The 72,089-nt window shown below is 44.7% G+C and overlaps 2 protein-coding genes and 1 pseudogene across 2 annotated transcripts; 1 reads left to right on the top strand and 2 right to left on the bottom strand.

The window, feature by feature from the left end:
• The first annotated feature begins 29,648 nt into the window (after window positions 1-29,648).
• Window positions 29,649-33,429, top strand: LOC136473599 (FCS-Like Zinc finger 8-like). Its single transcript, XM_066471256.1, has 3 exons — window positions 29,649-30,174; window positions 30,310-31,183; window positions 32,967-33,429. The coding sequence occupies exons 2-3, from the start codon at window positions 30,327-30,329 to the stop codon at window positions 33,043-33,045; spliced, it is 936 nt and encodes a 311-aa protein (XP_066327353.1). The 5' UTR covers window positions 29,649-30,174; window positions 30,310-30,326; the 3' UTR covers window positions 33,046-33,429.
• Window positions 33,430-36,289: 2,860 nt separating this feature from the next.
• On the bottom strand, window positions 36,290-37,133 carry LOC136473607 (uncharacterized; annotated as a pseudogene).
• Window positions 37,134-37,383: 250 nt separating this feature from the next.
• Window positions 37,384-38,115, bottom strand: LOC136473618 (uncharacterized). The gene has a single exon (XM_066471272.1). The coding sequence runs from the start codon at window positions 38,053-38,055 to the stop codon at window positions 37,435-37,437; it is 621 nt and encodes a 206-aa protein (XP_066327369.1). The 5' UTR covers window positions 38,056-38,115; the 3' UTR covers window positions 37,384-37,434.
• Between the last annotated feature and the right edge of the window lie 33,974 nt (window positions 38,116-72,089).

Below are 72,089 nucleotides of genomic sequence, written 5' to 3' on the forward strand. Positions count from 1 at the left end.
AAGATGTTGATGCTCCACAACCTCCTCCTCAAGTGGTCAATAGAAGAAATACACCTCTACTACAAGATCATCCATAAGATCTCATTATAGGGAGTCCATCAAAGGGTGTAATGACTCGCTCACAAAAACTTACTTCATTCATTGCTCATCACTCTTTTGTCTCTTGTTTTGAGCCTACAAAGGTTGAAGAAGCTCTTCAAGATCCGGATTGGATAAATGCCATGCATGAAGAGTTGAACAACTTTACTCGCAATGAAGTGTGGACTCTTGAAGAGCGGCCAAAAGGAGCAAGAGTCATTGGAACAAAGTGGGTGTTCCGAAACAAGCAAGATGATCAAGGTGTTGTTGTGAGGAACAAGGCAAGACTAGTTGCAAAGGGGTTCTCTCAAGTTGAAGGTTTGGATTTTGGAGAGACCTTTGCACCGGTTGCAAGATTAGAAGCCATTCGTATCCTCCTTGCATATGCATCACATTATGAAATGAAATTATATCAAATGGATGTGAAAAGTGCATTTTTAAATGGCTTTATTAATGAACTAGTCTATGTTGATCAACCTCCTAGGTTTGAAGACCCTAGATATCCTAATTATGTTTATAGGCTGTCCAAGACATTATATGGGCTTAAGCAAGCCCCAAGAGCATGGTATGAGCGCCTTTGGGACTTTCTCATTGAGAAGGGCTTCACCATTGGAAAGGTCAACACTACACTATTCATCAAGAAACTTGATGGGCATATCTTCATTTATCAAATATATATTGATGATATCATCTTTGGATCATCAAATGAAGATTCTTGCAAAGAATTTGGTGAACTGATGTCGAAGGAGTTCGAGATGTCCATGATTGGTGAGCTTACATTCTTTCTTGGTTTTCAAGTCAAGCAAATGAGAGAAGAGATCTTCATCTCTCAAGAGAAATATACAAAAGATCTTCTCAAAAGATTCAAGATGGATGAATGTAAGCCAATCAAGACACCAATACCAACCAATGGACATCTTGACCTAGATGAGGGAGGTAACAAGGTTGATCAAACTCTCTACCGTTCTATGATTGGTAGCTTGTTATATTTAACCGCATCTAGGCCCGACATCATGTTTAGTGTGTGTATGTGTGCTAGATTTCAAGCTAAGCCTAAGGAATCACATTTAATTGCCGTAAAAAGAATCCTTAGGTATCTTAAGCACACACCAAGCATTGGCCTTTGGTATCCCAAAGGAGCTATATTTGAATTAGTTGGCTATTCCTATTCGGATTATGCTGGTTGCAAAGTTGATAGAAAAAGCACATCCGGAGGGTGCCATTTGCTTGGTAGATCACTTGTGTCTTGGTCCTCCAAGAAACAAAATAGTGTGGCCTTATCCATCGCTGAAGCAGAATATATTGCCGCGGGTGCTTGTTGTGCACAAATACTTTATATGAAACAAACTTTACTAGACTATGGTGTAGTTCTAGAGAAAGTGCCTCTTTTGTGCGATAATGAAAGTGCGGTAAAACTTGTAAATAATCCAGTTCAACACTCTCGTACTAAGCACATAGATATCCGTCATAACTTTCTTAGAGATCATGTTGCTAAAAATGATATATCACTGAAAGGTGTAAGGACCGAGGATCAATTGACGGATATCTTCACTAAACCGCTAGATGAGGCAACATTTTGTAGATTGCGGAATGAACTAAATGTGCTTGATTTTAGTAACTTCACTAAAAATTGAGCTTGTGTTGTCCCTTGCATTGCATTGTAATATACAACATGTTTAATGCTTTATATTGCATATAGGGCTTGTCTAACATGGTTAAGATAACCGTCGAAAAGCGTGTGAAGAAGCTTAACCTTGGATCAAACTTGACAAGCAACTAGATTTACATTCAAGTATTGCATATGCATGAATGTTGTTTTGTCATTTGTCTTCAAATCACCCTCTTTTCGCCTATTTTCTTAAAAAAGAATTATAACCTAAGGCAAAATATTTTGAAAAACTTGAGGGTTTAAGAGAGGTCACTCACATCAGTCCCAATTGGTGTTTATTTGGATCTTATTGGAGTTGGGACTTGATTGAGAACAAGCAGCGTGAAGGACTTTGAAGATTTGCTAAAGAAGGAGTGACCAGACGCTGCACCAGACTCTGATGTCCAACGTCCGATCAGTTCACAGGAGGTGAACTTGCTACGAAGGAGTGACCGGATGCTGGAACTGTGTTCTCTCAGCGTCCGGTCAGAAGGAGCTTCAGCGTCCGGTCGATCATGAAGACATCAAGGCTAGGTGACCGGACTCTGGCTGCGTCCGGTCGGTGTCCACCGGACGTGTCCGGTCATGATTCCAGAAAATTTGGACCTCTCTGGAATCGACCGGACGCTGGGTGGTAGCGTTCGGTCGCTACCACCGGAGCATCCGGTTAGTAGAAATCGTGTGGCATCAGATCTCTTTTCTTCATTTCCTTTTCTGATCCATGGTGGCCACCTTATAATCCACCGCTGCGTCGCGCGTTTGCCCTAACCCACATCTACTCCGCGCCGACATCGCCGATTTTGCCTCCACCGCCACAGACTCGCGCTCGCCTCTGCCCAGCCGTTGAGCTCGTCACCGCTGTCGCAGTTCTGCCCGCACGCCCTCGAGCTTCACCGCTGCACTCACGCTGAGCCAGCACGCTCCTGCGCCGCCAGCGCCACCTCGAGCCACGCCGTGCCCTAGCCGCCGCATCCCGCGCAAGCTCGGCCCACGCCCTCACCGTGCTTCAGCGCCGCCCTCACCGTGCTTGCCCTGCTCTAGCCACACCACTGTGCCCAGCACCACAGTGCCCTAGTTCCACCACCGAGCAAGCCTCTGCAGTGCCTTGCATCCTCGCCAGTTCCTCCACTGAAAATCCTCACCATCGACTCATCACTTTGCGTCGCTGTTCTTCGTCGAGTCGGAACCGTAACCCTAGCTGAGTCGGTGGTTTCCCGCGGATTGCTTCTCTTCTTTTCAGATCACTGGTTCGTCATGCCCGTGTTTCAATTTCGTACCTAAATTGCTTGCTTCCTAGGGTTTCGCATCTATTAGGTATATTGTATTTATTTGTATACCCTATCTATTCCATCGTGCAGCGAGTCGGTGCCGTTGAGGTGTTAGTGGCAGTTGTCTGTTAACTTGGAGCCAAGCTCATGAGTACAGAACGAGGCCAAGCCTCAAAAGTGTCAGAGGCAGTTGTTTCCTGTCAGCGGCAGTTGATTCTCTTTAGATTCATCAGATGGCTTACACGAAGAATGTCGATGGTGGTCCAGGAGATGAGGATCCGAGGCGTCCACCTCGCTTGCCTGTAGATCCTGAAGGCAAGGCAACAAAGAAGGTTGCATCAAAGAAGTGCAAGTACCCTGCTGCAGAGATAGCCAGAGCAGCTGCAGTCGCTGAGGCTATAGAGCGTGCCGAGAGAGGAGGTGCACGCAGTGGAGTTGTTATTGCAGATCATCTGTCACTAGAAGCATAGGGTAGACTTAAGCGTATTGAGCGTCTTCATGGTGGTCCACCTGGGACTGTCATGATGCAAGGACGACGTCTTGCCATTGAGGAGCCTCAGCCTCAGGGGGAGTCATAGCAGGAGCTACAGTAGAAGCCCCCACCAGTAGAGCTGATAGAGCAGACTTAGGAGGGCCAGTAGGCCGAGGAGACAGAGTAGGCACCTCAGCCACAGCTTCACCGCTCTAGTCGTACCCGTGCCCTAGTCACACCGAGGGCTGACACACAGCGGAGGGATTCTCGTCTACCGCCCAGACCACAGGGTCCACCTCCAGTGACCCATCTTGACTTGAGGGCCGCCATGGCCAAGCAGGTTCAATAGCTGAGATTTGTTGATTTTGAGGTATGGTTTCCATCGAGGAGGGATGAGAGAGCTTTAGAGGGCTTCTACACTCCACTGCAGGAGGATTTCTACAATGCCTATCTCAACAGTGGGGCAGTTTTCAGATCTTAGAGGGTGTGCCACATTGATTCTATAGTTGCAGCAGCTGGAGAGCACATTCGCCCCTACCTTACATATCTACCGGGCCTATCAGGTTTGATTGGATGGACTGGACTATATGTTCCATCTTGGGTTTGGCAGTTTTATGCTTCCCTCTGGATTGACCCGCAGCATAGATATATTCACTTTGCATTCGGAGGAAGAGACTACCGCCTGACAAGCTAGAGGGTCAGGGAGATACTGAGACTTCAAGAGTAGCCAGTCAGACTTCACAAGGTGTGCTATGGTTAGACAGCACCCCCCAGACGCCCTCATGGTGGTAATGTGCCCCCTACTGACTTGGTTTGCCACTGCTTCACCGATCCTTTCGGCGAAGGATCACACAGGAACCCTAGTAACCTAAATCCCACTGCTCGCATACTTGAGGCTATTATGAGGAGGACACTGCTTCCCAGGATGGGATACAGAGAGGGCTTGACACATATACAGTTATGGCTGATCAACTCCCTGATGTAGTAGACAGTCTTTGATATTTGGGATCTTATTCTATCAGAGATGGAGGATACTATAGCTGAGGGCTTTAGAGGACATAGGCAGCTACCTTATGCTCACTGGATCACATGGCTTATCCACAGGGCAGTCACAGTGAGGCCACTAGAGATGCTTGCTGAGTATAGTGGTGCCACCACAGAGTTTCCTGCCTATAACATGACACAGATGATCAGGCATAGTACACCTACAGCACCCAGTCAGCCACGTCGATGTCCTGAGGTGCCAGAGACTACAGCCTAGCAGGATGATATTATCAGGGGCATAGAAGCTACTAAGGAGGAGGAGCTTGCTCAGTAAGAGGGTGTAGTCGTGAGCGACCCCAGTGATAGTTCTAATGATGACTACCAGCCCGTTCCTCGGATGCCTCCACAGTGACATGATCATGAGGCCGGTAGTTCTAGCTCAGCACAACCTGCCCCGCAGACAGACTCCGCTCTCCTTGCTATACTTGAGTGGATGAGGCAGTGCCAGGCACGCTAGGCTTAGGAGACAGCTGCTACATTTGCATAGTTCTAGACTCCGCAGGATGAGTTCTAGCAGCAGCAACAGGCAATCCAACAGCAGCAGCTAGCTATTCAGTAGCAGACTCAGGCTCTACAGCAGCAGCAGCAGGCCATGCATTAGCAGTAGATACTCATGCAGCAGCAGCTCCTTGGATTTATGCAGCATGTAGTGACAGCCATTGGGGCTCCACCGACACAACCTTCGCCCTAGCTTAGTTAGGCAGCCACTACTTTGATGACTCCAGCGTTACAACCCAGTGGGCTTCAGAGTCAGGGACATCCACCAGTGCCGTTTGCTTCTCCTACAGAGCAGGTGTCCTAGTACTTTGCTTTGCCAGCACTAGCCCCGCAATTCACATCTTTTTAGATGGGCTTCACACCGGCTAGGATGTCTTCGTTGCTTGTGCCAGAGACCACCGTGTCTAGAAGCCTTGGTGCTTCATTCAGTGAGTTGACAGGGATGCCCACTCCTCCATATCTACATGTCCCAGGTCCTTCTACAGTTGCACCTATTACCGGGACTACAGAGACGCTCCCTTCCTCAGTAGCATCATCAGAGCCTACTATAGTCATACCAGCTCAGTCTACAGCAGCTCTAGTTCCTGATCCGACCCAGACTGCTATAGCATCACTTCCAGTCACAGAGGGTTAGACAGCTCAGAGTTCAGGATCAGATGATGATGGTGACCAGTTCTAGCTCGCTCCTCGTACCTCAGTGTCCGGCTCGTCCGCTGTAGCCCTACCGACTGACCCATAGGTTTTGGTGTTTGACGCCAAAGGGGGAGAGGGTTCGAGTATGTTAGGCTTAGGGGGAGCTACTTATCTAGGGGGAGCTTAGTTATTATATTAGCTTATCTATTTATATTTAGAGTGATACATTATGCATTCATGTTTACTACTATATCTATGTGATAGTGATATCTACGTGATCGTGATATATGACATGTGTGCTCTCTACTTTGAATTCTTTGTATGTCATATCACTTGTGTGTTGCTCATTTGCCTTTGCTTCCACGTTATACTCTGATGCAAATGAGCTTTATTACTTATACTCATGCTTATTTCATATCTTCTGAGTACATCATGATGGCTTGGGTCATATAAGCTTGTCTAACACCTTTGTTCTTATTGCCTAAAGCTTATATGAACCAAGCATGTTAAAAACCTCATCTCTTTCACATACTCGAGGTAGTATTGTCATCAATCACCAAAAAGGGGGAGATTGAAAGCATCTAGGCCCCTAGTTGGGTTTCGGTGATTAATGACAATACGTGATTACTGTGACTAACGTGTGTTTTGCAGAAACAATTAAGTTAGGTCACGGTACTGGAGATCATTTGGGCAATCATGGTTGTCATGCCCCTATGATGGAAATCATTTCAGTTTTCAAAGGATGGACGACAAGGTTAAGGATGGACTAGTTCTAAGTGTCGATTGGAGTTGGAGAGACACTTAGAGTAGTTTAGGACTTTGTTTTTCCTTTGGCCATACTATTAAGGGGGGTATGAACGGGTAGCTTGACCTAGGTGAGACTAGTGAGTTAGGTGTGGTGCACACTTGTTAAAACTAGCACTAGGTAGCTCCACAACAACCCTTTGATCTAATGGAGCAAACTTCATTCACATATGATCGAGAGTTGGAAGTGAATGGAGGGTCAAATACTGACCGGACGCTGGCTCCAGTTTGACCAAACGCTGGCTCAGGGTCCAGTCAGTTCATTTGACCAAGGTGATTGCGTCTAGTTTGACCGGACGCTAAGAGGTCAAGTGACCGGATGCTGTGAGACAGCGTCCGGTCGACTCCAGTAAGGTTCCAGAGAGGGAAAATCATGATCGGAGCGTCTGGTCACCCTGTAGAGGCACATAACGGTTCGTTTTTAGCCCTTATTATAAATAGAGCCTTCACTCGTGTGTAGGGGTACTTTTTGCTCATTCTAACAGCTGAGAAACACCTTAGAGAGTGCCAAGAAGAGCAAGGTCCTAGTAAGGTGATTGAGATTTGAGAATCCCAAAGAGAGCCCTCATTAGTGAAGATCAAGAGTAGCAAAGTGTGCATCCACCTTCTCATTAGGCTTGTCGTGGTCAAGTGAGAGTTTGTGCTTGTTACTCTTGGTGATCGCCATCACCTAGACGGCTTGGTGGTGATTAGGAGCTTGGTGATCATCCGGAGAGCTTGTGGATGACCCAACTCACATTGTGAGCGGTCGTGGGTAATTCACCGCGACGGAGTGTCGAAGAATCAACCCGTAGAGAGCACTTGATCCTTGCGCGGATCAAGGGGGAGCTACACCCTTGCGTGGGTGCTCCAACGAGGACTAGTGAGGAGTGGCGACTCTCCGATACCTTGGCAAAACATCGCCGCATTTCCTCTCCCTCTCCATTTACTTTGAGCATTTACTTTGAGCAATTCAATACTTGTCTTTACATTCATAGAATTGCCATGCTAGAGTAGGATTGGAATTTAGGTTGCAAGTCTTTTGTGCGGTAGAACACTTAAGAATACTTTTTAGGCACAAGGGGTTAATTGGGCTAACCATATGATTTAATTGTTGCAAAGAAATTTAGAATTAGCCTAATTCACCTCCCCTCTTGGGCATCTTGATCCTTTCACAAGTCTTTCAGACATGTTTCAAGTGTTTTATCTGTCATTAGACATACTATGTTACAAGTATGTATCTGAATGTTTCAAAAGTAGATCCGGTGTTGCATCTCCCTCCTCGCCTTCTATTGCCTCGCCTCAGTTTCTCCTCCTCGCCTTTTGCTGCCTTGCATCCTTCTCAAACTGCAAAGGGGGACGCGGCGGGGGATGGCAGCACGAACACGATTGTGCTCTCTTCCCTTCTCTTTTACGCGGTCAGGATAGGGACAATACCGCTTCTGTTGTCTCTGTTACTACGAGTGGCCTGAGATTGGATTTCCGTTGGTGGGCCACGACGCGTGGTGGAGTCGATTCACGGTTGGCTGGTAGGAGCTACGTCTGGATGTGTCCTAGATGTCAAACGTCCGTGCGCTAGCCTCTCTATTAATTTTTTGTAGGTTATAGATAACGTGTAAAGTTAAGTCTACTTATAGATTCACATATAAATCTGTTTGAAATAAATCTTAACTCTTTCCCTAATGCAAAAACAAAATCTACCACATCGGGATGGCCATATCAAGACGCATGCTCCCTGCAACGGCTAACCGGAGACGAGTTACCATCTCTGTCTCCCATAGGCCTTCCAAGCGGTCTGCAACCAAGTTGCAAGCTAGGAAAATTTATCATAACATCTACCTCATCCACCGTGCAACTTTTGATAAGTAAAGGCCAAATGATTCTTATTATTTAGAGAATTTCTAGATTTATTTTTACTCTAGCATGTGTAGCCTTGACTAACATGGAGTCTATTGGAAGCCTTGTATAGTTCTTCCCATGGTTCTTTTGTTTGAGACCACGCTACTAAATTATTAGCTGCTTACAGTTTGTTGTCTTGTCGGGGACCAATACTAGGGTACCCGAATAGGAGGGGCTAATGGTTGGTATACGTTAATCCATCTAGACGGTCAAAGGTGTGACTACAGCTCCAACCGACACCGAGGCCGCGGGCTCTGCCTCGCCTGACCCCAAGGTTGTGCGATCTATCTCGTCCAACCTCTGGGGGCGGGCTTTGCCTCGTCCGACACCGAGGCCGTGGGCTCCGCCTCGCCCGATCTCTATGGGAGGGCTTCGCCTCGCCCAACCCCAAGGTCGTGCGATCCGCCTCTCCCGACCTCTATGGGAGGGCTCTGCCTCATCCGACACCGAGGCTACGGGCTCCACCTTGCCCGCCCGATCCCTCGGGCATGGCTCCTAACGAAAGCTCACGCCGCCGCCAACCACTACGGGCTAGAAAGTACAACTCAAGGTTAAACTTCTGGCATCGTGCAGGGAGCGGTCATGTCTCAACACGACCCATCCCCGTGACATGTCATTCTAGGGAACTCACATCGCCCACTATGACGGACGCGTGGTCACTATGCTGCCTACTCCCTGTACGACCGCTAATTAGCACGCTGGTTTGTCGCGCCGCCCACCGGGGTGGAGTGGGACACCACGACCTGCTGACAACGCTAGGGCATGGCATCATCGGCGGACAGGCGCCCGGTGTGGAGCTGTCCTTGTCACCACCTGCTGTGTCAGCGGGGCCCACACAAAGGAAAAGAAAGGCTTGACGACCCTGAAGGACTTCCTCTCCCTCTCGTTCTCCTCTTTTCTCCCATTGTAACCCGTGTTTTCCCTTGGCCTATAAAAGGGAAAGCAGGGCATTCCATTAAGGGACATGGCATCGCATTGAAACCACTAGCATCGAACCTCGAACACATAGCCGAGCTGCAACCGAGCTCTCGGCACCCATTCATTCTTTCCACCAGAGACTTGGGACCTGTCCCTCTCTCGCCCGTTGGTAAACCTTACTATGAACTTTTTAGTGCTAGTAACACGAGCAGTAGCAATAAACTGGACGTTGGGACATTCCATCCGAACTAGTATAAACCTCGTGTCCTCTTAGCACACTATCCGGGCCAAACGCGCAATATTAGAAATTTACTTGTTGGTGCTTATTCAAAACACCGACAGTTGGCACGCCAGGTAGGGGATTTTTGTGCGTCTCGACATCAACAACAGGCCTCGAATGGCTAATCGCAATGTCAGCTAGGTCCCAGGCGTGTACGTGCGCTTTAGGGACCTAGACTTCATCGCCATGATGGAAGAAGAGTTGGCGCTGGCTCCCACCGCCGTCCAACCTCTCCACTCCACTAGCCTTGACGCAATCGCCGAGGCGTTGGAGGACCTGCAGCTGCACGCATCGGAGGCCCACGCCGCCAGAAACGACCAGCTCCTCAACTTCGACTACGGGAGGCTAGAGCGCCAGCTCAGTGCCTTCCTAGGACCCTGAAAGTGCATCTAGCCCTTTAGTGGATTTTAGATGATTGAATGACAACACAATTAAAGATCTAACATTTTCTCTATGTGTGAAACAGGAAATTGGTTATCTCATAGATGCTTAATGAAGCCAAAATGATGTGTTGTTGTGTAAGCAGTCTAGTTCAAGCACAAGACAACAATGCAAATGTAATTCACGTAAAGGCCTAATTATGGTGGGATATCAATGATTGATGGTGTTCTATGAAATTCATTGTATGATTCAACACAAGGTGTGACTTGATGGCTTGAGATGATGAAGATAGCGGGGAAAGGCTTCGAGGTACTAAGCAAGGTTGAAGGGCAAGCGATGGCTTGATGGCTGAAGAACCTAGCTAGGGTGAAGAAGGAAGTACTTGCATTTAGTTGAGGTACTAATCAAGCTATGAAGGTCATATTGATGTGGAGGATCAAATCTATATTAGACAAGTTGATGGAAGTGACTTAATGTATTTGGAGTTATTCATATTTGATGAATGGAAACAAGTCACATGCTCAAGATGGCTATGCTCAAGTAAAAAGATCAATATCGACATGTTGGCACCCTCACTTGATGAAGATTGAGAGAGACGGCATCAATTCGAAAGAAATCAACTCAAACGGTATAATCTTGTTTTTCCTTTTAATCTTGAGTTTATAGGAACGCCGTACTATTAAGAGGGATGCATCATGTTGATAGATGATTATTCATAAGTGCTCAACCCAACCTATGTGAGGTTGAGTGAGAGAGACAAGAGATTCTAGGTCTCTAAACAGTACCCGTGCGTACCGGACGTGTCCGGTATTTGGGGTGTGCACTTTTCTATCTCTGTAGTTTTGGAAGAGTTGTGTGTCGGAAGTCCTAACATGTGTCGGGAGTACTGAGGGTCAAAAGTCCCAGAAAGCATCAGGTGTCCCGACAACTAACTAACTTGGAGAGTTGACTGCCTGGTCACACTGAACATGTCTGATATGCTACCGGACGTGTTTGGTATAGTAGGCCAGAGCCCAACAGCTAGTTTTCAAATGAGCCAAGGGTCGGGAGTTCTAACTTGAGTTGGTCGGGAGTTCTGGCAGTCAGAAGTCTCGGTAAGCATCGGGAGTTCCCACACCTCACATACTTTAACTCAGTTACCGTTGGCGCAGTGCAAGTCATACCAGACGTGTCCGGTATGCATACAGGACATGTCTGGTATGGCAATGGCTACATAACTGCTAGTTTTTGCAAGGGGGCTATAAATACCCTAAGCCACCACCTTTGGAGGCTACTGATTCTGTTGATCCTCTAGCACGTTTTTGAGCCTTGCAAACACTCTCCAACCCTCTCTTAGCGAGTTATTCATCCCAATTGCCAAATCCATTAGCGAGCCTTGCAAACACTCTCCAACGGCATTAGGTGATCTTTGAGGATGAGGTCCCTCAACTGGTCCCGCCCCCTCAAAGTTAGCATCAAGGGGTCGGGAAATCAATTGAAGAAAAGGCAAGAAAAGAGAGACTTACAAAGACAACATGGCCTGGCTCCGGTCGTATCGGAGGATGCCCTGGCACTGGGTAGATGAAGTTGAGGGGAGCGCCCGTGTCATCCTGCGAAGGCTCCATCGCCTCCTTAATGCGTTGCGCGAACTCGGAGTTGGGGAGCACCCCCTTAGCGAGCGTCATTCCGTCGAACAACGCCTCGCGCGTATCATCAGTGGCGCCACCCTCCTTGCATGGTAAGCCCCGATGATGCCCAACCCATTTAGACCGCTCTCCTTCAGAATGTGGATGGTGATGATGTGGTCCTAGATCTTCTTCATGTCTTTCTCTAGGACGCCCCACTTCCTCCATGACTCCGGAGCCTCCTCGATCAGGCGCCTAGTGAACTCCAGCAGGGCGGCGGTGGTGTCATTCTTGAGGTAGAACCACTATGAGTGCCACCCCTTGTTGGATGTCGACAGCCACATCAATGGGTACTCGCTGACCTAATTGTTCTAGAGCTAGATGCAGGCGCACCCCATCGGCATATGCAGCTCCTACCTGTCGCTTTTCTCCCTCTTCTTCTAGAGGGTGATGGTGAAGAAGTACCTCTAGAGATTGAAGTGAGGGTGATCCCTAGGAATCCCTTGCATGGGGCGATGAACGTCACCATGTGCTGGATCCCGTTGGGATTGAGGTGCTGCAACTCGATCTTGTAGTAGTGCAGCAGCCTCCGAAGAAATCTATGGGTGGGGGTAGCAAACCCATGCTCATGGAAGTGCGCAAACGACACCAGGTAGCCGTCGGGTAGCGATGATAGATCCTCCTTGCCGGGCAGCAGCCACTCCCCGGCCGAGGTTCGCGCCCGGAGAAGGCCACGACGGACGAGGCCCTCTATGCGCTGGAAGGTGATGTCAGAGCGACACCACGGATCCATTAGAAGATGTGGGCGGGTGGATGCGAGCTCGATGGCAGCAGGGACATAGATGCAGGAAGCCGAGGCGATTGGCGGCAGCGGTTCCAGATGCGAAGATAAGAACACAAGGTATGAAACCCGGGGGGCGCACCCTTTGGTTTTATAGGGGCGATGGGCGTGAGGAAACCAACCGCTCACCTAGATCTCCACGCCTACCACGATCTGCCACAACGCCACGCCACGGGGTATGTGCACGCAATCTCTATCCGTTCCCTCAAAAAACTCGCCGGACGTTTTGTCTCTCTGGACGGGTCATGACTCATCGCAAATACGAGGAATACGGATCTAAAAACACCTCTACGGCCCATCTGGGCCCAGGAGCTCAAGGGTTGGCCCATCGATGGTTTTGATAACCATTCTGGGCACCTTTAAGGTAAGGAAGTAGAAAGGGGTGGGTCCGCTAGGGACCAGCACCCAGGCACACAAGCGCTGTGGGCATCCTGGCCAAATTTGAGTCTTGGCCAGATACAATCCATGATTTTTCCCTAAGGAAAGCAGAGAGCCCTCGGGACTGGTTGAACGGACCTGAGAACTATATGGATTGACCATTGAGAATCTAGAGTCGGTCACCAGCTGGCCCTAGCCGGATCCCCACCAACGGGATATCGGGGCCCCAATCAGGAAAGACCTTTTCCAAACCACCAAATGTCATGGCCGTACCCACGAAGGGTCCGGTCTCGATGAAAGTGAACCACCATTCCCAGGTTACGTCATGGGCTACAGAAGAAGGCCGAAGCCCTCAGAGTCGTCCTGTTCGAAAAAGCCTCCGAAGGAGTATTCTACTCCTTTGAAAGCTTGGGGGCTACAGTCTGGGACCAATACTAGGGTACCCGAAGAGGAGGGGCTAATGGTTGGTATACATTAATCCATCTAGGTGGTCAAAGGTGTGACTACAACTCCAACCAACACCGAGGCCACGGGCTCCGCCTCGCTCGACCCTAAGGTCGTGTGATCCGTCTCACCCGTCCTCTAGGGGCGGGCTCCGCCTCGTCCGACGCCAAGGCTGTAGGCTCCACCTCGCCCGACCTCTAAGGGCGGGCTCCACCTCGCTCAACCTCTAAGGGCGGGCTCTGCCTCGCCCAACCTCTAAGGGAGGGCTCAGCCTCGCCCGACCCCAAGGTCGTGCGATCTGCCTTGCCTGACCTCTAGGGGCGGGCTCCGCCTCGTCCAACACTGAGGTCACAGGCTCCATCTCGCTCAATGTCTGACGGCTGGCTCCGCCTCGTCCGATGTCTGAGAGCTAGCTCTGCCTCGCCCGATGTCTAAGGGTGGCTCCACCTCGCCCGATCCCTCAGGCACAGCTCCTAACAGAAGCTCACGCCCCCACCAACCACTATGGGCCAGAAAGTACAACTCAAGGTCAAACTTCTAGCATCATGTAGGGAGCGGTCATGTCTCAACACGATTCATCCCCGTGACATGTTATTCCAGGGAACTCACATCGCCCACAGTGATGGACACATGGTCACTATGCTGCCTACTCCCTGTACGGCCGCTGATCAGTAAGCTGGTCCACCGCGCCGTCCGCCAGGGCGAAGTGGGACACCATGACCTGCTGACAACGCTAGGGCATTGCATCATCGGTGGACAGGCGCCTGACTAAAAGGTCCTAATGGCTAGAGGGGGGGTGAATAGCCTAATAAAATTTCTACAACAGTACTTAACAAAATGGTTAGACAATTATGAGGCGAAGCAAGTGTCGCGCTAGCCTACTCAAAATACAAGCCACCTACCACAATTCTAGTTTAGATAGTATCTATTCACACAATAGCTATGACACTACCCTATATTAGTGTGCTCTCAAAGGCTAACTAAAGAGCCACACCAACCAAGCAAGCAAGCTCTCACAACTAGCTACACTAAAGAGCTTGACAACTAGTTTGCGGTAATGTAAAGAGAGTGATCAAGAAGGTTATACCGCTGTGTAGATGAAGGAACCAATCAATCACAAGGATGAATAACAATGAAGGCCAATCACCTCGGAATCAATGATGAACACAATGATTTTTTACCGAGGTTCACTTGCTTGTCGGCAAGCTAGTCCTCGTTGTGGTGATTCACTCACTTAGAGGTTCACGCGCTAATTGGCTTCACACGCCAAATCCTCAATAGGGTGCCGCACAACCAACACAAGATGAGGATCACACAAGCCACGAGCAATCCACTAGAGTACCTTTTGGCTCTCTGCCGAGGAAAGGTCAAGAACCCCTCACAATCACCACGATCGGAGCCGGAGACAATCACCAACCTCCGCTCAACGATCCTCGCTGCTCCAAGCCGTCTAGGTGGCAGCAACCACCAAGAGTAACAAGTGAATCCCGCAGCGAAACACGAATACCAAGTGCCTCTAGATGCAAACACTCAAGCAATGCACTTGGATTCTCTCCCAATCTCACAGAGATGATGAATCAATGATGGAGATGAGTGGAAGGGCTTTGGCTAAGCTCATAAGGTTGCTATGTCAATGCAAATGGCCAAAAGTATGAGCTTCAATCGGCCATGCGGCTTAAATAGAAGCCCCCACGAAATAGAGCCGTTGTACCCCTTCACTGGGCACAACACGGGCTGACCGGATGCTGGACCTCAGCGTCCGGTCACCCAACGACAGCCACGTGTCCTGATCTCAATGGTCACTTGAGTTGACCGGACGCTGCGCTATAACTGACCAAACGCTGAGCCACCAGCGTTCGGTCGTTTCCAGTAAGGTTCTAGAAACGCATTTTGCCAATCGGACGAGTCCGGTCATGCACGACCGGACCCTGCCAGCGTCCGGTCAGAGACCCTAGCCTCTGTGCGCTGCCCGACAATAGGACCGGACCCTGCCTCTAGCGTCCTATCGTTCGACCAATGCCAGCATCTCCACTGTTACAACTGACCGGACACGCCGGTTCCTCTAGGACCAGCGTCTGGCCACCTTGTGACCAACGAGACTAACTCCTTTTCACCTCTAACTTCTTCACCCTTGCTCAAATGTACCAAACACTAAGTGTATCACCTTGTGCACATGTGTTAGCATATTTTCACAAACATTTTCAAGGGTGTTAACATTCCACTAGATCCTAAATGCATATGCAATGAGTTAGAGCATCTAGTGGCACTTTGATAACCGCATTTCGATACGAGTTTCATCCCTCTTAATAGTACAACTATTAAACCTAAATGTGATCACACTCTCTAAGTGTCTTGATTACCAAAACAAAATAGCTCTTATGGTTTATACCTTTGCCTTGAGCTTTTTGTTTTTCTCTTTCTTCTTTCCAAGTCCAAGCACTTGATCATCATCATGGCATCATCATCATCATGCTATGATCTTCATTTGCTTCACCACTTGGAGTGTGCTACCTATCTCGTGATCACATGATAAACTAGGTTAGCAATTAGGGTTTCATCAATTCACCAAAACCAAACTAGAGCTTTCAATCTCTCCCTTTTTGGTAATTGATGACAACCCTTTCACAAAGATATGAATTGAAATTCAATTGAATCCACGTTGCTTGTCCAAGCATATTTACCATGTGTAAAAGGATATGGACAAGTTTCATGAACCCCAAATGTTAGCAATTGCTCCCCCTACATATGTGCTAAAAGTTTGGATTGTAGCTTGCACATATGCTTAGATTAGAAATATAGGAGACAATGTCTACCAAATGATGCTAAGGTATAAAAGATGGACCTTTGAAGCGTGATACCAATTGGAGTGCACCATTATACCATCCTTAGCACCATGGTTAGCTCTATACCACTTGTAAACATACTTTGAAAAGATATCACTTGTAAAAACTTACTTGGAAATGAAAGTTATCTAGTGATTTCATTTCATCATTCAATCTTACAACTAGCATACATCACACAAGTATGGATATTTTAAATTTAAGACTTATGACATGCAAGCAAACATATGAAATGCTCATTCAAATGCACCATACAATTTCATGAGCTTGCTCCCCCTACTTGTGTGCTCAAAATTTTAATTGATCCCTTTCCTTTGTCATATTTCTCCCTATATGTCAAATTCTCAAATTCTCCCCCTATCCCCTATCACTTGTATCTTTATTTCTCTCCCCTTTGTGTTGTCTTTTCACTTGTCTTTTAGCACTATTTCTCCCCCTTTGTGTTGTCTTTGTTTTGTCTTTTCACTTATCTTTGTGCACTATTTTTCTCCCTTTGTCATCAATGACCACAAAGGCTCAAAATATGAATAGGTAGAGATTATCAATGTCAATTAATGGGGTGAGGATCATTTTCCCAAATTTGGTCCAATCTAGATCATTTACCAAAGATATTTAACTCGGTTTGATCCAAGGACAAGCTTCTTCACACCTCCAAATAAGGGTTATCTTGTACCATGTTGAGTTAAACACTTAGAGTTCATTTTCTAGATGAAACACTAGGTTTACAAGCCCATAAACATGTCATATGCTACCACTAGATTAAGTTAAGTATAGAAGCAATAATGATACCATATAAACATCAAATTCATTTGATTTTCATGAATGAGCCTAATAAAATGGAGAGATGACTAGATGCACTAAACATGTCCTTAGCAAGGATGTATGTCATGCCAATCAACTTTTACCTTGGATTGCTCGGAGGAGAGGCATGTCATATAAGTGGGGATGCATCAACACATATTTGAGAAATCCAATATGTTCAACTCATTCCTTAGCTTGCAAAACCTTTTCTCATCCAATGGCTTGGTGAATATATCGGTAAGTTGATCTTCGGTGCCTACACTCTCAATGCAAATGTCCCCTTTTTGTTGGTGATCTCTTATGAAATGGTGACGGACATCAATGTGCTTTGTTCTTGCATGTTGAACCGGATTATTGGTCAACTTAATTGCACTCTCATTGTCACATAGCAATGGCACTTTCTTGAACTTGAATCCAAAATCACTCAAAGTGGCCTTCATCCAAAGTACTTGTGCACAACAACTACCGGCGGATATGTATTCAGCTTCGGCGGTTGATAATGCAACACTATTTTGCTTCTTTGATGACCATGAAACAAGTGATCTTCCCAACAATTGACATGTGCCCGAGATGCTCTTCCTTTCCACCTTGCATCCCGCATAATCCAAGTCGGAGTAACCAACTAGCTCAAACTTTACTCCTTTGGGATACCACAAACCAACATTTGGTGTATACTTCAAGTACCTCAATATCCTCTTTGTAGCCTTCAAATGACTTTCTCTTGGTGAGGCTTGAAATCCTGCACACATGCATACACTAAATATGACATCCGACCTTGATGCGGTCACATAGAGTAGGCTTCTAATCATAGACCGATACAGTTTTTGATCTACCATATTGCCACTTGCATCACTATTCAAGTTACCATTTGTTCCCATTGGTGTGCTAATGACTTTGCTATCACTCATGCCAAACTTCTTAATCATGTCCTTAATATACTTGCCTTTACTCACAAATATACCATTTTTCAATTACTTGATTTGAAGACAAGGAAGTAACTCAACTCTCCAATCATGAACATCTCAAACTTATTAGCCATCATCTTTCCAAACTCATCACAAAAATCTTGATTGGTTGAACCAAATATGATGTCATCAACATAGATTTGCAATACAAACAAGTCTTTTCCAATCTTCTTGATGAAAAGAGTGGTGTCAACCTTGCCCACTATGAACCCTTTAGAGAGTAGGAAATCCCTTAATCTCTCATACCATGCTCTAGATGCTTGCTTCAAACCATACAATGCCTTTTTCAACTTGTACACATGGTTGGGCTTCTTGTCATCTTTAAAACCGGGAGGTTGCTCAACATATACTTCTTCATTGATGTAGCCATTTAGAAATGCACTCTTAACATTCATTTGATAGAGCTTGATATTGTGGGCACAAACATAGGCTAGCAAGATTCTAATTGTTTTCAATCTAGCACCTGGGGCATATATTTCTCCAAAGTCAAGACCTTCAACTTGTGTATAGCCTTGTGCTATCAATCTTGCTTTGTTCCTTACTACTATCCCATCTTGATCTTGCTTGTTTCTAAAGACCCATTTGGTTCCAATCACATTGTATCCCTTTAGTCTCACTACTAATTCTCATACTTGATTTCTTGTGAAGTTATTCAATTCTTCATGCATAGCATTCACCCAATCAATATCCTTCAATGCTTCATCTATCTTTTTTGGTTTAATGGATGACACAAATGAGAAATGCTCACAAAATGAAGCCAATCTTGATCTAGTTTGCACACCTCTTAAAATATCATCAATGATAGTGTCTAATGGATGATCCCTTGCAATATTGGTTGATTGGAGGATTGGAACTTGATTGCTTGCACTTGCTTGATCATTGGGTTGAGATGATGTACTAGCCACTTGACCTTGTTCATTTTCATGAGATCCACTTGCGCTAACTTGATTTGTATCATCTTGCACATTTGAGTTAGAGAGCACTTGCACTTGATCATCTTCATCATTATTCACTTGCCTAGGCCTCAATTCATCAATATCCATGTTCTTCATGGCATTTGAAAGTTGAATGCCTCTAACATCTTCCAAGTTCTCATTCTCTACTTATGAACCCTTGGTTTCATTAAATTCAACATCATGAACTTCCTCAAGAGTACCACTATCCAAATTCCAAACTCTATATGCTTTGCTTATAGTGGAATAGCCAAGTAGAAATCCTTCATCACATTTCTTGTCAAACTTGCCCAATCTAGTGCATTTCTTCAAGATATAGCATTTGCAACCAAAGACCAAAAAATATGCAATGTTGAGCTTTCTACCATTCAAGAGCTCATATGGTGTCTTCTCTTTCAATGGGTGACAATAGAGGCAGTTGCTATAATAGCAAGCTGTGTTGATAGCTTCAGCCCAAAAAGATTGACTCACATTGTACTCACTAAGCATAGACCTTTCCGTATCAATGAGTGTTCTATTTTTCCTCTCAACAAGGCCATTTGATTATGGAGTGTACTTAGCCAAGAATTGATGTCTAATTCCAAATTCATCACACAACTCATCAATTCTAGTGTTCTTAAACTCACTACCATTGTCACTTCTAACTCTCTTGATGGTTATTTCAAACTCATTGTAAATGCCCTTGACAAATGATTTAAATGTTGCAAACACATAACTTTTGTCCACTAGAAAGAATACCCATGTGTATCTAGTGTAGTCATCCACTATCATAGAGCCATATTTGTTTCCACCGATACTAGTGTATTGTGTTGGCCCAAACAAATCCATGTGCAATAACTCAAATGCTTTACTAGTGCTCATCATGCTTTTCTTAAGATGGGTGTTTCCAACTTGTTTGTCAGCTTGACAAGAGCTACAAAGTTTATCCTTCTCAAACACAACATCTTTCAAGCCTCTAACTAAGTCATGCTTAACCAATCTATTCAATTGTTTCATTCCAATATGACCAAGCCTTCTATGCCATAACCAACCCATGCTAGACTTAGTGAACAAGCATGTTGATAATCTAGCTTCACTAGCATTGAAATCAACCAAGTATAGATTCTCATATCTAAAGCCTTTGAAGACAAGTTAGAGCCATCTACACTTATGATCTCTACATCATCTACGCCAAATATGCATTTGAATCCAAGATCACATAATTGAGCTATGGATAGCAAGTTGAAGTTTAAGCTCTCTACTAGCAACACATTGGAAATGCTCATGTCATTGGATATTGCAATCTTACCATGCCCTTTGACCTTGCCTTTGCCATTGTCATCAAATGTGATACTATCATAACCATCATTGTCATTAGTGTTGATTGAGTTGAACATTCTTGCATCTCCGGTCATGTGTTGGTGCACCCACTATCAAGAACCCAATGCCTTCCTCTGGCTTTATAATTAATCTACAAAGAAGATCAATTCTTTTTAGGTACCCAAACTTGCTTGGGTCCTTAAAGGTTAGTCACTAAGCTCTTTGGTATCTAAATGACTTTCTTCTTTGAGCCCATCCATGGTTTACCAATGAACTTAGCCTTCACACCATTTGTACCCTTAGTAAGCATATAGCATGAATCAAGCTTTATGAAAGATACATTAGCTTGTGATTTCTTGTTCATGTATTTCTGCTCTACATGACCAACTTGCTTGCAACTAGTGCAAAACTGACCATTGTTCTTCACAAAACTAGTCTTGTAAGGAGCAAAGGCCGCCTTGCCTTTCTTGGGGGTGTAGCACAATCCCTCTTTGTAGAGAGAAGCTCTTTGGCTACCTAAGCACATAAGCAAGCAGTCCTTACCACCATAAGCCTTAGCTAAGGTGTGAGTGAGCTTGTTGACCTCCTTCTTGGGGTTCTCATTCTCAACCACTAGTGAGACATCACAAGTGAGACCGTCACTACTAGATGAGGTGGAGATGGAAGTGCTACAAGAAGGTTTAGTGGGAGCAACAATGATAGACATAGATAATGATTCATCAATTATATCACAAGTTAAACCTACATCGCAAGTTTCAACATGCTTTTTTTTATTTTGCTCATTAAGCAAAGAAGAATGAGCTTTTTCAAGCTTCTTGTGAGCCTTGCCTAGTTTCTCATAGGCTTCCTCTAGCCTCTCATGAGTTGCTATGAGCTCATCAATGGCTTGCTTAAGGGCTTTTACCTCCTTATTCAAGCTCTTGTATTCTCTTCTCTTAATGTCAAAATGTTCTTTAGCATCTTCTAGCATGTCAAACAATTCATCTTTGGCAGGCTCATCATCATCACTATCACTATCATTTTCATTTTCATGTTCATTTTTATCATCTTGTTCTTCATCACTTCATCATCATAAGATTGTACCTTAGTGGCCTTAGCCATGAAGCATGATAAAGATTCGAAGAGAGAATGCTTCTCATTGATAGCAATGCTTGCAAGAACTTTCTTCTTGGTGGTCTTGACATCATCACTATCATCATCATCATCATCATCACTTGATGAAGCATCGCTATCCCAAGTGACTACATATGAACCACCCTTCTTCTTCTTGAAGGTCATCTTGTCCTTCTTGTCTTTCTTCTCCTTCTTGTCCTTCTTCTTGTTCTTCTTGTTGTCATCATCATTGTCGCTATTGTATGGACATTGAGCAACAAGATGATCTTTGCTTCCACACTTGAAGCACCTTCTTGACTCTTCTTTGTTCATGGATGAAGACTTCTTCCTCCTAGCATGGTAGCCCTTCTTCACCATGAACTTGCCAAATCTCTTGATAAAGAGAGCCATCTTCTCATCATCATCATCATCATCATCATCTCATGAATCATCATCTTCACTTGATGTTTCTTGCTTGGCTTTGCCTTTGGATGATGTGGCCATGAATGCCACGCTCTTCTTCTTGTCATCCTTCTTCTCATCTTTCTTCTCCATCTTTTCTTCCTTCTCATCTTCATCTTTATATGTATCATCGGTCATTATATCTCCCAACACTTGATTTGGTGTCATGGTGTCCAAACCACTCATTACTAGAATAGTGACCAATGCGCCAAATCTTGAAGGTAAGCATCTCAAGAACTTGTGGGAGAAGTCCTTGTCCTTCACCTCTTCTCTAAGTGCTTTAAGATTATTGATAAGCACTTGAAGCCTATGGAACATCTCCAGCACACTCTCATCCTCCTTCATCTTGAAGCTTGTAAACTTCTCTTTGAGGATGTATGCCTTTACACCCTTCACGGCTTGAGTGTCCTCAAATGATTCTTCTAACTTCTTCCATGCCTCATGAGCCATCTCAATATTCTTAATTTGCTCAAATGTTCTTTCATAAATTGCATCATGAATAGCACTTAGAGCAATGTCATTGTTTTGGAGAAGCACTTCTACAGTCGCGGTGGGATTCTTCGGATCTTCAGTCTCAATTTTGGTTTCTACCACCTTCCACACTTTTCTATTGATTGACTTGATATGTGTGGTCATCTTTGACTTCCAATATGGATAATTTGATTCATCCAATTGGGGTGGCTTCTTGGTGTTGTTGATTTGAGCCATTTTTACACCGAAGGTTGTTAAGCCTCAAATCATGGTAACCTGGCTCTGATACCACTTCAAAGGTCCTAATGGCTAGAGAAGGGGTGAATAGCCTAATAAAATTTCTACAACAACACTTAACAAAATGGTTAGATAATTATGAGGCGAAGCAAGTGTTGCGCTAGCCTACTCAAAATATAAGCCACCTACCACAATTCTAGTTTAGATAGTATCTATTTACACAATAGCTATGACACTACCCTATGTTAGTGTGCTCTCAAAGGCTAACTAAAGAGCCACACCAACCAACCAAGCAAGCTCTCACAACTAGCTACACTAAAGAGCTTGACAACTAGTTTGCGGTAATATAAAGAGAGTGATCAAGAAGGTTATACCGCTGTGTAGATGAAGGAACCAATCAATCACAAGGATGAATAACAATGAAGACCAATCACCTCGGAATCAATGATGAACACAATGATTTTTTATCGAGGTTCACTTGCTTGCCGACAAGCTAGTCCTCGTTGTAGCGATTCACTCACTTGGAGGTTCACACGCTAATTGGCTTCACACGCCAAACCCTCAATAGGGTGCCGCACAACCAACACAAGATGAGGATCACACAAGCCATGAGCTTTCCACTAGAGTACCTTTTGGCTCTCTACCGGGGAAAGGTCAAGAACCCCTCACAATCACCACGATCAGAGCCGGAGACAATCACCAACCTCCGCTCAACGATCCTCGCTGCTCTAAGCCATCTAGGTGGCGGCAACCACCAAGAGTAACAAGCGAATCCCGCAGCGAAACACGAATACCAAGTGCCTCTAGATGCAAACACTCAAGCAATGCACTTGGATTCTCTCCCAATCTCACAGAGATGATGAATCAATGATGGAGATGAGTGGGAGGGCTTTGGCTAAGCTCACAAGGTTGCTATGTCAATGCAAATGGCCAAAAGTATGAGCTTCAACCGGCCATGGGGCTTAAATAGAAGCCTCCACGAAATAGAGCCGTTGTACCTCTTCACTGGGCACAACACAGGCTGACCGGACGCTCCGATCAAGTTGACCGGACGCTGGACCTCAGCGTCCGGTCGCCCGACGACAGCCACGTGTCCTGATCTCAACGGTCACTTGAGTTGATCGGACGCTGCGCTATAACTGACCGGACGCTGAGCCACCAGCATCCGGTCGTTTCCAGTAAGGTTCTAGAAAACGCATTTTGCCCACCGGACGAGCCCGGTCATGCACGACCGGACCCTGCCAGCGTTCGGTCAGAGACCCTAGCCTCTGTGCGTTGCCCGACAATAGGACCGGACCCTGCCTCCAGTGTTCGGTCATTTGACCGACGCCAGCTTCTCCGCTGTTATAACTGACCGGATGCGCCGATTCCTCTGGGACCAGCGTCCGGTCACCTTGTGACCAGCGAGACTAACTCTTTTTCAGCTCTAACTTCTTCACCCTTGCTCAAATGTGCCAACCACCAAGTGTATCACCTTGTGCATATGTGTTAGCATATTTTCACAAATATTTTCAAGGGTGTTAACATTCCACTAGATCCTAAATGCATATGCAATGAGTTAGAGCATCTAGTGGCACTTTGATAACCGCATTTCGATATGAGTTTCACCCCTCTTAATAGTACGGCTATTAAACCTAAATATGATCACACTTTCTAAGTGTCTTGATCACTAAAACAAAATAGCTCCTATGATTTATACCTTTGCCTTGAGCTTTTTGTTTTTCTCTTTCTTCTTTTCAAGTCTAAGCACTTGATCATCATCATGGCATCATCATCATCATGCTATGATCTTTATTTTCTTCACCACTTGGAGTGTGCTACCTATCTCATGATCACTTGATAAACTAGGTTAGCACTTAGGGTTTCATCAATTCACCAAAACCAAACTAGAGCTTTCACCGGCGTGGAGCTGTCCCTGTCACCACCTGTCGTGTCAGCGAGGCCCGCACAAAGGAAAAGAAAGGTCTGGCGACCCTAAAGGACTTCCTCCCCCTCTCGTTCTCCTCTTTTCTCCCATTGTAACATGTGCTTTCTCTTGGCCTATAAAAGGAAAAGGAGGGCATCCTATTAAGGGACACGACATCGCATCAAAACCACTAGCATCGAACCTCGAACACATAGCCGAGCTACGACCGAGCTCTCGACACCCATTCGTTCTTTCCACCAGAGACTTGGGACCTGTCCCTCTCTCACCTGTTTGTAACTCCTACTATGAACTTTTCAGTGCTAGTAACACGAGCAGCAGCAACAAACACGACGTAGGGACATTTCGCCCGAACCAGTATAAACCTCGTGTCCTCTTAGCACATCATCTGGGCCCGACACGTAATATTAGAAATTTACTTGTTGGTACTTATTCGAAACACCGACATGTCTGTAAGTTTTCTCTACCATATATATAGATGACTAAACAAATGTACAATAAGTTGCATATTTAATTGTCTATTAATTGTTTAATGCTTCCATGGTCAAACATTAATAGAAGCGAGAAAAATAGAAGAACATTTTATTTTTTCCAAAGAACTTGCAAATCGGCTGAAACTTATAAATAAAATCCATATAAAATAAAAGAAGTTGACAAACCACTTTGTATTTGGATCCCTAAATTTGTGTAAGTCCTGATTTATTTCTCACTTATGTTTTATTGCATTTTCACCTGCATACGGTTGCTAGACCAATTGGTCAAGCCTCCGGGTAGCATCCCCGTGACCAGAGTTCAAATCCTGGGTTAGGCGAATTTCTGGTCGGCGGTGTGGAAAAAAAATCCTCGTCTGTCCCGCGTTCCCAAAGCACAGGTAAAATGGACCGGCCCTCTCACCGGGTAACGGATCCGCTCTCACCGGGTAACGGGTCCCTGTGTGCGGGCGGGACATGGGGTTCGAGAGGTTTCTCGGGCTAAGTGAGATGTCCTCAACCATGAGCTAAAAATAGCTCGGAGGTGTCTACCCCCGCAGCTCGAGTTTTTTTATTGCATCTTCACATAGAACCCACCACTTCTTCGTATTTTTGACATCAGCTCGTTGCTTTAATAGATCATGAACTCAGGAACGGCCGCTATGGCCGGCCGGGGCTGGCCATGCCACTGCCACGCCATCGTCATGCCCTTGGATGGTCATGCTATCGCTGCCCTCTTTGGCTCCTCTTCCATCGTGTGCTTCTACGGCGAGAATAGAATGGGGAGGCAGGGAGAGCGCGGGGAATTGGCAGCGCCCACACGGGATCGGCTCATTCGTTACCGGGAGAAGACACACTCTACAACACATCGTCGATTTCTCGGAGCATGGACCGAAAACCGGCATTTCGCGAGACGATGACCTCGTCCGGACCGCCGCTCGTGAGGGAGTTTTTTGAAAGTGTTATGAGACGCAGACGACTCAAGGAGACGTGTTGTATGTGCTCTAATAGCTTTTATTAGCTAGGCCCATCAAGATTCTCTAGGTATCTCACGGTCCCAAAGAAATGGTGGAAGGCAAGGACAAGAGGTTTGACAAAACAACAGCTACAAATCAATATGTACATGACTTAGAATATCTAGAAAGAACAATGTAGAGAGGTCTTTAATCACACTACTCTTACACCTCTACAGATTGCCATTATGATCAAGCAGTAGATCCAACTATTGCTGCTAGGGTATCGGATGTATGGATGTATGCTAGAGAATGTAATAATTTAGTTTCTTCCTGTATTTTGTTTTCCTTCTAGTCCTGTCAATTTTTTTTCAAACTATGCTTTCTACTATATGAAACAACAAAAATATTATAAATTTTAGTATTAGTATTTTTTTCTATATATTTGACCATGTTTAAAAAATGATTTCTCTATGTGCAATTATTTTAAGCAATTTACACCCTCCAACTTTCGTCAAAGTCCGGATTTCAACCTCGAACTTCAAAACCGGATAACTTTGGCCCTCCAACTCTTGAAAAAGTTCAACTTTCAACCTTCTGGACGGTTTTGGCGATAAACAGTAACTTTTGATATTTTCGGGAGACGTCGAAATTTTATATTATTTTTTAAGCATCTTAACGTCCTCAAATGAAAAAACTCAAAACTACAAAGTTGTAGATCTCATTGAGAGCTACAACTTTGGTATAAAAAGTATTTTCATTTAACTCTATACAAATAATATATTAGTGCTCTAATGCGGCAAGCGCTATTATGATGCTGAAATTTTATATTATTTTTTCGAGCATCTTACTGTCCTCAAATGAAAAAAAATTAAAACTATAAAGTTGTAGATCACATCGAGGTCTACAATTTACATATAAAAATTATCTTCATCCGACATCGTATTAAAGGGTTTTCTATTTTTTGAAATTTGAGTCTCATCAATTTTGTCGCGTGATGAGACTCAAATTTCAAAAAATAGAAAATCCTTTAATACGATGTCGGATGAAGATAATTTTTATATGTAAATTGTAGACCTCGATGAGATCTACAACTTTATAGTTTTAATTTTTTTTTCATTTGAGGACAGTAAGATGCTCGAAAAAATAATATAAAATTTCAGCACCATAATAGCGCTTGCCGCATTAGAGTACTAATATATTATTTGTATGGAGTTAAATGAAAATACTTTTTATACCAAATTTGTAGCTCTCAATGAGATCTACAACTTTGTAGTTTTGAGTTTTTTCATTTGAGGACGTTAAGATGCTTAAAAAAATAATATAAAATTTCGGTGCCTCCCAAAAACATCAAAAGTTACTGTTCATCGTGAAAACCGCCCAGAAGGTTGAAAGTTGAACTTTTTCAAGAGTTGGAGGGCCAAAGTTATCCGGTTTTGAAGTTCGAGGTTGAAATCCGGACTTTGACGAAAGTTGGAGGGTGTAAATTGAACTTTACCCATTATTTTAAGATGTAGGGGTATAGTTTTTTTGCAAGTAGTTTTTTTTTATCAATCTAGGAACTAGTCTCCTAGTAGATTTGGTAAACAACGGCTACATTTTCAAATTAAGATCTTTGCTATCTAACATTTTCATGATTTAGAGCATCCCAGTAGTGCCCCTTAAATCAAAGCATTTACTTCTGATTCGAGGGCTTCTATACTTTTAAGAGCTTTCGTTTCATGTCCGACTTCAGCAACAACTCTTAAATCAAGATCTCTACTTCCTTATCCATTTATCAGTCACATTACTCTTATTTCTTCCATCTCTCACTTTTTTCTCTGTCATCGGCACCACCGCCCGTTCTCTTCCCCCTACCGTGCAATCCTCCTCCTCGGCGCCTTGACGACGCTAGCTCCTGTACGAGTCCCCACCATCCTCCCCGTCGGTGCGAGGGGGCAGTGGAGGGCGCAAGCTTGAGGAGATCAGTGCGAGTGTGTGTGGTGGAGTCCATTAACTGAGAAGTCACCGCGAGGAGACCGTCACGAGCGCGGGAAGTGAGTCCCTTTCCTCGTTAGTCGCGCCGGTAGCTAGTGCAAGCGCAAGTGGTAGATGTTGAGATTTGAGAATGGAGGATGAACAGAGGAGCCATTGCGGAAAGACCAGCGTGGGTGATAGAGGCTAGTGCCGAGTACGGAGGGAGCGGTCGGTGACGGATCAGACATCGACAACGCGAGAGGCAACTGCGGATCAGATGATACTCGAAGGAACGTGGGGAGAGAGGGGGGAGGGGGAGGGGGAGGGGATTTAAGGGCCCTCTAATTTTAAGGACAAGAGTAGGAACATGCTCGAGAGTTTTTCTTTTTCTTTTCTCATGGACCCTCAAATATAAGGTAGGTTGTTTTATTTCCCCTAAACTTTGCTGCTAACAGTTCACGAATAGCTTTTCACCACACGAAGCATTTGCGCCCGGCTTACCGTACAAGAGATACTACTGCACTAGCACAAATACCGTAATTAAGGGGGTGTTTGGTTTCTACAGAAAAATTTTAGTCCCTGTCCTATCGGATGTTTGACACATGCATGAAGTATTAAATATAGACGAAAAAATAACTAATTACACAGATTGTGGCTAATTTGCGAGACGAATTTTTTAAGCCTAATTAGTCCATGATTTGATAATGTTGTGCTACAGTAAATATGTGCTAATGACGGATTAATTAGGCTTAATAAATTCGTCTCGTAAATTAGCCTCCATCTATGTAATTAGTTTTATAATTAACTCATATTTAGTTCTCCTAAATAACATCAGAACGTCCGATGTGACATGGACTAAAATTTAGTCCAGGAAACCAAACACCCTAACAAGCGGTGATTAAGCCATTGCACTACCATAATCAACAAGCGTCACATCCAACGAGCCAATCAGCGTGAATTCAACTCGACCGGAAAAAAAAAACCAAAAATCCTGACGACCTGTTGCTTTGCTGCCAGTCTGATGGGAGATGAGCGCGTGCGCGTGCAGGTTTTAAATAACAGGCCCCCTGTCAGCCTCCCCTTCCCCCCCTCCTCCCCTGGGAGAGAGACGGAGAAGTGATTAGACATTATTAGTGGAAGGAAAAAGTCTACTTAACTTCATCTTTCATATTTTGTCTATTTCACCCTTAACTATTAAACTGTCTGTTTTACCCCCTAAACTTTCTAAAACCGTCTATTTTACCCTTTGGGCGGATTTCAACGGCGGGTCGCTACAGTAACAGTGGATCTACTACAGTAAAGGTGGGCTTGCTACAGTGCCGATGGTTTTGAATTTCCTTTTTTACTTATTTTCGGTGAATTTTTGAAAAATCATAGTAAATCATAGAAAAATCATAAAATAAAAAATCTAATTTTATTGGACTCCACATGAGTAGATCTACACAGTGAATATATAATACGGTATGCTTTAGTACAATTTTTTTTGTAGCTTTAGATTAATTGAAAAATCCAATTTTTTCTGTAATTAATCAGAATTTATCTATAACTAAGTTATACATAGTCCAATGAGTACGAAATTTTTACTATAGTTCAAGCATATAATAATTAGCGTACCATAAAAATTTCACCACAATTGGACCATAGAAGCTACAGCTATGAATTATTCCAATTAATTACATACAAAATTAGATTTTCCAATTAATATAAGGCTACAGTAAAAATTTTGTACTAAAACATACCGTATTATATATTCACTATGTAGATCTACTCATGTGGAGTCCAACAAAATTAGATTTTTTATTTTATAATTTTTCTATGATTTACTGTGATTTTTCAAAGATTCACCGAAAATAAAAAGGGAAAATTCGAACCCACCATCACTGTAGCAACCCGCGGTTACGGTAGCAAGATCGCTGTCAGAAACCGCCGGGGCGTAAAATAGACGGTTTTGGAAAATTTAGGGGTAAAATAGATGGTTTCATAGTTAGAGGTGAGTATGAAAGATGGGGGCTAAGTAGACTTTTTTCATTAGTGGAAGGAGGAGGAAGAAAGCGGAAGGAGGAGGAAGAAAGCCCCTCTCTGGTCTCCGCTGCTCAAGAACAGTTACCCTCGTTACCCCGGCCCCAGGGGGAAAAGAGAGATTAGCAGAGGAAACAAACCCAGGCTTCCAGCTTGTATATGTATAAATACCCAAACCCCACCCAGCACCTAAGAACCGCATAATCGAGCAGGAAGGAGGCGCCTTTCCGGGGTTTTCCCTCTCCAACTCGGGGGGCTTTTCGATCCGGGGGCGGTTTCCGGCGAGATTTCTGACCCGGCACGGTGGTTGGTTCCATTGATTTCCGTCTGCTATTCCTTCCTCGTTCTCGTTGGTTGCCTTACCTTCCCATTCCCCTGATCGGAGCCTGTCGCCGGCGGGCTCCTCTTGTGAGTCTACTGCCCGTTACCGGGGGGAGAAAGAGCAGAAGGAACAAACAACAAAAATCTTGGGGTGCTGATCGGATCCGAGGACGGGGCAATGTGGTAGGAGCGGCCATTACTGCCGGAGTTTGATCCATCCAAGGAGGCCGCTTTCTTTTCTGGTGAGCTTTTTGGCCTCTGCGCCGTCTCTGTTCATTCTTTAAAGCGACTACGCAACAAAAGCGGTCGCAGAAGTTGCCATCTTTTTCCCTTTCATCATTGCTGATGGCATCGCCTGCCTGCTCACACTCACGCAGAAGCAGAGGTGCTCGCCATGCTGCGCAACAGATCGAGAAGAGCGGTTGGTGCTGGTGCTGGTGCTGGTGCCAACCAAGGAGGAGCAGGCGGCGTCATGTCTGAGCTCCCCGCGGCCACTGCCGCCCAATCGCCGAGGCATCCTTCGTCCTCCTCCGCTGCTGCTGCTCCTGTGTTCCCTTCCCCGAGGCCGTTCGTGGCGATGGCGCTTCCCCAGGCCGGGCTCCTGTTGGACGGGTCCTCCGAGGGCCCGTCGTCAGCCGTGAGCCCCACCTCCATTCTCGAGACCAAGCAGTTCTTCTGCTCCGCGCTGCCCCCGTTCCTGTCGGAGAGGAGCCTCCGGAGGGCGCACACGGACGCGGCCGCTCCTCCGGAGCCGGCCGGCGTCGGCCTCGCCGACGTGCTCCGGGACCACGGGGACGCCAAGGTCGCCGGGGGCAAGGTGGTGTTCGGTTCCCAGCTCAGAATCCAGGTCCCACCCGGCAGGGCCATCGAGCTGGTCTCCTCCCCGATCGAGTTCGGCGCCAAGAACAGGGACGCGCAGCTCGCGGTGCTGTCGCCGGCCAGGAGGTTCCTGCCGGAGGTCGTGAGCTCGCCGTCCGCCAGGGTGTTCGCCGGCGGCGTGGCCGTCGTGCCCCCCGGGGAAATGGCCATGTCGGAGGACTACACCTGCGTCATCTCGCGCGGCCCGAATCCGAGGACCACGCACATCTTCGACGACTGCATCGTCGAGAGCTGCGGGGATTTGCTAGTCGACAAGGCTGACAAGGCCGCGGCCGCCGTCGCCGGCGGCGGAGCCGTGGCGTGTGGCTTCTTGAGCTCTTGCCATGCATGCAACAAGCAACTTGGACATGGCAATGACATCTTAATCTATCAGTGAGTAATCATCTCTGATTTCCTTCTGTTTCCGCAGTAACGATATGTTCACATGAGAGGAACTAATTGCTGTATTTTCAGTAATTGATTTGGATTCCTCTGCTCCTTGCTCGTAAAGTTAGATGCATGAATGATATGTTCACATGAGAGGAAGGACAAATCGCTGTCAGACTATTGCCTGTCCTAGAGGAAGCATGAATGAAAAATACATAATGATCTTTTGATGTTAGGAGTTAGGACACCAGCTTTGATAACATGATCTGCTAGATCTGAACCACACAACAACAAAACCAAAAATAACACATTCAGACACGCAGTATATGTGTTACCAGTTTATAAGACTAAGGGTGTAGTGTAGCAGGACGAAGAATTTAGCTTCCTGTACTAAAATTGACAGCACCCTGTGTTCTCACAGTGTAATATTTTCCCCATTAGTGACCCAGGAATGTAAAATAACGCTGATTTCATAACTCCTGCTTAGATGATAATAAGTGAATTGTCATAGGTTTGACGCCCTATGGGAGTGAATTTAGGCTAGTTAAAAAAATCCCATCACCAGCAAAGGCGGGGTTAGGAGATTTTTTAGGCTAGCAATGTTGAGTTCTTTTACTGTACCTTAAAAGCAATGCCCTGGAGAGTTTTGATTATGTACTGTTATTTGACACGAAGATGGCTTTCATCATTGCCTGGGGGACCTTGTGAGTAGTTCTAACGTTGGAGTCTTTTATGACTTTCTGATTGGAGTGTGGATCATACATTACATATTTAGTGGTTCTTATCAAGATTATATCAGCTTTAATGTGACCAATCTTCACTGATAGTTTGATACCCCTTTAAATTTAATACTATACACTGCTTATCGGAAACATGTTGCTTGCTCATTTGAGATCGTGACGCCTCGATTCCCTGTTGCTTTCGAAGGAAACTTGCTCTTTGTTTAAGCCACATATTTAAAATGCAGTGCCACCGTGCATCAAGAGGTCCCTTTGTATGTTTACTTGGAGTAGCAGCTTATAAGATTTAGAATTCCAGATTGTTACGTTTCGCTTTGAAGGGCGGGTCTGGTGCAAGCGGTAGAGTCTTACCGCCTGTGACCTCGCGGTCTCCTCGCATTGCACAGGCGAGGGTAAGGCTTGGCACTAACACCCTTCTCCAGACCCCGCACAGAGCGGGAGCTCTCTGCACTGGATACGCCCTTTTTTATTGTTACGTTTCGCTTTCACATCGAAAACTACGCAAAGGAGTTCATTATCCTATGTGGCAGGGGTTTTTATATCGACAATTTGCAAATTAATTTGCACCCATTGATGCTGCTAAATGAGGTCCACGTCCCAAGCCGTGCTGGTCTTGGTGCTCCTACTCCTAACTCCTGACCATGAGCAGGACCAGCCATCATCGCCAAAACAAAAGTCTCAACATCGTAGTTGCGAATTTGACAGCCTCTTGATACCAAAAGATATATACCGAGTTTGCTTGGATAAGACGGCGAAAGGGATTTCCTCCTTGTCTTGTTCTCGTTTTTCCTTGCTTGCTGCTGTGTATGATCCATGGGAGTGCTAAACAGTAGCTTTGAGATGTGCTCCCAAAATATTTTTGGTTCGCATCTTTCTGGTTCTCTAATTCCTCGAGCACAGTAGTTTTATTTGTGCCTGTGCTGTTCACAAAGACGTAGCGTGAGCAGCGCTTCTCTCGAAAAGCTGTACACGTTTTCTAATCCATCAGTTAGGTCATCACTGTTCTGTTATGATATAATTGTTCCTTTTTTTCTCTCTCTTTTCTCCAGAGGTGATAAAGCATTCTGCAGCAGTGAGTGCCGGTACCAGGAGATGCTTTTCGACGAAGCAGTGGACAATTTGCGTTAGGCCATGAAGGGAAAGGAGGGTGTTCGTGGAGGAGAAGAGAAGGCATGATGATCCTGAATAACCGAGACGAGATTTCTTTCTTCTTTTTTTCCCCCTTTCTTTTGTTTCCTTTCGTTCTGTCACCTTTGCGAGATTGCATGCTGTTTTTGGTCATGGAGGAGGAGGAGAAAGGAATGATTTAGTCTTTTGCGGATTAAAGACCTTTGGCGCCCACTTTTGTAAGAGGTTGAAGATTGATGACCTGGGCTGCTTGTTCATGCAACTTTCCCAGTTAGTTCCGAGCTATATGATGCTCCCGTTCTGTTCTGCTTCGATGCTTGTCCATGTGACTCACTCATTCAGAGTGGATTCTGAAGTAAATTGAAAGAAAAAAAAACTTAGCTTCCTTTGCCCCGTTTCTATGCGTCCATCATCACATTCTGTGCTTGGTAATCCATCAGAATCAGATTTGTACTGTCTAGCAGTATTTTCCAAAAGGATGATCCACAGAATTAAAAAAAACACTGACTTTTTCAGTGATTCAGGGTGCTAAAGAAGGGGTAGGGTGGAGAGCTTGGTGTAGCAGCTAGGCTAGCTCCATGGGGGGCCAGCCGGCCAACCAGCAGCACAGCCAATCACTTGTATAAACTTGTAAGGGACCCTTAGAAACGAGCCTCCACTTATGTCTTTGTTGCCCTTTTGCTAAGGCGGTTTGGGGTTTAGGGTTAAATCCTATCATGGGAAAACTTCACTCAACTGCAACAGCAGCTCCAGGTAGACCTCACCCATATCAAGTCGTGGTGGGAAGACGCGGCAGCGATAGTGCCAAGATCTGAGCGGAGGCGGCTTAACGGGTGGTAATCTACACCTTCTGGAATATATGGAAAGAGAGAAATAGAAGAATTTTTGAAAACTTGATACAAACGGTGCCGCAGGTAGCTGCAAGGATAAAGGAGGACATACAACAAAGGAAGAGAGCTCTTGAGCACGATTAGCTCACATGTGTATGGAGGGTGGGGGGATGAAACCTTAATCTCGTTTGTCTTTGCTTGTACATAAATTTTCTTTCCCTATCTTAATTGAAAGGCAGACCTCCTGCCACTGCGTTCAAAAAAAAAAAAAACTTGTAAGGGACCCCCACAAGTATACTAACATCTCAACAACCCCTAATCATCATAATGTTTTCTGGGAGTGTGCTGGACCGATGCTAGCTGATTGTGATTTGTCCTGGCGTTGTTTATGAGTTCATCTCCACGCTTTGGCCCGTGGACGGTCTAATTCTCTCTTCGCTTTCCTTGCCTACTGCTTCTGGTTTCTCTCTTCTCTGCTACTACTCTACTGCATTATTGCGTCGGCACAGCGTATGGAATTATTGTGAATGAATCAAGCGCTCGTGCTTTAGCAGTTGTTAATCATGGCAATGGACGCTGCAGCTTTTGACCCTGGAAACTGTTCTGGGAGACATTCGGATGGATGCTTGTGGCCGGCCGTTTGGGCAAAACTGGTAGAGTGATAGGCATCAGCATGGCCGGTCTGGCTCAGTGAAAGATGCAGTTTTAGCTTCATCTGCTCGTGCTTGCTAGTGTCCCTCTCCTCTGAAACTAAGGCGTCAGTATTATGGCTCCATCCAAGTGTTGCAGTTCAGTTTATATTGAATTGACGCCAGGCCTTCATCAACTCTGGACAGCTAATGCGCGCTGCACCTATCGATAAGATTCTCGGTATGCATGGAAGAGAATATGATGCCTTTATTTTAATGGGTCAAATAATTCCTCATTATCTTAGGTCATTTGTTATGAAGTAAGTACCACAGACTAGCATTATTCAGAAGTCTGAAATATTGGTACTTGATGATGTCGAACGTTACTTAAGAAATGCTAACATTCTCAAACTAATGTTTCAGAAATGTTGACAAGGTCATCTAGTCTAGTCCGATACCCTGTCTATATCATTCATTGGAGCTACGCGATTCCTCTATTATTCAAGTGACAGGTTACTTGTACTTAGCAAATACAAATTCTGGGGCTGCGTATTACACAAAACAAGCATTTCTCTCACTCACACGCCTTCTGTAGCTCTGTACTGTGTTTTTAATAACAGCGCCTTCTGTACTTCGAATCACCAGAAAATGGTTGCTTGTTCAGTTGACGGGCTCACGCCGGTGAGGTTTTGGAGGTTTGGTGCCACCTGAGCTATAGCTAGAGGGATGCCTGCGGAAGTATTTGACGGGCTTGACACCATACATTTGTCAAAGAGAGGCTATTTTTTTTTACAAAAAAAAAATTATAAGAGATGCTATGTTCTCACAAAAACATTGCAGAGACATCGACAAAGTCATCTAGGGCCTATTTGGATCCCATGAAGGTAACAACTACTCCCTCCCGCCCAGCGACGGAACTAGAAAATATTTCAGGGGGCTGAACAACACTGCTGTTCGATCTTAAGTCTCAGCCCTCCTACACTATAGAACTTTGCCTAAAAATTCATAGGGGCTCCACAGGGGTTCCACTGCTGCGATATGGGTATGGGGGGCACCCCACCGCTGTGTCCGCCCCTGCTCCCGCCCCCTCCCCCTCCCCCCCCACACACACACACCACCACCACCACCACCACAAAAAAAGAAAAAAACTATATATATTTCATAATTAATTTAATAATACTTGTTTTGTATCATAAATATTAGGAGTCTTATACAACTTTGGTCAAACTTTAAATCGTTTGACTCCTTAAAAAATAAGAATTACATTATTATGTGGACGGAGGGAGTGACTCCTAAAAATTAGCCAAGGTTTTGTTTGAATCCTCAGTTAATAAGTCAGTTAATGACTAAACTACCACCCAGCTAACAATTACTAGCTATTAGCTGTTTTTTCTCGACTAACACAACTAATAGTTAATTGGGTGATCCAAACAAGGCCTAGTCCAATACCGTGTATTGAGCTTCATGTGGAGCCTCCCTAGACATGATGAAGTCGCATTAGCTAGAATTCGAACTCAAAGATTTTTATAACCTTGATGTAAAATTGAGTTGTATGTTCTGATCAATTACACGGTCCCAAAAGTCATTGAGCTGCATGCCTGCATGTGGTGACCACTTGCACTCAAAGGTCTAAACTGACGGAGATAATGGACTATAGAATTAAGCTTTAACACCATGTCTTGATCATTCGCCAGAGGAAATTGATTGTTTCTTTGTAGTTGATTGTTTCTTTGTAAGTAGTTATTCATTTTCCTACTGAGACTGGAGTGTACACCGGCCCTGCCAAGTTGCATACACAAATTATGGAACGCACGCATCACAGAAACACGACCATTTTCAGGTAGCACAGCTATCAGCACGCGCGACACCGAGTCACGCACGGTCGGACGACAAGAAGCTATAGATCACCGCGTCTCGGGCCTCGCCGCCGCCGCGTCCGGCGATGTAGCGGCGCAGCACCCCCTCCTTGTGGAAGCCGGCCTTCTCCAGCACCCTCTGCAACCGCACGTTGTCCACGTCCGTCACCGCCTCCAGCCGCTCCAGCCCCGGCAGGTCGTCGAACACCCTGCCCAGCACCTGCAGCGCGCGCACCGCACCACCGGGCGCAGCCATGGAGACACACGAACACGATCACGATCACGATCACGAACGACGCCATGAGCAAGAACACCCGTGCGCGAGCTGGTAATTACAGTACCATCCTGACGGCGGCGGCGGCGATGCCGCGGCCCCACTGGTCGTATCGAGGGCGTAGCCGATGTTGGCCCTGCGGCCGCCCTCGTCAGCATACGGCCACACGGACACCTGCCCCACGGGCACGGGGCGGCCGTCGCTGACGCAGACGGCGCGGAACCACGGGTGGCCCAGCACGGTGTCCCTGATCTGCGCCACGGCCTGCTCCCGCGTGGCGCAGAGCGGCCGCTTCAGGTACCGCATCACGCGGTCGTCCGACGCCCACGCCATGAAGGCATCCACGTCCGCCAGGCCCAGCTCCCGCAGCGACACCACCGTCGGCGCGTGCTGCTGCCCTCCGTCCCGTCGCTGCCCGTGGTGCACGACGCCGTCGGCCGCTGGCTCCATCGTCGTTGCTCGCCTCTGGCTGAGATTAGCTTAATTTGCCTCCCAGCCCCAGGCAGGCGTGCGCATCGATCGGAGCAACCGTGCGATCAGCCTGTTCGTTTGTTGGGCTTATAAGACATGGTACAATATTTTCCTCTCCCAACGAACCAACACCAGCCAGGCTTATCAGCCCAAAAACCAACCAGCGAACAGAGCGTTGCGATTCGCGTCAAACGTGTCGCGGTCAATCGGTCGGTCATATGGATAAGAACATGATACTACGAGTAATTAACAATGTTGCACGCACTACCGAATGATCTTATCTTGCTCTCATTTTGACTTTCCAATTCATAATTTTCTTCTTCAAATTTTCACTCACACACATCATACGGCCCATCGGGCTTGTTCTGCTGCTGCCGACGGTCCGTATCCGCATCGACGACGATGCTGAACATGACCATGTCCCTGGGCCGGCCCTTGAGCAGGATGTACTTCCGCAGCACGCCCTCCCTGACGAACCCGGCCTTCTCCAGCACGCGCTGCGACGCCGGGTTCTCCACGTCGGCCACGGCCTCTAGCCGCAGCAGCCACGGCCACGCCGCGAACACGGCCTCGGCCGCCGCCCGCACCGCGCGCGTCGCCACGCCGCGGCCCCAGTGCGCGTGCGCCACGCGGTACCCCACGGACGCCCTGAACAGCCGCCCGTCCTCGGCGGGTCCCGGCTTCACGGAGATGGACCCGACCACGGGGAGGGGCGCGCCGGGGCCGGCGCAGATGGCGCGGTACCACGGGTGAGGCAGGACGTGGTCGGCGATGTAGCGGCGGGCCTGGTCGACGTGCTCGTAGGCGTCGCGCCGCTGGAAGCGGACCACGCGAGGGTCCGACGCCCACGACATGAACGCCTCCGCGTCCGCGTCCGACAGCGTGAACTCGCGGAGGGAGACCTCTAGCTCCGCCGCTGGGGCAGGGGCTCCTCCCTGCTGGACCTCCATGCTCCCGTCGTCGCCACAACGCCTCGAGCTCGAGCTCGCGGGCCGTCACGTAACGTGAACTCTCCGGCGTGTCTCTGCTCTAGTGTATTGTGTATATGTAGCCGGTCTTGGTCTCTTGGATGAGCCGACAAGCTTGACCACACACGGCGGAGGTGTAGTAGTAGTCCATGGTGTTGACTTGAGCATTCCGAGACCATACGCCGCTGCCTCCAAACGATCTCTTGTGACGTGTGCAACTTGGGGCTGCGGTACACGTCAGCATGGTTTCAGCGGGCGGGGTTGCTGATATTCTGTTTGCTATCTCATAATCACATTAACATTGGATGCAAACTGTTCGGATTACATACACACTAATAACTTGCTAATGACAGACCAGGGCTTTCTTCTCTTGAAATATAACTAGAAGACCCCGCACGTTGTTGCGGGTATTAGAAACGGAAATGAGTGGAGATGATGTATGTGGATAGCTTGCGATTAGAGATTGAAAGTTGGTGAAAGGGCTTTCTTCTCTTGTCATATAACTAGAAGATACCCCACACGTTAGTGCGGATATCACAAAGAATTTGGAACACGGGTATTACGAAAAAATTGAAATGAAAATGAGTGGAGATGGTGTATGTTGATAGCTTGCAATTAGAGGTTGGAAGTTAGTGAAATGACTTTATTGAGGTATGATGTGGATGCCTTGCATGATAAGATAGACTTATAGTGGGAAATATAGATAAGCTAAGAACGTATAAGCACCTCATCACTAGAATAAATAAAGCCAAAAAAATATGATCACCCGTGTCAAGTCGATGACTTAAACTTGGATGAACATGTTCCACTATAAGGATCCCAACCAAATCAGCACTAATTATAATAGTGTCATGAGCCAATTATACCACAGAATATACCATTGCTCTTGAATGCTACTTACTTATCTTCTCATAGTAACCACCACATGCTTTTTAAATTTGAACGGTGTTGGACGTGCAAATGTGTGGCAATTAGAAACTTGAGACTTAATTAAATGCCGTAAATGACATAACAAATACGAATACGTAGAAAGTTAGTAGAAAAAAAAGAAACTCATCACCATGATTGATGCTATTGATAAAAGAAACTGCACCGTCTTTAAACGTGATATTAGCATGCAACATTGAGGCACAGAGACGACGGATACATAATTCTCCATCTACTTAGATTGTAGCCGCGTGATGGCCATGTTGAAGGAAGAATGCCGCATCTTGATGTGTTGGATGTCTGACAAAATGGTCTCAATCAAATAGGCTGTCAATATTGGCACTGTTTGATTAATTGGGCTTGACCCATAACTAGTCCAGCAATTAATCAAAGGATTCCAAAGACCCACTATTAGTGCTAAGTGGGAGTGGGATTAGTACCTCATGAAAAACCCACTAGGAAGGTACTCAACTTAAATAGGAAGCTAGTGTGTACTCCTGTAGACAAGTTGAGGAGGAGAGTTGGGGGGCCACACAAGTGCGTCATGTCATGCCTTGCTGAGCCAGGCCGCAACAGACGTGATGTGCTGGCTTTTGGAGCTCAGGACAACAGGAGATGGTAAAGGCAGAGGTCAACAAGGGGCACAAGCGATAAATGAGTGGGTGCAGAAGGATAGGATGCGAAATTACTGTTCTACCCCTTCTAGAATCCATCCAGGTTCACCCTCTAGTCTCTATGCGATCTCCAGCCTAAGTCCCTTGCCCCTACAAGGGGCTTGGGAGAGTAGGCCTCTGAAGCTCCATCCGCTTGTGTACCTGCAAGGATAAGGATAGACAAATATCAAGTTTTTGGGGGAGTGCATTTGCGTGACTGCTCTTCGTCTGTCGAGCGAATGACTATTTTGACAATCGCTCGTGGGGCTGCACTGCGTACCTCTCCCACATCGAGCCTATATTGACTACTTCGAGCAGGCCATCATGACTTAGTCAGATGGTAACAGTGCCCCTACCTTCGGCACAGGTTCGACCCAAGGGTACAGTTTAAACTTATCTTTGGCGCATTTGGTTATGTGCACTATGCATCTATTGGTAGGATATGCTACTAGCTTGTTTGCTAGCAGATCTGCATACACGATTGTCAGTGTTTTGTAAACCAGACTAGTAAACGTATACGATTGCCGCGTTGCTCTAGGAAGACGATAGTAGCATCCAATAGACACGAGGATTTATACTGGTTCAAGCCGAAGGCCTACGTCCAGTCTGAGAGATGATCGAGTGTGTGTTCCTCGCTTGAATGCTCTGAAGTTCTTACAATAGGGGTGCAAGAAAGGTGGAAGAGATGGAAGGTCCTATGCTAGGTGAAGGGCTGCCCGAAGAGAAGCTCCAGAAGCCCTACTACAATGGTGAATGAATGGAATGGTAGAGGATGTGAATCGTTCCCGAGATGGGTGCCCTAGATGCCCTTATATAGAGTTTGAGGCCAGGGCTTATACGAAGAGGAGGTTCTCCTGACCAAAGGGTCAAGAGCCCGAGGGAGGGCCAAACTAACTTTGCTTGCAAGCTACGCTGTCTTCTGGTGCACGTTCGGTCGTGGCCATCGTCATGATCTTCTAGCCATGTTGCGGCAGGATGTGACGTGGCGCTACTATGCTGGCCGTGGTGGCACTGTAGCCTCGATGGTGGTTCGTTAGCCATCCTATGTAAGGTGGTGTCCGTCGTGGACTTTGTCATCGTATCCTGTCTCCTAGGGGCGTCGTACCCAAATTAGTTAGCTGCCCTGGTCGTTGATTACTTGGTTGCTTTGCGGGGCCGAGGGCCACGACCCCGATGTTCGGGGTCAGGGCATCCTGCCGGTCTAGATGGCCTTTTCATCGAGTCCCTTGTCGTGGATCCCATCCCGCAGTGGGTGGGATAGTATATCCGTACCACCGAGGTGTATGTGGTCGGTGGTCTTCATACCCATTATCACCGCTTTGAAGCTATGTTGTCTTGTCCGTGCAGCGTGGCACATGATTGGTGTCTGACCGGACTGAGGTGACTGTTGTCCCCTCGGTCCTTGCGGGGTTGGTGCAGCGTGCTCGCTTTTGTCAGAGCAGGAGCGCTTGTCCAAACACGACCTTTCCCCATCCCTTCCGAGGGTCATAATGGGGAGAGGTCGTGTGCTTTGCGAATGTCACATGGCCAGGGATGGAAATTGGTTCACGGATGACCCCGACCTTAGTTCCTGACTTGTGATGCTTGTTTTTTGCTAGCCATGGTCGCTTGGGCCTCTCCTTGTTGATATGTTGTGGGCCACATGGCCTGCTATCTAATTGGTGCCTTGAGATACCCCATGGTTATAACCCCGACAGTAGCCCCTGAGCGTTTTTGTGATCGCAAAGCGATTGCAAAAGCGCTGGTACGCATGCGTGTTGTGACGCGGGCTCGTTCTCATGGCCTGCTCAAGCTTTGCCGCTCGACCCCTGGTGGGTTGGTGCGATCGGTGTGGTAGGGGGTCGCTAGGTTTTGTTTTGTTAGGACATCCTGATGTTGTGGCATGTGACTGCTGGGCTTTATCACATCGGAGAGTAGTGCGTTGGGTTCGTGATCCAGGCGGGGCCTTGGAGTGGTCTTGTTGATGCTGCTCCGATCTTGCCTTTGGGGAAGTCTCGATTTTCTCGCCCTTGCGTGGGCATCCGTCGCTGCTCGTGACCTTTCGTGATCCGCCACATGGCGAGGGGGTCTTGGGCTACTCAACCCACTTCTAGGTCTATAAGTTAGGGCTTCTTTCCTGTTCAAACTACCCCTAGCGCCAAGTTTCCTTTGACCTCTTTGAAGAGCTTAACTTTTAAACGGGAAAGAGAAGAAAGGTTTCTGAAGAGAACCTCGCGGTTCCTAAACATGCTCCTGCTAGGGATCATGGGTGGCAACCAGAGGCCATGTCTGTCTGTCCCAACAATCGATGCTAGAAGGGATCTCGTGAGTCAGGGGGCAAGGGTTAGTATGGCCACCGCGTCGGGTCATGCATGATATTGGTGTGCCATCTCATCACCATTTCTTGCTCCGAGCCTAGGCGGCTCATGTGCTCAAAATGGATGACGTTCAGAGTCGCTTTCGGCACCCCTCAGAGGTCTATGCGCTAGTCGTTGGCCCGCTCGGACTGCTGATGGAACAGGAGGAGGAGGAGGCAGTGCTTCCCCTTCACTCCACCCCCATAAGATGGGGTAGGATGGTGACATGGCCATACCACTACTACCAGCTGCTCCCTCCTTCAGAGCCAAAGGAGTTGTCGTGTTCCTCCTACGCGTTGTTGCTTAGGGGCATGACGCTAGCGGGGGAGTCAGGGGGGGGGGTTTGCAACCCCTGGTTCCCTGGTGACGCTTGGCCTTGGGTTGTCAATTGGCATCACCATCGAGGTGATGCCTTTTTGATGTTTTGGCGGCATGGCTACTTTTATACCCGCCAAAGGAATTTCCTTTTTGATACTTCTAAGTAGACTTTGCCATGAGCCCCCAAGCCATAGGTTTGGGAGCATCCCTTTAACCTAGGCTCGCCTTGGTGTCATGGAGGATTGTTTCCCTAACCTCTTACTGCACGGTCATGAGGTTTCTTGCAGTCGTACATTGGCTCATAGGTCTTGGACCTTTTTGTCTTTTCCGCATGACTGAGCCATGATCACATTTTGGGGTTCCACATTGCGTGTCACCCTGGCCTTTTGCTTCGTCGTTCTCTCCTAGAGAGGTCATGGACCCCTAATGGTTTGAGTCTCTAGAGAAGGCCTCAGGTCTAAGACCTAGGACGCAGGGAGGAATCAGTCGTGGCTAGGCCCTGACTTCTTTCGAGGTCACGGGGACCCAACTCCATTTATTCTTTCCTGGCGTCCTTGATGACCTCGAGAGGTCGCGTTGCCTTGTCATAGGTGGGTTTGTTTTCACCCCACGCAGTGAGAGGTATGTCCACCATAACCACACGGCCGATGTGGTGCGCCTCGTAGGGGTCTTTGGGTAATTTGTGTGGGACCCGATATCCTCCCCAATCGATGTGGAGTTTGGCTGTGCCTCACATGAGATGTCCCATAAATCATCAACCATCAATCCCGTTGGTCCCCAACTACCTCCATAGTAGCCAGAGGGCAAGATGCCTCCCCCCAGAGAGGGTCAACCCAGGAGACTTTGAAGCGGACGACTCGAACATAGGGAGAGATGGTCATGTGGCTCCACACCACCGATTGGAGCCATGGGGGCGCATATCCTCCCTGCCCATATCCCTTTTGTGGCCTTAAGCCCTTCTAAGGCTTGGCCCAAGAGTGGTTTTCCTAAGTACGATGTGGGGTCATACCCAAATTAGGTAGCTGCCTAGGTCGTTGATTACTTGGTCGCTTTGTAGGGCCGAGGGCCATGACCCTAATCTTCGGGGTCAGGGCATCCTACTGGTATGGATGGCCTTTTCATCGAGTCCCTTGTCGTGGATCCCATCCCACAGTGGGTGGGACCATATATCCGTACCACCGAGCCGTATCTAGTCGGTGGTCTTCGTACCTGTTATCAATGCTTTGAGGTGGTGTTGTCTTGTCCATGCGGCATGGCATAGGGTTGGTGTTTGACCGAGATGAGGTGACTGATGTCCCCTCGGTCCTTGTAGGGTTAGTGCAGCATGCACGCTTTTGTCAGAGCAGGAGCGCTTGGCCGAATGCGACCTCTCCCCATCCCTTCCAAGGGTCATAATGGGGAGAGGTCATGTGCTTTGCGAACGTCACGTGGCCAGGGCTAGAGATTGGTTCACAACCGACCCCGGCCTTAGTTCCTGACTTGTGATGCTCATCTTTTGCTGGGCCTCAGTCACTTGGGCCTCTCCTTGCTGATGTGTTGCGGGCTACATGGCCTGCTATCTAATTGGTGCCTTGAGATACCCCATGGTTATAACCCCGACAGTAGCCCCTGAGTGTTTTTGCGATCGCAAAGCGATTGCAAAAGTGCTGGTACGCATGCGTGCTGTGACACAGGCTCGTTCTCATGGCCTGCTCGAGCTTTGCCGCTCGACCCCTGGAGGGTTGGTGCAACCAGTGTGGTAGGGGGTCGCTAGGTTTTGTTTTGTTAGGACGTCCTGACGATGTGGCTTGTGACTGCTGGGCTTTGTCACATTGGAGAGCAGTGCGTCGAGGTTCACGATTCAGGTGGGGCCTTGGATTGGTCTTGTTGATGCTGCTCCGGTCTTGCCTTTGGGGAAGTCTCAATTTTCTCGCCATTGTGTGGCATCCGTCACTACCCGTGACCTTTCGTGGTCCGCCTTGTGGTGAGGGGGTCTTGGGCCGCTCAACCCACTTCTGGGTCTATAAGTTAGGGCTTCTTTCCTATTTGAACTACCCCTATCGCCAAGTTTCCTCTGACCTCTTTGAGGAGCTTAGCTTTTAAAGGGGAAAGAGAAGAAAGGTTTTTGAAGGGCATGTGTGTGCTCTATCGTTGTTTACTACTATGCACTATGAGCATGTGATCAAGAGAAAGCGTACTAAACCTGCCCTCTCTCTCTCTGCCAAGGAAGAGAGTAAGTTCAATGTGATAGATAACTTGTTCAAAGGTGCTCTTATCAGTATATTGGCAGATAACATAATAGATTGTACATGGACTTGCCTACGGACAATGAGATGTGGGATGCACTTGAGGCCAAGTTTGGAGTTGCTGATGCTGGCAGTGAGTTGTATATCAATAAGATATATTCATAATTCACTTGGACCAACCATCTTCATGACCTAGACGCTTTCATTTTTGGCCAACTCATCAAGCAACCAATAAATTTGATTTTCATTTCCTTTGCTTGGGCTAGAATAGTTTCACGAGCTTCCAATTTCCAATATCATCCATCAACTGCATCAAGTGTCAAGTCATTGAAAATTATCATAGTCAGTCAGTCATTTCTCTTGAGTACAACAGTCACCAGTGATCTTCACCAACCACCAGACATCATCGGCAATCAACTTTCAACAGTTATCATACCTTTCAACCTTCAACACTAACATTTTGTCTCTTTTTTTGCATGATGTATCATTTAATGATTTTACATTTTTATAATATGCAATTAGTCAAAGCTTATTGATTTAAGCTAACTTTCACAGGAAATTAATATTTTTTACATTGAATACTACAAGTCATATATATACCCATACAATGTAGGTTCTTAAATAACAACCTTCGCCAACCATCCAAAATTATGACCCTCTCATTTGAGCTCATTATTCTTTATGTGCAGAGTTTATCTTCTGCACAAGCACAACCATCATTTCTAGCATGATACATGATATGTTTAATCTTTTTAATATTTTCATGCAAATGGATTTATTTGCACCATCATATACATACATACATACATACACTACATAAATGTGTTGCGCTGCTTGGCCACCTGCAAGAAGTCCCAAAAATACATGGGCACCATGACGCGAAGCTAGAACCTTTGCACTACCCTCATATATTATAGGAAATGACTAACCATCTTTTGCAACAAGTAGAAAGCCAGTGTCTTTTTGAGTGTCGAAAAACACGCCAACAAGTTGAGATTCAACAAAACTTCAACACTCAACCTAAGTCCCTAAAAAATGCACCCTATCAACTCAGGTGCATTTTCATGCGACTTCTCCATCCTTCGGCAAAAAGAACTTCACCGACATCTTTGGCGTCTACACTAACACTGCCTCCACCAAAACTTTAGCACGAGGGGCTTCATTGACACCGTCCGCGTCTACGCCAACATCACCTTTGTGAAACACCTTTGCAGGAGGCCTTCGCCAACACCTTCGGCAAACTGACACAACTTGCCTCCGTCAACATGTCCGCATGAGGGTGAAAGGTCCTAATGGCTAGAGGGGGGTGAATAGCCTATTAAAAATTCTATAACAACACTTAACAAACCGGTTAGACAATTATGAGGCGAAGCAAGTGTTGCACTAGCCTACTAAAAATGCAAGCCACCTACTATAATTCTAGTTTATGTAGTTTCTAACCACACAATGACTATGGCACTACACTAAGTTAGTGTGCTCTCAAAGGCTAACTAAAGAGCCACACTAACCAAACTAACAAGCTCTCACAACTAGCTACACAAAAGAGCTTGATAACTAGTTTACGGTAATGTAAAGAGAGAGGCCAAGATAGTTATACCGCCGTGTCGAGGAGTGAACCAATCAATCACAAGAATGAATATCAATGAAGACCAATCACCTTGGAATCAAATGATGACACAATGATTTTTTACCGAGGTTCACTTGCTTGCCGACAAGCTAGTCCTTGTTGTGGAGATTCACTCACTTGGAGGTTCACGCGCTAATTGGCATCACATGCCAAACCCTCAATAGGGTGCCGCACAACCAACACAAGATGAGGATCACATAAGCCATGAGCAATTTACTAAAGTACCTTTTGGCTCTATGCTGGGGAAAGGTCAAGAACCCTTCACAATCACCACGATCAGAGCCAGAGACAATCACCACCCTCCGCTCAACAATCCTCGTTGCTCCAAGCCATCTAGGTGGCGGCAACCGCCAAGAGTAACAAGCAAACCCCGCAGCAAAACATGAACACTAAGTGCCTCTAGATGCAAACACTCAAGCAATGAACTTGGATTCACTCCCAATCTCACAAAGATGTTGAATCAATGATGGAGATGAGTGAGAGGGCTTTGGATAAGCTCACAAGGTTGCTATGTCAATACAAATGGCTAAGAGAGTGAGCTTGAGCCAGCCATGAGGCTTAAATAGAAGCTCCCACGAAATAGAGCCATTGTACCCCTTCACTGGGCACTGCTCGGGGTGACCGAACGCTCTGATCAGATCGACCGGACGCAGGACCCCAGCGTCCGGTCGCCCGATGCTTGCCACGTGTTATCGGCTTCAAATGATGTTCATCCGATCTCAACGGTCAAGTGACGACCGGATGCGCTACTCAAATTGATCGGACGCTCTAGCACCAGCGTCTAGTCATTTCCAGTAAGGTACCAGAAACAAAAAATCACAACCGGACGCGTCCGGTCATGCTCGACCGGACTCACCCAGCGTTCGGTCACTCAACGTCACTTCTACGCGTGCCACACAGGTGCGACCAGACGCACCCAGCCAGTGTCCGGTCATGTCAACGCTAGCGTCCGGTCGAAGACCGATGCTGCGCGTCCTCAGCTGCCACTGACTAGACACGCCGGTCCAACCGAGATCAGCGTTTGGTCACTGCGTGACCAGCATGACTAACTCATTTTCAACTCTATCTTCTTCACCCTTGCTCAAATGTGCCAACCACCAAGTGTATGACCTTGTGCACATGTGTTAGCATATTTTCACAAACATTTTCAAAGGTGTTAGCATTCCACTAGATCCTAAATGTATATGCAATGAGTTAGAGCATCTAGTGACACTTTGATAACTGCATTTTGATACGAATTTCACTCCTCTTAATAGTATGGCTACCGATCCTAAATGTGATCACACTCACTAAGTGTCTCAATCACCAAAACAAAATGGCTCCTATCATTTATACCTTTGCCTTGAGCCTTTTGTTTTTCTCTTTCTTCTTTTCAAGTCCAAGCACTTGATCATCACCATGGCATCACCATCATCATGTCATGATCATTTGCTTCACCACTTGGAATGTGCTACCTATCTCATTAAACTAGGTTAGCACTTAGGGTTTCATTAATTTACCAAAACCAAACTAGAGCTTTCAATCTCCCCCTTTTTGGTAATTGATGACAACCCTTTCACAAAGATATGAATTGAAATTTAATTGAATCCATGTTGCTTGCCCAAACATATTTACTATGTGTAAAAGGATATGGACAAGTTTCATGAACCCCAAATGGTAGCAATTGCTCCCCCTACATATGTGCTAAGAGTTTGGATTGTAGCTTGCACATATGCTTAGATAGGAAATGTAGGAGACAATGTCTACCAAATAATGCTAAGGTATAAAAGATAGACCTTTGAAGCGTGATACCAATCGGAGTACACCATTATACCATCCTTAGCATCATTGTTAGCTCTATACCACTTGGAAATGAAATCACTAGATAACCTATGCATGCTAGATTTTTATTTCATCATTCAAACCTACAACTAGCATACACCACACAAGCATGGATATTGAAATTTAAAACTTGTGCCATGCAAGCAAACATATGAAATGCACATTCAAATGCACCATACAAGTTCATGAGCTTGCTCCCCCTACTTGTGTGCTCAAAAATTTTAATTGATCCCTTTCCTTTGTCATATCTCTCCCCCTATGTCAAATTCTCTTCCTTTGTTGTCTTTTTATCTTTGTATACTATTTCTCCCCCTTTGTCATCAATGACCACAAAGGCTTAAGTTATAGATAGGTTAGGATTATCAATGTCAATCAATGGAGTGAGGATCATTTTCCCAAATTTGGTTCAATCTAGAACATTTGCCAAAGATATTTAACTCGGTTTGATCCAAGGACAAGCTTCTTCACACCTCCAAATAAGGGTTATCTTGTACCATATTGAGTTAAACACTTAGAGCTCATTTTCTAGATCAAACTTTAGGTTTACAAGCCTACAAACATGTCATATGCTACCACTAGTTCAAGTCAAGCATAGAAGCAATAGTGGTACCATACAATCATCAAATTCATTTGATTTTCATGAATGAGCCTATTAAATATGAAAGATATCTAGATGCACTAAACAATTCCTTAGTAAGGATGTATGCCATGCCAATCAACTTTTACCTTAGATTGCTCGAAGGAGAGGCATGTCATATGAGTGGGGGTGCATCAACACATATTTGAGAAATCCAATATGTTCAACTCATTTCTTAGCTTGCAAAACCTTTTCTTATCCAATGGCTTGGTGAATATATCGGCAAGTTGATCTTCGGTGCCTACACTCTCAATACAAATGTCCCCTTTTTGTTGGTGATCTCTTATGAAATGGTGGCGGACATCAATATGCTTTATTCTTGCATGTTGAACCGGATTGTTGGTCAACTTGATTGCACTCTCATTGTCACATAGCAATGACACTTTCTTGAACTTGATTCCAAAGTCACTCAAAGTGGCCTTCATCTAAAGTATTTGTGCACAACAACTACCGACGGATATGTATTCGGCTTCAGCGGTTGATAATGCAACACTATTTTGCTTCTTTAATGACCATGAAACAAGTGATCTTCCCAACAATTGACATATGCCCAATGTGCTCTTCCTTTCAACCTTGCATCCCGCATAATCCGAGTTGGAGTAACCAACTAGCTCAAACTTTGCTCTTTTGGGATACCACAAACCAACATTTTGTGTATGCTTCAAGTACCTCAATATTCTCTTTGTAGCCTTCAAATGACTTTCTCTTGGTGAGGCTTGAAATCTCGCACACATGCATACACTAAACATGACATCCGCCCTTGATGCGGTCACATAGAGTAGGCTTCCAATCATAGACCGATACAATTTTTGGTCCACTATATTGCCACTTGCATCACTATCCAAGTTGCCATTTGTTCCCATTGGTGTGCTAATGGCTTTGCTATCACTCATGCCGAACTTCTTGATCATGTCCTTGATATACTTGCCTTGACTCACAAATGTACCATTCTTCAATTGCTTGATTTGAAAACCAAGGAAGTAACTTAACTCTTCAATCATGGACATCTCAAATTCATTAGCCATCATCTTTCTAAATTCATCACAAAAATCTTGATTTGTTGATCCAAATATGATGTCATCAACATAGATTTATAACACAAATAAGTATTTTCCAATCTTCTTGATGAAAAGAGTAGTGTCAACCTTGCCCATCATGAACCCTTTAGAGAGTAGGAAATCCCTCAATCTCTCATACCTTGCTCTCATACAATTCCTTCTTCAACTTGTACACTTGGTCGGGCTTCTTATCATCTTCAAAACCAGGAGGTTGCTCAACATATACTTCTTCATTGATATAACCATTGAGAAATGCACTCTTGACATCTATTTGATAGAGCTTGATGTTGTGGGCATAAGCATAGGCTAGCAAGATTCTAATTGCTTTCAATCTAGCAACCGGGGTATATGTTTCTCCAAAGTCAAGACCTTTCCTTAGTAAGGATGTATGCCATGCCAATCAACTTTTACCTTAGATTGCTCGAAGGAGAAGCATGTCATATGAGTGGGGGTGCATCAACACATATTTGAGAAATCCAATATGTTCAACTCATTTCTTAGCTTGCAAAACCTTTTCTTATCCAATGGCTTGGTGAATATATCGGCAAGTTGATCTTCGGTGCCTACACTCTCAATACAAATGTCCCCTTTTTGTTGGTGATCTCTTATGAAATGGTGGCGGACATCAATATGCTTTATTCTTGCATGTTGAACCGGATTGTTGGTCAACTTGATTGCACTCTCATTGTCACATAGCAATGACACTTTCTTGAACTTGATTCCAAAGTCACTCAAAGTGGCCTTCATCTAAAGTATTTGTGCACAACAACTACCGACGGATATGTATTCGGCTTCAGCGGTTGATAATGCAACACTATTTTGCTTCTTTAATGACCATGAAACAAGTGATCTTCCCAACAATTGACATATGCCCAATGTGCTCTTCCTTTCAACCTTGCATCCCGCATAATCCGAGTTGGAGTAACCAACTAGCTCAAACTTTGCTCTTTTGGGATACCACAAACCAACATTTTGTGTATGCTTCAAGTACCTCAATATTCTCTTTGTAGCCTTCAAATGACTTTCTCTTGGTGAGGCTTGAAATCTCGCACACATGCATACACTAAACATGACATCCGCCCTTGATGCGGTCACATAGAGTAGGCTTCCAATCATAGACCGATACAATTTTTGGTCCACTATATTGCCACTTGCATCACTATCCAAGTTGCCATTTGTTCCCATTGGTGTGCTAATGGCTTTGCTATCACTCATGCCGAACTTCTTGATCATGTCCTTGATATACTTGCCTTGACTCACAAATGTACCATTCTTCAATTGCTTGATTTGAAAACCAAGGAAGTAACTTAACTCTTCAATCATGGACATCTCAAATTCATTAGCCATCATCTTTCTAAATTCATCACAAAAATCTTGATTTGTTGATCCAAATATGATGTCATCAACATAGATTTATAACACAAATAAGTATTTTCCAATCTTCTTGATGAAAAGAGTGGTGTCAACCTTGCCCATCATGAACCCTTTAGAGAGTAGGAAATCCCTCAATCTCTCATACCTTGCTCTCATACAATTCCTTCTTCAACTTGTACACTTGGTCGGGCTTCTTATCATCTTCAAAACCAGGAGGTTGCTCAACATATACTTCTTCATTGATATAACCATTGAGAAATGCACTCTTGACATCTATTTGATAGAGCTTGATGTTGTGGGCATAAGCATAGGCTAGCAAGATTCTAATTGCTTTCAATCTAGCAACCGGGGTATATGTTTCTCCAAAGTCAAGACCTTCAACTTGTGTATATCCTTGTGCTACTAATCTTGCTTTGTTCCTTACTACTATCAAATCTTGATCTTGCTTGTTTCTAAAGACCCATTTGGTTCCAATCACATTGTATTCCTTTGGTCTCTCTACTAATTCCCATACTTGATTTCTTGTGAAGTTATTCAATTCTTCATGTATAGCATTCACCCAATCAACATCCTTCAATGCTTCATCTATCTTCCTCGGTTCAATGTATGACACAAATGAGAAATACTCACAAAATGAAGCTAATCTTGATCTAGTTTGCACACCTCTTGAAATATCACCAATGATAGTGTCCAATGGATGATCCCTTGCAACATTGGTTGGTTGGAGGATTGGAACTTGATCACTTGCACTTGCTTAATCATTGTGTTGAGATGATGTACTAGCCACTTGATCTTGTTCATTATCATGAGAGCCACTTGTACTAGCTTGATTTGTATCATCTTGCACATTTGAGTTGGAGAGCACTTGCACTTGATCATCTTCATCATCATTCACTTGCCTAGGCCACAATTCACAAACATCCATGTTCTTTATGGCATTTGAAAGTTGAATGCCACTAACATCTTCCAAGTTCTCATTCTCTACTTGTGAACCCTTGGTTTCATCAAATTCAACATCATGAACTTCCTCAAGAGTACCACTATCCAAATTCTAAACTCTATATGCTTTGCTTGTAGTGGAATAACCAAGTAGGAATCCTTCATCACACTTCTTGTCAAACTTACCCAATCTAGTGCCTTTCTTCAAGATATAGCATTTGCAACCAAAGACCCAAAAATATGCAATGTTGGGCTTTCTACCATTCAACAACTCATATGGTGTCTTCTCTTTTAACGGGTGACAATAGAGATGGTTGCTACAATAGCAAGCCGTGTTGATAGCTTCGGCCCAAAAAGATTGACTCACATTGTACTCACTAAGCATAGACCTTGTCATATCAATGAGTGTTCTATTCTTTCTCTCAACAAGGCCATTTGATTGTGGAGTGTACTTGGCCGAGAATTGATGTCTAATTCCAAATTCATCACACAACTCATCAATTCTAGTGTTTTTGAACTTACTACCATTGTCACTTCTAACTCTCTTGATGGTTGTTTCAAACTCGTTGTGAATGCCTTTGACAAATGATTTGAATGTTGCAAACACATCACTTTTATCCACTAGAAATAATATCCATGTGTATCTAGTATAATCATCCACTATCACAAAGCCATATTTGTTGCCACCAATGCTAGTGTATTGAGTTGGCCCAAACAAATCCATGTGCAATAACTCAAATGCTTTACTAGTGCTCATCATGCTTTTCTTAGGATGAGTGTTTCCAACTTGTTTGCTGGCTTGACAAGAGCCTCTTCATCTTCAATCTCAATCTTTGTCTCTACCACCTTCCAAACCTTCCTATTGATTGACTTAATATAAGTTGTCATCTTTACTTTCCAATAGGGATAATTTGAGCCATCAAATTGGGGTGGCTTCTTAGTGTTGTTGATTTGAGTCATTTTTACACCGAAGGTTGTTAAGCCTCAAATCACGGTGACCTCGGCTCTGATACCACTTGAAAGGCCCAAATGGCTTGAGGGGGTGAATAGCCTATTAAAAATTCTACAACAATACTTAACAAACTGGTTAGACAATTATGAGGCGAAGCAAGTGTTGCGCTAGCCTACTAAAATGCAAGCCACCTACCACAATTCTAGTTTATGTAGTTTCTAACCACACAATGACTATGGCACTACACTAAGTTAGTGTGCTCTCAAAGGCTAACTAAAGAGCCACACTAACCAAACTAACAAGCTCTCACAACTAGCTACAATAAAGAGCTTGATAACTAGTTTGCGGTAATATAAAGAGAGAAAGCAAGATAGTTATACCGCCATGTCGAGGAGTGAACCAATCAATCACAAGAATGAATATCAATGAAGACCAATCACCTCAGAATCAAATGATGACACAATCATTTTTTACCGAGGTTCACTTGCTTGCCGACAAGCTAGTCCTCGTTATGGCGATTCACTCACTTGGAGGTTCACGCGCTAATTGGCATCACACGCCAAACCCTCAATAGGGTGCTGCACAACCAACATAAGATGAGGATCACACAAGCCACGAGCAATTTACTAAAGTACCTTTTGGCTCTCCATCGGGGAAAGGTCAAGAACCCCTCACAATCACCATGATCGGAGCCAGAGACAATCACCACCCTCCGCTCAATGATCCTCGCTGCTCCAAGCCATCTAGGTGGCAGCAACCACCAAGAGTAACAAGTGAATCCCACAGCAAAACACGAACACTAAGTGCCTCTAGATGCAAACACTCAAGTAATGCACTTGGATTCACTCTCAATCTCACAAAGATGTTGAATCAATGATGGAGATGAGTGGGAGGGTTTTGGCTAACCTCATAAGGTTGCTATGTTAATGCAAATGGCTAAGAGAGTGAGCTTGAGCTGGCCAAGGGGCTTAAATAGAAGCCCCCACAAAATAGAACCATTATACCCCTTCAATGGTCACTGCTCGGGTTGACCGGACGCTTCGATCAGATTGACTAGACACAGGACCCCAGTGTCCGGTCACCTGATGCTTGCCACGTGTCATTGGCTTCAAACGCTGTTCATCTGATCTCAACGGTCAAGTGATGACCGGACGCGTTGCTCAAACTGACCGGACGCTCCAGCACCAGCGTCCGGTCATTTCCTAAGGTACCAGAAATGAAAAATCACGACTGAACACGTCTGGTCATGCTCGACCGGACTCACCCAGCGTCCGGTCACTCAACGTCACTTCTGCGCATGCCACATAGGTGCGACCAGACGCACCCAGCCAGCGTCCGGTCGAAGACCGACGCTACGCGTCCTTAGCTACCACTGACTGGATGCGCCGGTCCAACCGAGATCAGTGTCCGGTCACTGTGTGACCAGCATGACTAACTCCTTTGCAACTCTATCTTCTTCACCCTAAATGCATATTTTCACATGTGTTAGCATATTTTCACAAACATTTTTAAGGGTGTTAGCATTCCACTAGATCCTAAATGCATATGCAATGAGTTAGAGCATCTAGTGGCAGTTTGATAACTGCATTTTGATACGAATTTCACTCCTCTTAATAGTATGGCTATTGATCCTAAATGTGATCACACTCACTAAGTGTCTCGATCACCAAAACAAAATGGCTCCTATCATTTATACCTTTGCCTCGAGTCTTTTATTTTTCTCTTTCTTCTTTTCAAGTCCAAGCACTTGATCATCACTATGGCATCACCATCATTATGTTATGATCTTCATTTGCTTCACCACTTGGAATGTGCTACCTATCTCATGATCACTTGATAAACTAGGTTAGCACTTAGGGTTTCATCAATTTACCAAAAACCAAACTAGAGCTTTCAGAGGGGCATCGCCAACACCTTTGGCGTCTATACCAACATCACCTCTGCTAAAAACCTCTATAGGAGGGTCTTCACAAACATCTTAGGCGAACCATAATGACATGCCTCCACCAACACTTTGACAGGAGGGGCTTTGCCAACATCTTCGACAAACCTCTAGGATTCACTTTTGCCAAACAGTTCGGCAAGAGGGGCTTTGCCATCATCTTGACCCACTACAACAGCTCGAGAGCTTTCGTCAACACCTTTGGCATCAATGCCCATGATGACTTACCTCCATTGTTGAGTTCAAGGGTCTACATCAACTCCTTTGATACTACCGAGGTCTACTACATGTTCATCAACCACTTTGGCTCGAGGAACCCACCAACAACTAGGGTTCGAGCATCTACTTCCACTACTATGATTGCATCGACTACACCAAGCGTGGCTTAGGATTTGGACATTTGCAGCGCCCAAGAGGGGCTAGGGGAGCATACCGGAGGACCAGCAACTCCATAGAGTGAAGTCTTTTGCTCTGCGCTCGTCAGAGAAAGATTTGAAGCCCTCAAAGAAACTTTTGGCTTGACTACTTCGAATATATCGAGTACTACAACTAAGACAATGTTGGTATTTATTAACTTGTCACTTGTTTTAATAGCCACCTATTAATTACCTACATCTCCTGACATTACTTTACTAGGTTGTCATCCCTAGTGATGGTGCCAGAGATGCTTGTTGGTGCTGCCTATCATCACTACTAGAATGATACTAAGTAGTTCTTTATCATCTTATGTGACTAGAAAGAATATATAGATATGAATGAAAAAGGATCTGCAAGCGCATAGATAATATACCATTATAGCACTTGACCTGAGAGTATTCCAGATATCGTTATTTGTATTTTTTACCACAGGGAAGGTCTAGCATGGACATGTATTGATAACTTATACTATTGATGGAGAAGTAAACCATAACCAATGTTCTACTCATAACAGGGGTAAGTCATAGGATAAAAGGTATATATATATAATAAGTATTGATCAATGATAAATCATTCAGAGTACTCCTTTCTATGACAATAGCATGGTCAGGTAGAATATTAGAGGAATAATTCCTAAGTCATTCTTAATTACAAATTAAAGCATACATTGATTAGTGCAATTACACCTAGTAATCATGGCTAAGATCATCTTCATATCTACACATAAGGGATATTACTAAGGGAGATTAAGAACAGAACTTGTCCCCCTTCGTAATCAGATCCTACGTGCTACCTACATCGGGGAGTGGACTACAAAGGACTCAATGGGAGTGTCACGTCCGCGATCTACCACATGACCCAGAATATAGGGTATATTCACAGGTAAACAATATATAAGCACCACGCTTACAAAATATGTCTCTGGTAGAAATTCAAGCTTTGTCATACAGGAGCTCATCATGTAGAATTTTTATGTTTTTCAAAAGATAAATCTCTAGAACTCTAGTATCACTTGAAACAAGATAAATAGCAGCTCAGACCTTCTCATATCATATCCGTCAATTACCTAAACTTAGATCAAGCATACGCTACCCACGAGTTGCAAGTTCAGAGTAAATTCTTATATCAAGACAGTCGTATCCAAAACTCGAGAGAATTCAAGGTTAAAAACTAGGTACTTGAAAGGAATTATAATAGAGCAACTATTCATCATTTCCATTTTAGAAGATCGTCCTCAGAGTCCATTTATTTAGCTCTTAAAAATCAAATTTTAAAGAAATCTAGACACACTTTTTTATTGTGGTTTCAAGATTTAAGATCACACCTTAATACTAATGTATATATATAACTAATTAGCTAAGATAATTTTTTTGTTTTAGTTTGTTATGCATCTTTTTATTTCTTTAGCTAATATAAAGCAAACTCAAAAATAGTAAAACTAAAGGAAAGAAATACTTAGCTAGATACATGGGGGATGCTCCTCCCCCAAGCTGGATGTTGCTGTGGTCGATTATTGAATGTTGAGTGATCCTTCTCAGAGTGTGTTTGCAAGCGTATGTCCTTCTCATCCATGGGTGGAGCGAGATGACTTTAGCCGAATGAACTTGCTCTTGATCTTATGTGTCATCCTGCAAAATACTCCAACAAGAACACCAAAACTCGTGGCACAGATTAGGATAAGGGGTTAGCGGTCAGCCATTCAAAGATTTGTTGTCCTTGAAGGTTTAGACAGATTTTCTAATTGACAAAGTTCTAGCAGGATGTCTATTTAATATTTTTTGATTTTCTTATTTATATAATGCAGAAAGGAAAACATGTATGCATAGTATTTTTATTTTTATGCCACCACAGTGAATACTTCCGTAGGTGTTTACACACCATAGATTTATTCACTTGGGGCTTAGGATTTTCCTGATGCAATGATGTAATGCAATAATGAAACTTTTTATTTTTCTTTTCTAAATGCAATTCTAATACAGAAAAGTAAATATGCTAAAGAGACAAATAATTTATGCAATGCTAGAAAGTAAATGTGGATAACTACCGTTGTCACCTCACGGTGGGGGTTCAGATTTTTAAGTCCTCCGGATAGGACTTGACTGGGGAGAAGTCCTTCATACCTTGGGTGCATCATCCAGTCTCAGCGGTGGAGACCCAGATGACCGCACTTCTTGTGATGGTGACTCTGATGATGATGTCACCTTTTCTTTCCACACCTGCTTGGGCTGTGGACTTGTCTTAGGTGGAGTAGGTTCATCTTTCATAGGTGCTTTAGGTTCTTCATCTTCCCATTCATTCCATCGGGGTTGGTTCCTTTGACGTTGGGATGATCGACGTCTTCTCCTGGAGCGGCTATTCTTCGGCTGTTTATAAGTAGTATAACTATTGAAATAATAGCGTACCTTTTCTCTAGAGAATTGAAAGTGGACTTGTCCAGATCTGATGTAGATGATCACATTGGTGGTGTTGAGGAATGGTCTTCTAAGGATGATGGGTGTATCGTCTTCTTCTTCTCCTATGTCTAGGACCATGAAATCGGTAGGGGCATAGTGATCTTGTATTCTTACCATAACGTCCATCGCTATTCCCTTAGGGAATTAGATTGATTGGTCCACCATCTAGAACTACATATATGTAGGGAACAAAGGTTCATTACCGAATAAATATTCATACATTACCTTGGATTATATTGATGCCCGATCCAATGTCACAGAAGGTCTTATGGAAGATTCTTTTTCCAATGGTACACTCGATCGTCGGTACACCAGGATCGTCGGTACACCAGCTATTGGCGGGAGCTGGCTGGCTGCGGTGCCACAGTGAGCAGGCGCGAGTACAGCGGAGCAAAGGTGGAGCTGCTGCGGTGCTTCGGGCGAGCAGAGGAAGCAACGGAGGAGGCAGAGCGCGTGCAGGCGAGTGGAGAGGCAGTAGGGCGTCGTCCATTTCAAGCTGGCCAGCGCGCGGCACGGTTAGGCCAAGTCGAGCGCATGGTGGCCACGTGGCGGCAACCTCCTGGCCACGGTCGGCCATGATCGGTCTGGTCAGAATGGCCATCAGGCCTGATGAAGCCGACTAACAGCGCCATTTGGAGTCGATGGACTTCCGAATCCTTTGATCATTAGCGCAAACTACCTAAGCAAAAGTTGAAGCCCTATGTTCCAGCTACAAAACTCATTTAGAGACCAAAGTCTAATTCGCAAAGGATGGAGAGTAAAATCATGCCAAAGTTGGCTCAAACAAACTAAAAATGTATTAGGACTTAGAAAATTTTTCAAGTGTTGAGTCCACCTTCAATGCTGACTTGTGGGCCCTTTTGGAGCATGTTGTGCACTTTTTCATGACTTGGCTTCTAAACAAAGTTTGTTCCTTATTAAATTTGCTACAACTTTGCTTCAGGTTGCTCAGCCATGCAAACATCCTAAGCTACACTTTTTAAATAGTCAAACACAGGAGCTCTAGGGGTCCAAATTGGTCAACCATGACTTGGAAACCTAATTAGGCAAAATGATCAACATGAACAATGTTCCAAATGACATCCTATGTATAACTAAGGTTCTTAGGAGAATAATTGGCCACACCATACATTGGTCACACAAGAATCAGGCATCACATGCATTGAAACATGGAAGAACAAGTGAAATGTTACCTTTGTTTCAAGGCCATGTTTCACATGTTTCATGAGTGTGTTGCATAGTACTAACTAACCTTGTTTCACTAAGGGAGTGGCACATGTTGCACTTAAGTGTTGCACACTTTACATTTCATAAAAGAAACAACACACATGAAATATACAACATGTTGCAATGTTTCGAAATCATGTTTCATGTGATATAAGTTCACGAATGGATGCATGATGCTCATGTTCATGAAATGCAGTGCAAATGTGGAAGCTAAACACCTGGGGTGTTACAAAGATCATCTTCATATCTACACATAAGGGATATTACTAAGGGAGATTAAGAACAGAGCTTATCCTACCTACATCGGGGAGTGGACTACAAAGGACTCAACGAGAGTGTCACGTCCACGATCTACCAGATAACCCAAAATATAGGGTGTATTCACAGGTAAACAATGTATAAGCACCACACTTACACAATGTCGACCACCCACCCATGGTACCTTAGAGTGAGCGCTATACGAACTTATGCATGAACATGATGATAATCCAACTATACTAAGCATATAATCAAAGTAGACGATGAACATTATAACGAAGAACATGAATAAGATGAATACTAATACTGTCATAACAATTGTAGCAAGCATATAAAAATAATGGAGATACAAAAGAGAGGGGGTATAAAGATTATACCGAACCACACTCTTGACATGATTGGGAATCCAAGCGAAGTCTGCTTGTCTCCCTCTAGACCTAGCCTAACTAGCTATGCCTTAGAATATGCTGGAGCTCTGAGGATGATTAGGGTTTCTATCTTCTCAAATGACTTGATGACTAGGGTTATGCCTAGGAGAGAGGCAGGGGCTGGATTATATAGCCTTGAGGGTCCAACGTGAGCCCTTGGATCAAATCGACTTAAGCAACGGCCTAGATGCATCCTCAAAGGCGGTGGGAGACCGACATACGAAGCTGGCTGACAGGTGGGCCCATGGGGGGTCGGGCGGCCTGACAGTGGGGCCGAGCGGCCCCACATGTCATCCCCTTGCTCTCTACTTCGATTACGTGGCTTCTGCAGTGTTCTAGAGTCTTCCCACGTAGGTACTACGGTGGAACTCCGTATTTTTCTTTGACGATTAGGTCCTCCTTGACGGTTTTATGATTAAATCCTACTGCAAACACAGATTCATCAAAACTTGTGGAGTTTATTAGTTTAAACTCCTAGACCTTTGTTGGTGATCTCAATTGTGCCCTTATATATGTTTTATTGACGGTTTATAATGGTTGTTAACTACCATCAACAGACAACTACATCCATTTCCAAAGAGAAGATGTGTCATCAAGCAAAGCTCCGGCAAGAAAGTCCCTAGAGATAAAGACCTGCATGCCAAGACACTACTATAGATATATCATTCATTGCTGGCCTCATCACTGACGGTTTTTAAGAAACCGACAGTGATAGTGCCTCCCGACACACCAGTGCCGGTTTTGGCTAAAACTGGCAGTGATAGGTCCAACCGATAGTGATATTCAGGTCTGCACTGTTGATTCATATCACTTCTGGTTTTTGGTAGGAACTGATAGTGATATTGGGTCATCACTGTCAGTTTTTGGCTAAAATCGACACTGATACTATCACTGTCGGTTCGTGGCTTGAACCGACAGTGATATGCTGTAAGAAAACTTCATAGCTTTCTCATATGATGTCTGATGAAGATGAACTTTATATCAAAGTTATAGTACTCGACGAGATCTACAACTATGTAGATAAAACTTTTTGATTTGAGATCATTTGGATGTCCAAATATACACCACAAGATTTTATAAAGTTAACACCAAAGGAGTCCATATGCTTTATAGTCACAAGTAAGTCTGTAGTGGTAGTTAAGGATCTTAGATGGAGAAGCGACCAAAACAAAAGTTGTAGATATTGAAAAGTTATGCAACTTTGTAGTTGACAAGTTTCTTATTTGAAATCGTTATGATGTCACTCCATTTGATTCACAAGATTTCATAGAAGTTAAAACTAACTAGGCATATGGAGCCATAGTCATAAGTGAGTGTGTAGTAGAATTTCAGATGGAGAAGCAACCAAAACAGAAGTTGTTGATCTTGAAAAGGTATGCAACTTTGTAGTTGACAACTTTTTCATTTGAAACCATCTATCTAACAAAAATTACGTTTGATTTCTCAAATTTAAAAATTCAAAATTTTCAAACGATCTCAGATGGAGAAACACCCAAAATAAAAATTATAGATCTCAAAAAGTTGTGCAACTTTGATGTTGAAAACTTTTTCATTTGAAATCATTTATCCAGGAAAAATTATGGTTGAATTTTCTCACATTTGAAATTCAAATTCTTCAAATGACCTCAGATGGAGAAATGACCAAAACCAAAGTTATTGATCTCGAAAAGTTATAAAACTTTGTAGTTGATAACTTTTTTCATTTGAATTTGTTTAGGGTCTCAAATACTTATTTCAAAATTAGATGAACATAAAATGGCTAGGACGAATATCTTATTTGGACATAAGCGTCTTTATAGGTGGAGTGGTTAGGGGATGAACTCACGAAGTAGGAGGTCAGGGGTTCGAGCGCTGGTGGCCGTGAAGCACGCTTTTTTCTTGTGAAAAATCGTGCATCTTGTGACCTACAACACGCGACCGTATGACTGTCCAGTGGGGTCTCTCCCAGTATTAAAAAAATTCTTATTTTTAGCCCATTTTTTGGGGTTTCTAAAAACCACATCATTGTCAGTTTATAAAAACTGACACTGATGTGAACCCCCATCACTGCCGGTTTGCTTGTGTCAGTTCAAAATCCGGCAGTGAAGGGGGTTTTGAACCGACACTGAATGTCAAATCTGGGGTAGTGAGAAGGGCTCGGGGACGAACATCTACTCTCCGATCCGAGAAGGTCTTGGAGACAAAGACTTGCACGCCAAACGAAGCCGGTGAACCATGTGATAGATGTGGAAGAAAGAGCCAAAGCCTAAAGATGAAGACATTGGGAAGATCAACATCAAGGAATTAGAGCTAGAAGCCTTGGGTGTTAGCATATGTATAGGCTAGAGTCATACATGTGCTCTTTTCTCCATGCCCTTTTTCCCACAAGGTTTTTGGGGTGGAGTTTTTAGTGAGGCGTGCACGTGTAGGTCATGAAGGGCGATCCTCGTGACCAAGTTTCGAGTTGTATTTGTGGCTCTTCTTATACGAGCATATATTAGGTCATGTAGTACCAACCATAATCTAGTAGCTGAGGGGCTACTGTTGTGGGAGCCCATATGTTATATGGGCCAAGCCTCGTCCTAGAATAAGCCCAACTAATGCTAGTGTAGTGGCGTGTAAAACTCACCCTCATCAAGAGGCCACTTGCAAGTATCCATTATGTGTGTGTGTGTGTGTGTGTGTGTGTGTGTGTGTGTGTGTGTGTGTGTGTGTGTGTGTGTGTGTGTGTGTGTGTGTGTGTGTATATATTGCTTGAGGGTGTGAGGGCAAGGGACTCTCACCCCGACTCATTTGCTTGTCTCAAAACCCTATTGTGTCCCCTATGCATCGCCGACCTTCTCTAGCTAGCCTTTACCGAGGAGCCTTAGTTCTCCTCTCTACCCTGTTCGAGACCCTTGTCCCAATAATAAAAGAATGCTATTATAAGAACCTATAGATTCTATAGCTCTCCATCGCGACCTCTGCCTTTTTATCTCTATTGTTATGCTGCAGTTAAAAATCACAATATTATTTTTCCCTAATGGAAAGACAATTAGAGTAGCAACAAACAAATAGACCAAAAGAGTACATATCCAGGCTAGCTCCAAACAGTTTCTTTTGAACCACTCTTATGAGCATGTACATCATCTCAATATAACCGCCAATTACGCCAATAATATCTAGTATTGGAACATAAAAGTTTAGTATTATCGGTCTAGGAATTGTTGTTTAGAGATGAAACTGATTTAAAATGATTTGGAGTAAGACATAGACGATTGCAATATAAAAGTACTAATTAAAACCAATATCTACCACCAGAAACATCTCTTCATGATGAAACCTGGTCATAACATATAGAGTTGCAATATTTTATGACCAATTTGAATCGATGTTTAGAAAAGTAATACCATTATTCGTCTAGTTCTGTCCATCCTAGAAAAAGTTATCACAAGTGAAACCTGCATGAAGAACATATTATAACATATATAAGTATAGTAGTGATGACACGTGCTAGTAAATCCGTTAGGATGAAGGCATGGGAGCCACACACATAGGTAATATGAACAACGGAGATAGCAGCGATACGAGGAAACACGATGTTGAAGCAGATTGCAAATTGGACCTATGATATGGATGGTAGAATAAGTGTATAAAGAATAACAAAGAGCATAAAAAATGAGCAAGTAGTAACTATAGAAAAAGTTATGAGAAGCTTGATGGACTGGATTCTATTAGTAGCACCATTGGCGGAGCGTCGTTAGGGCCATAGAGGGCTCCGCCCCCCCTTGCCACGGCCAGTTTTCTGAAGATCACAGTTGAGCATACAAATTACCATACGTGGATTTGGTGTGTTGCTACTTCAATAGTTGATGCATGGCTGCCACGCGCGCGCTCTTAGTTCTCTCTAGCCTCTGCGGCGAGTCCGCGCTTCCATACTCAGGCAGTCCAGCCTCCGCGGCCCCGTGCTCTCGCCTCTGCATCTGCTGCATGTATGCAGATAGCCAGATACGGCTTCTCTTCTTCTATTTTTGCTCCCAAGTAATTTGTTGTCAATCAAGATATGTTATTACTTTTGAGATGATCGCTAGTTCATACAAATTGGCCCCCTCTACGTGTTACTTCACGCTCCGCCACTGAGTAGCACTTGCGACCATCCAGACAATGCCATCGGTTGCAGACAACGCCATCAATAACAGACATCACCCAAGATGGTACACTGCATATATTAAAAGTCTTCTCAAGTGATCCTGTGTCCAACCACGTCAGTAGGGGGCGAGAAAGAGAAGGACAGCTATTGTAGCTTTAGAAGACGTTAGAAGATAGTAAACGATCCTCCAGATCCTAAAAGAGGAGGATTAGGAAAACAAATACACATTCATAAGTTTCATTTTCATTGAGATTCAGCGCGCACACTCACATAGGTTTCCTACATTGAATAAAATAGACCACACCAGGCGTCCTTTATGCTAATTATGCCAGAATCCTTCCTAGTCAGTTTAGCCCCCAAAGCGCAACCTCACTCATGCAAGCAGCAAAGGTCTGGGGCAGCTCACCACCTACTCCTTGGAGGATGACATTATTCATACGCTTCCACAACATCCAACAACAATACGCATTGGCATCACTAGTGGTGCGAGGGCGCTCAATATGCCCCTCCCACTCCCCCAAACTAGGCGTTGATGCACTCAATCCCGCCGACTGCATGGACTAAACCAACCTTGGTTCCCTATGGTGCGAGGCTGTGAGGCGGGAGCATCTACCGCCCGCTGGAGGAGAAGATGTAGTGTAGGTAGCCCATTACTCATGGCGGCGGTGACGGCAAGGGTGTGTGCGCGGGAGATAGAAGCGGCACCCAGAGTGAGATATTGAGTGAATATGCCCGTTTTGAAGAAGTGTAGCAATTTTTCTTTACCCCTTTCCCCGATCTGTTACGAGAGAAATTCCTTTATTCTTTTACAATTTTTTTTTCTTAAAATTGCATATTCGTCCTCTTTGAATATCTAACAACTTGTTTGCTCTATTTTTGGATTTTCTGAATTTACTACTGGTCATGCACGTGTGGCACACACGTGTTATGAAGAACATTTTATACCCAATGTACAAATATTATGAAATTTTGCTTTCGCTTATTAATGCACACCATAAATTTTTTGATATGATACAACATACTGCAAGTCCATTCTTCTTAAAGAAACATAAATAATGAGAGTACTTAAAATCTATTGCACATTCTATATAGACAATCATGCACGTAGCCGGTCTGTCAAAAAATTATTCCATCCATTCTCTTCTTTTAAGTGCAGCAGATGGAATAGCAGATGCCAATCAAGAAAAGTGGCATACATCATCTTTCGCTCAGTTTTCCCTCTGCATGCATGCATCACAGTTTGTTACATGCTCACTGTTTTTTTTTTTTGTGAATTACTCGGTACAACGAGAATAGTCACAATGCACGCACAACTTTGTTTGGTTTTCCTTTGCATGCATAAACACAATTGGTTGCGTAATTAAGCATGCACAGGCCACTTCAAGTGGATGTCTCGAAACTGGTTTACAACTTACATAAGAGCAAGTATAATAAGAGGCTGTTAGTAGGCTGTATGCTGAGGTAGAAGAGAAAAACGATGAGAGAGGAGAGATGCGGGTTGTAAGTTTTACAGCCAGCTGAAGCACAAGAACCAAAAAAATTTACGAGCGAATGAGATAGGCTATAGGTGAACCAACCACTATATAAGTTGGCTGATAAGTGGGCTGTAAGTATCCATACAACCAGCAGAATGTTGTACATTATTATCCTTGCTCTAAGAGGAAAAGCGTGAAATCCTATGCGCCTAAGAAAAGAGAACGGAGTAATGCTTAAAGGAAAAATTTATACCATGAAGGACCATAAAACTCTTCAAGAGTGCAAATTCATTGGCCCTTTTCTCTCAATACATTTCTCAACCAAAATAACGCACCACCCTCTAAGTTTGCATAGGCTATCGAATTATAATCAAGCACATTATTCAACACATAAGAAGTGAGTTTCAAATATTCAAAATAAAAAGGGCATGCCTAATGAGATTTCTCAAAATCTGAGTCTAACTACGTGTGTTTTTGCAGCTCCTATTGACACTAGTTGAGGCTTATATGAGGAATTACATTATGCAAAATGTTGCTTATATATGGTTGGGTATCTAGGGGCTCATTTGTAACATTCTTCAACTTTGAGGGCCCTTTTGCAAGGTGGGCAAACCAACCCAAATAGGGAAGCCCGAGCTCTCCTTCTCCGCAGGGTCTTGTTCATTTGGTTTTGAGGGGGATAGAGCTAGGGTTTGAGAGAGGAGAGCGGTGAGGGTTTGATCTACCAAATCCACCACTAGAAAAGTGAAATTTGTAGGGACTTGGAGGCTCCCTAACCTTGTTGGCTCCCACCCCTTGTATTGTATCATTCATCTTCATAGTGGATTGCTTGCTTGTTCCTATCCGTGATTTCTCTCCGCAAGGAGTTTCCACGTAAATCTTGGTGTCTACACTTGATTCGGTATTTATATTGTCATACTTGTTGATTGGTTCCTATCTTGCTTGCTATTAGTGCTATTTGTTAAAGTTTATGGTGTATGGTTGAGTTGGTATATGAGGTATACATGGGTTCTTTGATATGATGATGATAGGGATTGATGTGTCAGTGTTATGTGGGGCAAGCACTACACAAAGAAGGGGAAGAAGTCAAAGATGCCAGCCGGTTCAATTAGTGACAGTGAAAGTATTAGTTTTAGCATAATGCGGAATCAACTAAAAATCACATAACCTAGTCACGGAGAAAAACTTGTGAATTCAAATAGCTCTCACTCACGCATGGAGTGACTGAAGCACCGTTAAATCTTAAAATATATTTAGAAAAATATGAACACACGTGTTAAGTCAAGAACTTAAATCTAGATAGACAGGTTCCACTACAAGGAAGAACCCAACTAGATAAACTACGCTCAATTCGTAGATCTTTCACTTTCACTTGTGTTAGCATAAACTTGTAACAAAATGCCACACGCACTACCATATATACATCATTGAGATGGCACACAGACGTGTAGGACGTTACCACAACATTAGTCGTGTTTTCAGTACTATGCATGTGCCGATCTAAGGACAAATAAGAACAAGGACAATGAAATTAAAATGCCTTGACACTATTACACGCTTAGGTTAGTAGTGGAGATGATCCCTCGCATGAGATGCTAGACAGGGTTTTAGTAAGCATGGATTGGGACAAAAACTTCACCTTTCAATATAGTGAAAGCCAGAGACAGGAGCCAATTATACCATAGATCATACACCATTGCTCTTGAATACTACTTACTTATCTTCTCATAGTAACCATCACCCGCTTTTTAAATTTGAACGGAGTTGGCCAGTTGGTTCATAAAAGACAATTTCTTTGTTTTGGTTGCAAATTTGTGGCAATTAGAAAATTGGGACTTAATTAAATATTGTAAATGACATAACAAGTAAGAACACCTAGAAAGTCAACAAAAAAATAAAAGAAGAAAACTCATCACCATGACTGATGCTATTGATAAAAGAAACTGGCACCCTCTTTAACCAATGATATTAGCATGAAACATTGAGGCGCAGAGACGAAGGTTATGGTCATCTCGTCGTCCTCCGACCACCTCAACTGACATAATTCTCCATCTACTTGGATTGCAGCCGCATGATGGCCATGTTGAAGGAGGAGTACTGCATCTTGATGTGTCGGATGTTTAGCAGGCTGTCGATATTTGGACACCACCTCGCTCCTTGACTCCAGACTCAATGTTGTCACCCATTGCCAAATGTGAAACAGGACAGCGACAGACAAGGAAATGCAAGGGGAAAGGCGAGTGGGCAGCAGGTTTAGGATGAGAAAGGATCACTAATTCACTACTATATAAACAGTTTTCAGAGATGGATATAAGTGATTTCCAAGGACGGTTTTCTCCGATCATCGCAAGCTAGCAATTCTAGAAATGAGTTATATGCAGGGACAGTTCTGCAGCTGCCTAGCTATAAATGCATTTCCAGGGTGCAGAACTCCTTACAAACCAATCGGTGCTAAAAAAAAGCACAAGAAAGATAATAACATATAGAAAAGATGGAAATTTTTCGTGACCAAGAGATTTTTTGTGAGGGTGCTCTTGAAGATTCAAACCCATGATTTAAGTCATGCAATCCACCATGCTTGTGGCTAGATAAGTGAAAATCGAGTCCTCTCTCTAGGCCTGTTTGGAATGGCTTCTCAGTCGCTTCCCGTGAATAAATCAGCCGAAGGTCCTCATACGCCGCGCTTCCGACCTGGCTTCCTCCCCGCGCTTCTTCTCCCCACGCCGTGAAATCAGAATCGGCCTCAGGCGAGCGTTGGGGGAAACCGGACTGATTACGCGTCCGGTGCTCTCGCCTCCTTCCTCTTTCTCCTCCACCGGTCTGCCCTGGCCACTCCTCCCTCCTCTCCGGAGGTCGCTTCTCCCTCCCTGACCACGACCGCGACGAGTGCAATCGTTGCTCCCTGCAACGAGCGCACCCTCCGACAGCCGCCCCTCCTATTCGGCGGCGGCGGCTCCTCCCTCCACGACGCGCAGGACCTGAGGCAGCCGCTCCTCTCCGTGACTAGCACGATCTCTCCGGCGGCCACTCCTCCCTCTACAACCTCGACGAGTCTGGCGGCTGCTCCTCCCTACGCGAGGAGCGAGCCTGGATCCGGCGGCTGCAAGCGTTGGAGCAGCCCACGCGAGTTCTCCGAACCTCCAACTTCTCCATGGAAGCCGGCTCCCAAGCGCCATGCTTTTTGCCGCATTGATTATATTCAAAGCTAGCTTAGTGAGGAAGCCAGCTTTGAATCAAAGTGTGGTCTAGGCGTCCAGCAAAGCTGTCCCAAATAGGACCGTGAATTGCCTCTGAAAATTGAGTCCTCCCTATGAACATCTCTAAAAATCAATTTTCATGGATAGACTCTCTTCTTGGTCCATCCTCAATATTTTGAGGGACGATTGGCTTTCTCAACCAGTCGTGAACAAAAAATTGGAGATGCCTCTAGGATTCATTTTTATAGTAGTGGACATTGGCGGATCCAGCGGGTGGGGGGCTAGGGGGGCTGCAGCCCCGTGAGAGTGATTTTGCTTTGTATTTACTGTAGAAAAAACGTAATTTCATCATTAATCTTCGACATTTGTTCTAAATCTCTATTGATTAGCCCCCGAGGTGCTCATCTTGGCTCCGCCCCTGGTAGTGGATGTACGAAATGATGGATTTGGGAGGAATACGGCATGGAAGAAGATAACAAAGATAAACAACTCCCCCTGTCTATCGATCTTCTTGTTCAGGATTAATCTTATGCTTATATTTATTGATTGATCACCGAAGCTGGCTTTATATAAACAGCCACCTAGGACATCTACATGCGGGCTACTTTAACAAACGTCCTATAACACAACCAAAGTTAACAAATCGCAAAAGATACTGTCGCCTAGCACAAGTGCACAACTCTGGCCGCCTAGTCTGCATATAGTGCACAGTCAAAGCACAGCTTTGTCAGGAGAAGTACTCTCCATTCACATGCGAGTCGTGTGAATTCACGTTGTTTGCATGGAAGCACAGCAAGGACGGCCTCTGCCTCCATAAAGCCGAGGCGTAGTACGGAGTAGATGCGACGAAGTGGAAGCTGCAAGCCATACAACACACTGCTAGCCATCACTACTGAGAGCTTTAGAACTCGCGCGCCCATGGAGAAGGAGCGCTCCTGCGGCCTCCAGCACCACCTTCTTACCATCTTCCTCTTCGTCCTTCTCTCCGGCGCGTGCATCTCCTCCGGAGGCAAGGTGGGGGAACCATGCGACCCGGAGTTCCTTGCTTGCTGGAACATCGGCTGGTACTGCGACGGCGACCTGGAGCATCCCAACGAGATGTGCTGCCAGGGGGTGGTGGCCGCGGTCGGCATCAACGGAGCAGGTCTATTTGGCGAGGCGGTGAAGGTCCCTTGCCTCTGCCGCGTGGCGAAAGAGCGCAGCCTCGGCGTCGCGGGACTCGACATCCACAGCATCCTGCGGATGTACCCCGTCTGCGATGGTGTCCTTCCCGTAGGACCCCGCACCGCCGAGGCCTGCCAAGGTCGGGTCTAGGCTGATGATGGATATATGATCATCTTGTCAGTCTATTTTACTTTGGCCTTGTTTAGATTGAGGTTAGGAATCAGTATTTGACACTGTAGCATTTTTGTTTGTATTTGACAATTATTGTCCAATCATGGCCTAACTAGGCTCAAAAGATTCGTCTCGTAATTTATAATCAAACTGTATAATTAGTTATTTTTTTTATCTACATTTAATACTCCATGCATGTGTCCAAAGATTTGATGTGACAGAGAGAGAGTGAAAAAACTTACAATCTAAATAGGGCCTAGATTTTCATGCACTTTTGGTTCTATCTCATGCGATTTGCTGTCGTCATGTCGTCTTCATCATCTTCTTTTGTGCTTGTTAATTTGTTGTCTGTTGATGTTTACTTACTGGCTATTGCCCGCTTTCATCATGGTTTGTTTGTCCTCTGGAACAATTCAAAAGCATGTATCGATCATGGAAGAGTTCTCACACTCTGTTGTACCTATGAAATCTTGTTCCAAGTTTGATTTCTTTGTTACATACTTCTTCCATCTCTTTTTAATTGTCATTCTCATTTCTCAAGGAGTCAAACGTATTTAACTTTAACCACAAATACAAAAAATTATTAATATTTATGATACATAATTAATATCATCAGATACATTGAAACTATTTTCATAATAAACTTTATTTAGAGATATAAATATTGCTAATATTTTATTTAACTAGCACGGATACCATAAGGACACTTAAAAAAGGAACAGAAGGAGTATATGCAACCAAAATTTATGTGGTAACATATTATTGGGGTGTGGATGGGTGGGAGGAGGGGGTAAACCCCAGATGGAGAGAATGTAATAACATATAACAAATAAGAAAACACCTAGAGCTAAATAATACATAGAGAAACAAAAAATATAGTTAAAATATGCTAATTTCTTTTATAGGATCAACCCCTCCCCCAGCCCGAATGCATTGCAAAAAGGAACCAAAATAACAAGCATTTACTGAGTTTTTAGGGCACAACATCCTCATTCCGTAAGGAACACAACTCAATCTCTTTCATGCAACACCAATAGAGATAAGGCCCATGAGGAACATGAATCGTTGGGTTGACAACGGTGGTCGATGATGTGAGCGGTGGGAATTGCGACGACCCTACATGTAGTGACCTAAGGTTCCGTTGGTAGCTGAGCTAGAGGCGGCCTATGAACCATGGCCGTGTTTGGTTACCATTGTGCAATGGCTAGATGATGTGGCAGTGATAGCTACCTAGTGACAGTTCAGTCGTAGTCGTCAAGTTCATGTGTCAGATGCTTGTTTAGGGTTTTTGTTGTGGTTGTGATGGAGCTATTGGGTTGGTAGTTGCCGTTATGGCTGTTTTCATGTTATTGTTGTGCATTTTTTCACTGTATTTTCTCTTGCTCTACACATATGGCCCAAAAATTTTCTACCAGCATTTAAAAAAAATAGAGATAAAACCCAAGCACACCTTTTGAAGTAAGGGCAAAACAAGAACTGACACTACAAAAATGATCATGGCCCCTATGCATACTGTGCAAGAACAAACTAAATTCTAAAATACGACGCAACAGATGTTATAGATCTGACAGACCGCGGTTACAAAATTGCCTAACCAGATGTCAAATCTACAGTACCTTTTGATTCGTGACGTTGATACAATGCCTGAATGGCTATTGGCTAGAGGGGCAGGCACTTTTTGGTTGATAGTTTGCCTGGTTGCATTGGATAATAACCAGTGAACATTCAGTCTGTTCACTTGTTAGTTTCAGCCAGGGCTTATCAGTTATGATACAGTGTTTTCCTCTTACAGCAAATCAGTACCAGTCAGGCTTATCAGCTCAGAAACCAAGCAGCGAACAGGCTGATTAACTGGAGTCAGAAAACTCCGAGATCCAAGCGATCGATTTTGAAGGGAGTCAATTCCTTGTAAAAAGGTGTACCCAATGCAGAGAGCTCCCGCTCTGTGTGGGGTTTGAGAAAAGGTGTCAGTGGCAAGCTTTACCCTCGCATGTTGCACCAGACCCGTCCTTCGGCCAATTCCTTATAGAATATTATAAAAAATTTGAGTTTTTTCTTTAAAAAACTTCGTATGCCAATTGGCTAGAGGGGCGGGCACTTTTTGGTTGATAGTTTGCCTGGTTGCATTGGATAATGACTAGTGAACATTCAGTCTGTTCGCTTGTTGGTTTCAGCCAGGGTTTATTAGTCATGATACAGTGTTTTCCTCTTACAACAAACCAGTACCAGTCGGGCTTATCAGCCCAGAAACCAACCAGCGAATAGGCTGATTAACTGGAGTCAGAAAACTCCAAGATCCAAGCGATCAA

This window comes from Miscanthus floridulus, chromosome 1 (genome assembly GCF_019320115.1).
Source record: "Miscanthus floridulus cultivar M001 chromosome 1, ASM1932011v1, whole genome shotgun sequence".
NCBI classification, from domain to species: Eukaryota; Viridiplantae; Streptophyta; class Magnoliopsida; order Poales; family Poaceae; genus Miscanthus; species Miscanthus floridulus.

What these genes read in the sequence shown, in the direction of transcription:
- LOC136473599 (XM_066471256.1), top strand. Translation starts at nt 30,327, where the DNA reads ATGCTGCGCAACAGATCGAGAAGAGCGGTTGGTGCTGGTGCTGGTGCT. An exon ending in AATGACATCTTAATCTATCA is followed by an intron (nt 31,184 to 32,966) that starts GTGAGTAATCAT and finishes TCTTTTCTCCAG; the next exon opens with AGGTGATAAAGCATTCTGCA.
- LOC136473618 (XM_066471272.1), bottom strand. Translation starts at nt 38,055, where the DNA reads ATGGAGGTCCAGCAGGGAGGAGCCCCTGCCCCAGCGGCGGAGCTAGAG.